General features: G+C 35.5%; 1 protein-coding gene across 1 annotated transcript; it reads right to left on the minus strand.

Annotated features, from left to right (window-relative positions):
- Positions 1 to 17863: 17863 nt before the first annotated feature.
- On the minus strand, positions 17864 to 43605 carry LOC102805578 (QRFP-like peptide receptor). Its single transcript, XM_085504078.1, has 3 exons — positions 43184 to 43605; positions 21519 to 21642; positions 17864 to 18272 (listed from the first exon to the last, which is right to left on the minus strand). The coding sequence occupies exons 1-3, from the start codon at positions 43603 to 43605 to the stop codon at positions 17865 to 17867; spliced, it is 954 nt and encodes a 317-aa protein (XP_085360204.1). The 3' UTR covers position 17864.
- Between the last annotated feature and the right edge of the window lie 17404 nt (positions 43606 to 61009).

A 61009-nucleotide genomic window follows, 5' to 3' on the forward strand; every position in this document is an offset into this window, starting at 1 on the left:
ACACAGTATCGCGAAAATATATTAAAAAGCCATTCTGAAACTGGTCCGCCATCTTGAATTTTTGGACAATTTTCAACATGCCCCATATCTCAATATATTCTAACATCTTTCCTGGCATAAAATCCGAAGAGAAACCTTTGACAGGAAAAAAGACCCAATTTTTCTGGCAAATGGCCTGTCTAGACGGTTTGCATAATTACCAAAGACTACGAGTCATTGTTGGAATTGGGTTTCATATTTCTGTGTGTGTGTGTGTCCATCTAACATTACTTAGCGGTATTTCAAAGTTTGGCACAAAGGCAATTAAACATGCAAGATGTATTTATGTTTCAGTTGAGCATTCTGTTCATCTGACTACTGGTAGTTATGCCTCAGCTTCTATTCATCCTACCAGTGCTACTTTTTTAGCTTCAGTTCATGCTACAAGTGGTATTGTCTCAGTAAAACCATGATTCACTAGCTCAGCTTCAGTTCAACCTACCAGTGCTACTTCTACACCAGTATGTGCATCTGTACCTAAAGATTGTCTTTATACTAGTGCTACTGCCTCAACAAAACCATTAGCATTCCCATCATCATTCACTTGCTCAACTTCAGTTCACCCTACCAGTGCTACTTCTACACACGTACGTGCATCTGTACATAAAATTTCTCTTTATACTAGTGCTACTGCTTCAACAATACCATTAGAATTCCCATCATCATTCACTTGCTCAGCTTTAGTTCACCCTACCAGTGCTACTTCTACACGTACGTGCATCTGTACCTAGAGCTTCTCTCTTCTCAGTGCTTCTGCCTCGGCAAAACCCTTAGCATTCAATAGCTCAGTTTCAGTTCATTCTGCCAATGCTACTGCCACAGCTTTCATCCCAACCATTTGCTTTGATTCAACTCAACCTTCTGCAGCTTCAATTTCTGCTACCACTTTGTCTACTCTTAATACTTGTACACCTACTTCTACCTGGACTTATTTTCAATCATCAGCCAGTTCGGAATCATATACTCATCCCCATGCTAGTACTTTGGCACATCATCTACAACCTCTACCTCAACCATTTGATTGAATTCAACTCTGCCTGCTGCTGCTCCAACTTCTGCTACCACCTTGTCTACATTCAATTCTCCTGCACCTTCTACATCTTACTCTATTTCATCTTTCAATGAAGACAGATTAGAATGATCATGGGGTTGTTTGTACTCGTTAAACAGACGTTTCTTTTTTGGTGGGTTAGGAGCAGGGATGCTCTTCTGCTTTTCTTCATTGAAAACCTGATTTTCATTAACCTCTCTCACCTCGCTTCCTGCAACATAAACAGGTTGTACCGTGGGGTCATCACCCATTATAGCTGACATGGCCTCTTCATATTTAAATTTACGATAAGAAGATCCAGTTTTGTTCTCATATTGAACATGATTTTGGTATCTTTTTTTCAATGCCTTCCATTTATCCATACATTTGTCATGCGTTGATGAGATACCACATAATTTATTCAATTCGGAGGAAATAATAACCCATGCTGGTTATTTTTTTGTTTCTACCTCTCAGGCTATCTAAAAAAAAATTAACAAGGTCAAGGGGGGCTATGATTATAATGTGTGCTCCATCAACAGTACACAGGATTGAATGAAGCCTTGAAATGTGGCCATACCACTGTATGGTCCGGTTTCTGGTGTCTGTTTCATGTGGCCATTTGATGTAGCATGGCATCAACTTTTCAACAACTACCTTGTTTACCCTTTTCCAACATGTATGTATAGTTGAAAGTGACACTCCAAATCTATCGGCTATGGATCTGAATGTTTCATTATTCCCTAAAAAAATTTGATAACTATAAATATTTTTATAAAAATTAGTAGAGGGGTTGTATTTAAACAGGATATTGCAGATGAAGGGGTAATGCTGCAGATATGTAATCTTCAGGAAAAATCTGTACTCTTCTAAACGGTTTGTAACTACAGTCGAAAACAACTATTTTTACTGGCATTTATTTTAATTTTATTACTTTAATATATTGTAATCATGTTCACATATATTTCAAGTTCACATGACTGTAATGGAAACAATGAGTTTTATTATTTTACATATTCACATTAATTTAATGATGGAGCTTCCATGAAAACACATCACTCGGGTATTGAGCAAATTTCAATTAGTTATATAATACTTGGACTAAACAACTAAAAAAAATTATTGTGACTACAGTTCCTATGTATTACAACTAGGCTATTTCGAATAGGATGTTGGGAGAGACCCTATCGAGCTACATGACGAGAAGTTAAAAAACATGATTGTACACATCAAAACTAGAAGAATTGACATGCCTATCTGTTCCCTCGATTTATAATGCCCGTTCAAACACCGAAACATAATTTGGGACAGTTACTAAAATAAACTTACCTAAATACCACAGAAAAATCAATAACTGTTTCTCTATGATAAATGCAACTTTTCCCCGCATCCCAGGCAAGTCGGGTTCAGACAATGCGTTATAATTCATAAGCAGCTATAACATAATAAAAGTGGGTCTGAGATGTTTACTTCCGCTTGGGTCATGAACCTACTGTAAATTTACATAACAGCTGTAAAGAATGAGTGCAAATAGAAAATTTGCATATGTAAACAAAAGTTTAACTTGCGTTTAAAATAATATCAAAACTCGACCTTTCCAACCTAAAGTGGCTTTTAAAATCATCTGGCTCATATCACGGAACAGCGGTTTTTGCATATCCCTGGATGCGCAGAACAGCTGCTCTTCTCGCAAATAGCAGCCCAAATGCATCGTCATTATTCATAATGAGAGCCAACATTAGCATCTCAGTTTGCTGCACAAATATTGGCACCAACACTCCTAAAATACAGCGAATATGTTCACGGTCTGCCATTTTGTTTAACTGACCTTAGTTCCTCGAGGCAGTTTATTGTGTTCTTTTATTTCCTTGCCTCGAGGCACCTCGAGCTGATTCGAGGAAAGGTTTCTACGTCACTCAGGGCACCTCATGGCGAATAATCGAAAACACTCCAGGAATTCAACGTTGAAGTAATCCCGAACAATCAAATTTATATGCGTTACACACGCAGGGGTAATCTTGTTACACTGTTCAAGGGAGTCTCAACAACTATTCCAAAGTACCGTTTTCTGAGTTTTCGGCATTGGTTTTCACCGTGATGGTTGCCATGAAGTGAAAATGCCTGGATGTCCGCCCGAGAATAGAAATCACTCCCAAGACATGTTCGCACAGGCATGTAATTCCACGATAAAATGATAAAACAGATTATTATAAAATTGCAAAGGTTCATGTTTATTACTTAAAGGGGACCTCAATCCAAACAACATAATGACCCCTAAAGAAAAAGCTCCACAAATGTAGGAGAATGCAATTTACAGTTTTGTTGTATCACTTTTCATCAGTATTACGTAGTCAGCCATCTTGATTTTCGAGCAAAGGATTATGGGTAAAGTATGACATCATAGAATCCGTTATCAGAAATTGAGTAAATGATTTCATCGTCAATAAATAGAAAAGTTTTATACAAATATGAAACAGAAAAAATATACACATGAATCGACATTATAAATATCGCGGATTAATACATGGTAAATTTGAACATGGTGTTTGAAATTTTTCAAGTTGTCGTTTTTGAGGATTTTAGTTTGGTTTTGAAGAAATTTAATTGCTAGTATACACATATACAGAACCTCCGAAATTACAGTTTTGAACAGGTTTTCTGTGGCGACTGAGCTTGAGCATACCGTTTCACTTGTGGAGATATTTCTCTGACACTACTTGAGCCATGCCCGATGTTACGACCAAACGACGCTGGAACTGGTGGCAATCGAAAGGCATTATCTGAAGCGAATCTTCTCCCTATCAAGAGAGAAAAATATATCATCATTATTCATGCTTTTCGTTTTTTAAATTTTATCACAAATATTGATACATATTTTTAATTCTTAACAAAAACAATAATACATATAATTTTATAAATAAACCTATGTTTTATATCACTACAAAAAAAAATCTAAGATAAAGTTCTGAATATTAAACTACTCAACTGCTAGAGGTTTTAAATACATAAACGTAACCTTTACGTTGGTGTATAATTTGCATATGAATAACATTACACAATTTGCATACACTGAAGGGGCAGGCACAATATTATAAATCTTCCTGTTTTTTTTGTTGTTTTTTTGTCAGACGAGCACCTATCGTATGCAATATTTATGTAATCTATCTAAAATTCGCTATGCGTCACGTGAGAAATTTTGGTTATTTGCATGTAGTCTATCGTTTGATTCTGTTGGCCAATTTATTACAATTGGTTCTAGATATGTGACAAGAGATTTGCATATTCGACGGTACGTAACGTGTGCGGTGGACACACAGTTATCCCAAATCAGTCCGAAACAGACCTCAATCACTGGATTACCAAGAATCCACAATTTTATAGGCAGCTGCATACGAAGCTCAACAGGTGGCCTCCCATGCAACGCCACCGAATAATAATAACATAAACGTATCGTCGTCTTCATCCTCGTAAAACTGATTTATAACAAATACGTTTCCATATCAAAAACCTGCTTGATGAAAGAAAACGCACCGACGCTAAGGGCCGCCATCCTGAATAATCATGATTATTCGTTTACAGCCTCGTTTTCAATATTTGCGTCATGAGAATCGTGATCGTGATCCGTGCTTGTAGCGATTTGGTCCAACGACCAACCTCTTCCGGGCAGCGCTGCCTCTGAGGCAGAAACATGCAAAGCACAGAAACTGGTGACATCACTGAGTACACTGCAGCACAGTCAGCCAACACCGTTGAGGGACTGTGACTGCAGAAATGAGATCAAAGCTCTTAACGGGGTATTTAAACGCGTTCTTATCCCTAAGTAAATATCTATTAAAAAGGTTAACCAGAATACTCTTCATATTGCATTAAAATCCCATCTAATGAAAGCGTTGCAATTGTGTACTTTTCGCGTGTACAAACTTATTTGCATATCTGACAACTTGACGCCCGATTGGTTAGATAAAGAAGGCGTCGTCGCTGCAGTGGTAACAGCGCGCGCGCTTTTCCAAATACAGTACTAGTACATGTGGAACCAGCAGATTTTGCGTTGTGAGATTTTTGTAAGTAAATTTTGATTTTCCTTCATGTTCGTACAATATTTGGCGGAAATTTGTCAAGATCTTTTGTTTTCGAATTCGAGAGCCGATCTTGCTTGTTTTTGTTTGAGAAAATAGTATTAGCAGTGTTCATTTTAGATGTTATTTCTTGGATACCACAGAAGTCGAGTCTTACACTCCCCTGGCGGGCCCCAGGGGCTCCGAAATTAGCACAATTGCGACTTGAAACACAAATCGATCCATTGATTGTTTTTTGAACGGGAATTTACTTTGACGGGCCATTTCCCTAGTATTTTATACTTGGCATACTGCTCAGTGTAGTGAAGTAACTTTTGTTACTTCGGTAAGTATAAATATAATTGTACATGTATTTACTTTTTTATTATTAGCCCCCACCCGGACAGTGCGGGAGTCTTTTGATGGCATTAAATACAATTCCATAGAATTTAAACTTTCCCCTTTAAAATTCTATTGAAGTCAATATTTCATATATTTTCAAAATATCTAATTACATAGATAATTGACAATGAAAGAGTCTGCATTTGCAGAAAAGTCTACAAAGGTGAACTCTGTGTGGAGTGCAACACCTGCAATGAATGGTTTCACCCATCGTGCATTAATAGCACCACTATTGTCCTACTTGTTTTGCAGGTATGCTTAACATTTTCAAGGTACATGTATAAGTGAGTTTATATAGTACTTGGCTTCAATGACATTAGAAAATCATCTGTGCAGTCATAAATTGTGCTATACTGTATGCAAATCAAATCAAGAGCAATTGACTGAATGATACTGTAAGTTAGCAGTAAATACCTGTGCATTATTACATATGTACTGCAGTTTATTTTGATTCGTCCCTGAAATCAAAATCAGTATTTCCACACCTCATATGCAAATGAGGTTTGACAAACAAAGTAGTCAGTCCCTTAAGGAGTACCGTTTTTTGAAACATAGCAGAAATAAACAATAATTAGAAGTACGATATTTTTCCCCTGGGGTACATGAATATACTTGCCGAGTGAAATGCAATAATGTTTTCGGTATTTTCACGGTTGATATGCAAATTAACATTACCGAACTATTTTTATTTTGTAAACACATTTTCGTCCGGTTCAAATCTTTCAGCAATATTTTTGGCATGTTAGGTGTACATCACATGGAATAATACGATTGGGAGAACTTAATATATGTTGACCACCTGGAAACTGAGTTTTATAAACCTTGAAGGGCTCTGGGAAGAGCCACCAGCAGTAAAATCAGCGATTACTATGCAGCCGTAACCATCAACATCGAGATACCAGGTTTCTGCTGGCGACGTCACAAATAAAGATTACCAACGCCAAATGAGCAACATTTAACCAGTAACCAAGACACAGTCAATCCACGACCAGCAAGCAACATCTCAAACGAAGTTGTAATGTGCAACTCAACGACGACCGATGACAACGAAAGTCATCCCGTCAGTGGAGTACCGCAGTTGCACGGCATGTTTTTCCAATGCACAATTATGTGGTGTAACTTTTAACTTCAACATAAACTGTGTATCATAGTCGTCCAGTTCAAATTCTGTCGTGGCTCCAACTAAACGTTCACGAGTTATTTATTCGGACAGTGACTCGAGATGCGCTGTATTCTGCTGTACTTTAACTCGCTTCGCTCGTGGAAGTACGGCTGCAGGATACACCGCATCACTCGTGAAAATAACTTCCATACGCAACGAAATCCATGGGGAGGGTGTGGGGTTCTGTCATAATACCATGCGTAATGTTAAATTTTTCTATAATAAACTCGCAGCGCACTTCGATCGCATTATTCGCCTACATTTCGACTCTAATAACCACGCGTTTGAATTACGTGCGGCATTGGGCAATGACCTCAATGAGTTCACGCACTGACATTTAAATTCGGGCCACCCAGTTTGACGCAAAACAATATAGTTACTTAACATTTGTTCAAAAAATCTGTAAACGCTCACAAACACCATGAACACGAAGAGTTAACTGAAAGGCAACGTCGTTTTTGACAACAAAAAAACACGTCAATACAAGATTATGTATGCAAGGTTAGATTCATAGAACGTACATGACAGCTTAACTCTGTTTTTTTTTTTATAATCATGTCGCACGTGAAACACGGGAGACATTTTAGTTCGTCCATTTCTTGTTTACCGATCTTGAACTTTTTGTCTGGACTGTGATACAGACAAAGAAAAAAACATTAATGATACCTACCGTTGTCAAACCAACAAGAGGCTCGAATAAGTAAGGCTCGGCTATTCAAACTGAAACATTTAATTTCGCATGTGTTCAATTTCGCGGTTTTGAGCTATCCAATCTTTTCGCGTTGTTTTAATTTCGCGGATTGTCGAACAAGAAAAACAAAAGATAACAGGAACCAGTCAGTCAATGTCTTGTTGATTTCCGACATGTGCAGCCTCCAACAGAATTAGTATTTCCTGCCCGCCCGTACCAGTATCACACAATAACAACTATTTGCAGCTCATTAGTCTAATCAATGTATCCTTTATTTTAAATAAATGATGTGTTTTAGACAGTCTAGAAAGTTATACAAAAGTTATCATCCTTTAGAAAACATAAGTGTTTTCACGGCTTGCCGTACGATCAAAGGACAAATTTACCATATAACTAACACCGTTTTTGCCATTTCAGTCATACCAATCGATCTATGCTTCATGCGAAATGTCTCTCTCAATGCTCCAGTGGCTGAATAAAGCCCCGAAAATGCCGGCTCGTCCATGGTTGTCTGACCCGAATCACTCCAAAGACGTTCAGTCATGTAACATGACACTGGACGCCATGGTTATCGTAAATGAAGAAGTCGGTCTAGCCGTCAACAAAAGCCGTGGACAGAAAAGAAAACGTGGCGTGCACAACAACGAAACTAGAGTGAAAATTGCCAAATATGCAATTTATAATGGTGTGGCAAAAATCACTCAATGAAAGTACAGTTAGAAGCATGAAGCAATGGTATGTCAACAAACTGCGCGCCGGTTCTGATGACCTTTCTCCGAAAAAAAGGCCGACCACTTCTACTAGGAAAAAATATTGATGGTATTGTTACATTAGACGACTAAGAATTAAAGGTGGCATCGTCAACTTTTCCGTGGTCATTGCCTTGGCCAGGGGAGTGATTTTAAGCCGCAATCAAAGTCTTCTGTTGGAGTTTGATGGGCATGTAGATTTGAACAAACACTGGGCTAGATCCGTTATTACTCCGTATGGGATACGTAAAGTGGAAGGGAACAAAAAGAACCAAGCAAGTGATCGATGAAGAATTTCCGCAAACAAGGCAGAATTTTTGCATCACATCAAAACGATCGTCAAAGAATGCAGCATTCCATCGCAGCTTGTTTTTAATTGGGATCAGACTGGTGTATCTATCGTGCCCGTCAATGAATGGACCATGGAAAAAGAGGGATCATGGCAAGTTACTATCACTGGCTTGGATGATAAACGACAGATCACCGCCTTGTTTTGTTCACCTCCTGCTGGGGTTTTTCTCACAACCCCCACCCCACCCCCCACCCCCACCCCACCCCCACCCCCCAGTTGCTCTACCAAGGCAAAACGCAGAGATCACGGCTCCAGATTCCACCAAGGCAGCAAGCTGTCGCAATCTTTAAAATTCGTTCCGATATTCGTTCCTAGTTTGACTAATATTAATACATGTCTGTCTACATCTATAAATTTGATCTGCCCTAGAAGCAGAGATCAGATTATAACACTAACTAGTTTGACTAATATTAATACATGTCTGCCTACAGTGCAGATATAGGGGCTCTGTTACTTACATACGGTATCTTATTAGAAGCATCTGTTTAAATGATGAAATAAAATAAATGTAACATATATTATTATATTGTCAAGCTATGATAGAGCATGGAAGTAGCTTATAAATACACGACCCTGCAGTTCAGTGGGTATCTGAACAGTATGCCTTAATTCCGGGTCCGATGTAGTTCAGTGTTCACATTCACAAACGATTTGAGTTTGTTTTTCCTGAGTCGAAAACCCGTTCAGGTACGATTCTATTAATTCTGTAACACTTTTCGCCAGTCTGACATTCTAAAATTATTTTCTCAAAAAACTTACATCCCAGGTTGTCGAATGCTCAAAGATAGCAGATCTCCTGGGCGCTAATTTACTGAAGGTCTGAAAAAGGTGCGCTGAAGACGCGGCATTTTATCTAACCAGTCAACGAAGTTTTCAGAAATGTAAATAAGTTTGCATATGTGGAAACTACAGTGTTTTCGTTCTGATATTTTTACACGTAAATCTGGATTTTTATGCACTATCGAACATTATTTTGGTGAAAACTTTTAATAAATATTTACTTGGGAATAAAGACCTCGTTGAAAAACTCCGTTAAAGGCTTTGATCTATTTTTTGCAGTGTACTCATTGACGTCATGGACGAGCCGGCATTTTCGGGGCTTTATTCAGCCACTGGAGCATTCAGACAGACATTTCGCATGAAGCATAGATCGATTGGATCAAAATACACTTAACGGGGATATACTAGTATGTTGATGCCTAAAAATACAGATTGATCATAATTCATGCATAATCGTGTTGAATGGAAGTCAATATCGATCAATAATCCCTTCTTGTCATTTTTTTCGAGTGCATAGCAGCAAACTATAATGCAAACTCGGATATTGGTTTAAGCACAGTCTCTCTATCACAGAGGGACTGTGGTTTAAATCTAACTAGTACTGAATGATGGAATATGAAAAAATGGTCGATATTTAAAGCACGGTGGTCGTCGCGCAGCGCGTGTTCGAATTTCATGTAAAGAAACAATGTATTTTACATGCATTGTATACGTCGCTATGAGTCCCACATCGAACAAAATGCGGCGCGACGACTGACGCACTTTAAGTTAAAGCAGGGGAGTCGTCCCCTGTGCATGCGTCAGGTGGCCATATCGTGTCATCATTGTTTACAAACAAGCGTCTACTTATGAGCCTTTGCGTTTTAGCATGCGTTGTTATCGTTGCTTGCAGGTGACGACCCTTCTGCTTTAAGTAAGGGTCATAATTTAAATATTCGTTTTTGTAACACATAGCCCCGAAGATTTTCCGTCAACTAGACTGTCATGAGGCAGTAACTGCATTTCAGGAAATAGCTGCATCAAATGTGTAAACGCACAGTCAGCTGGCGTACAAGTGACGTCTAATTACACTAGGCACACTTTTCACGGGTATTTGAAACCGAAATTGTCATCTAACTGCAATAACGTCGTTGATCGGCTCCTGATTTGGATTACTATTTCGGTTTCAAAAACATTAGGGAAATGTTCTAAGTTCTTTATGTAATGAGTTGTTCGTTTGCAAGGGATTTTTCCATGGAAAATTGTCCAATTTTGTCAGCGGTTGGTCTAATAATCCGTAAAAACTGAAAAATATAGATGAATACAAATAACAATAACGTCCAGTAGCAACACAATTATTATACAGTAATCGACAAGCTTGAAATGTCGAAAAATTGATCGTTTGTCCGATCTAGTCAAAACATCTAAATTTCTCAATAACAAAATAAATCCTGAACAAAAAGGCAAAAATAGTATAAATGCAACGGATACACTATGGCCACATATTTACCTCATTGCCGACCTGTTAAGCCTTGTGATAATCGAAAGTATCCGAAATTTACAGTGACATCACGGAAAACAGCTTTCATGTCTTGTATGTATCATCAAACGGCAAAAATGCGCATGGATACAATAGGGCAAGTCACATGGAAAGATCAAATTAGTAATGAATAAAAGTATTCAAAATGCAACACAAAATAATTCTTACAATCAATAAAAATCCCCAAACATAAAACTCATGAAACAAAAGAACTATTTTCTATGCGAAATGGTACACCACCGAGAAGGTGATTGTTTCGTTTCAAATCTGCCACTAGAGGGCGGAAGCCACAATTACTAGTACATCAACGGATCGTTAGGCTGTAAAAGTTTGTTATTTTTCTCTGGTTTGTAGGAATCTGATATACATTTCTTAGCTTGTCTCTTTTTTTAGTTTCAAGTTGCGGTAAATTAATCGCATTTATTTGATTATGACTTATCGCCAGCTGACTGGTTAAACGTGTCATATATGTATGTATTGTTTGTACTACACTATACTGGTACTCACTCATAACAACTAAGTGATCTGCTTGACATTAATTTTTACCACTATTAGTTATGTACACACATATTCAGCTTTTTCTGTCAACTGTCGTTCAACTCGTGGCTTTCTAATGCTAACACTGTCATTTCTATTCATTCAAACACAATAACAAGGCAGCGTAATGAGGGGAGCATGTCTTAATTTGCATAGTTGTTTTCATTAAATTTGTTCTGCATTTATGGAGGTAGAATTCTTAATATACAAAGTAGCATCAACATGTGACCATCTGCCCCTATAATTTATAATACACAGTCATATGATATGTTAGCATTGAAAACAGTTCTACTGATCAAAACATTGTAAAGCTGGTCTACCAAATTACTCACTCACTTCTAATTAGATCACTTTATTTGTTTTGGAAAAGTGACATCAATTTCGCTGGGCGTCCCGTCGTCAGTCATCGCGTTCACTGTTCCACTTATATAAACCACGTTATTTCAAGTTGAAACGTTGGAGGCGATCATGACGAACGACACTGTATGGGGGTTAAAAACTGAGAGTCTCGCTCGCAACAAGTCTTTGTTTAAATAATGAAATTCTGAAGACCACTAGTTCGATTTTAATAGCGAATTCTATTCCAAAGAAATCTCAGCTAGGTATATTAACTAAATACTTGTGTGCATGTTAACCACCAAGCTTCGTATCTATGGTTTGCACATCGTCGACATGAAAGTGTCTGTCTGTCTGTCTGTCTGACTTTGGTGGCTACGCATCCGTGTGCAGCCCAACTTTCATAAACTTTACTCATTTATGTCAGTTCCACATTTGCAAATTCGTAAGGACATTAATATAGCATATAAGGTGAATCACATAATACACCAACAAATGGTGGGGTTCTATCGAGTCCAATATACCCGATGTTCTTATTTGCGATTAAAAGAACATGATTCCATACTCTACTGTGAAGACAAAATAACAATAGTTCTGAACAAATATTATAATAATGCACACATATTTATTCATAGAGAAATGTAAATATGTACAACAATGCTATATACATACTTTAACTGTCCATCGTACTCTTAATAGATGGTTTGATAACTTGGTTTGATAAGACGTCATCTCGTGATGTAATGTGTTCATTCTCTTAACCGTTTAAGTAAGTATGTCATGATAACAGCAAAGAATAACTGATAAAAACATGTCGATAAGGACGACAAAACACTTTGATGGCACTACACATTTATATATGTTATATACCAATAGTTGGTGCGATTTTATGTTCATGCTTTCCTAGTGTTTTACGCAAAAACCTGAAATTTTTTCTTGAAATCTGACAAACAAAAACGTATAACAATGCTCACTTATAAATAACAAACGTTGAATTATTTCAAAAGTTGACACCAAAATAAACACATGTTATGTTTCATTTGCCAGTTTCTTGGGTTTTACTCCGCTTATACATTAAAAGAAAAGTGTTATATAAAGATTCATGTACGGCAACTGAGGTGGCTCACAACATGGCATTTCATGAAACCATTTTTACAATTCATTACAATTTTTTTTAAACATCATTTTCGGTTCTGGAATCGATTTTTAAAACCCACTTTTGTTTCTGGGTTGTTTAAATTCGTTTTAATTTTTGAAATCCATTTTCGTTTTCAAATTCCATTTTCATTTTTAAAATCCATTTTCGTTTTTAAAATCTGTTTTCATTTTTAAAATGTATTTTCGTTTTCAAATTCCATTTTTATTTTTATAATCCATTTTCGGTTTCAAATTCTATTTTCATTTTTAAAATCCGTTTTCGTTTTCAAAATTCATTTCACTTTTTGACCTGTGACCTCGCTCTCTGACCTCATACCACTTGACTAGAAATTGTAACTCGGATTCTGGCAGTTTTTTTTTATTTCCACCAGTGACGTTTCCATGATAAGGCTTACTTACGTAAGTTCTTCTTCAGACTATATATTTGGCCGTGTTTCCACGGCGTTGTTGGATCTATAGAGGGTTCTTGGCTTCATCTGACAGTTTACGCTGTGGCGTCGAATGCCTGTACATACACCGAGAGCGCTGTCTTGTATACCGACAGTACTCTATCCGGAACGATAACACAGCAGACCCACGGCTATAACTTGTTCTAATCTGAGTCTAAACGTTACAGCTGGTAAAATGAATCGAAATGAGAATCTTAGTAAAAACAATTAAAAACAGTTAAAGTTAATAGCGGCGATAGGCGGGAAACAACAGCGATTTTTATCTAAACTCAAATTTGCTTCAACGTGAAAAATACGTATATACCTATACTTTAAATGTCAACAAAAATAAAAACAAAAACGGATTTAAAATAATAGATTTTAAAAATGGAAATGGATTTGAAAAAAGAAAGTGGATTTTAAAAATGAAAATGGATTTTTAAAACAAAAGTGGGTTTTTAAAACGAAAATGGATTTTGAAATTAAAAATGAATTTTAAAAACGAAAATGGATTTTGAAATAATAAATTGATTTATAAAATGAAAATTGTTTTTGAAAATGGATTTCAAAAACGAAAATGAATTTAAACAATTGTTTTTTAAAATGAAAAAACATATCAGAAAGCAAAGTGGGTTTTAAAAATCGATTTCAGAACCGAATATGGTTATTAAAAAGAAATTACAAAATACAAAATGAATTGTAAAAATGGTTTTATAATTTGCCAATTTGTGAGCCACCTCGGTTGCCGTATTCATGCCAACGTGTCAAAGTTTATCTACATATAATATCAATCACATGTTAACCTGAAAAGTCGCGGTTGGATAATCAGATTGTGTCAGATTGTGATTGTGTTCCTCAATGCACACAACCATTCACTTGCTATATATTATGGTAACTAGGCGCATGCGTCATAACAAAATTTTATTCTCATTTTGTGATATGTTTATATTATACAGAACTACGCTAGTCAGTGCCCATTCTCCTTTACAACTTAAGTGAGTAAAATTAAAATAGAATAATATGAGGTTATTCACAAAATATTTGTTAATACCGGTATTTTGTGTATAGGTTATACACAAAATACCGGTATTAACAAATATTTTGTGTATAACCTTATTAATGTACGTTTTTTGTAGACTAAAAAGTTAAAAACCAAGAAACAGCAATCTAAAGTTTGTACAATATTTCCGCTTGACTACACTACTTTGCATTACATCGAACGCTACTCCCCCTACATAGTAGTCTGCTGTTTCAATCTCAGTCCAAGTTTCATGGGGCACTCCGTGCTGTTATAAAATTTTGAAAAAAAAATCAGATTGATATACATGTAGGATGTAATTTCGTCAGTTACTACATGTTATGTCACTATATGAAGGTATCCGTTACGTGACTGCACGTACAAATATACTTGCTAGACAGTTATACAAATTTTGTGAAAGCACAAGAAAGCGATTACGGTCTTTCTTGTGGTCCGATCGAGTACAAAGCCAGCACTCAAAATTTGTGTCAGTGAAATGCTAACGTGTGGCGCATTCGATTATGCAAATTTTTAATACATCACTGATGGCGCCTGAGAGAAATCTCTGAAAGCAAAATAGATATTTTAGCTGACCATTCTCCCCAAATGTCGTTTGAAAAATATTTACACTACTAGTGTTTATATTAACAATATACCTGAAATATGTCCTCCTACATCGTACGCTTCGGCATATATGTTACGCAATTATCTGATTTGTGTTGTCTGTGTCGGGTAGAAAGTTCAAGAGTCAAACAGAATACAATAAAGAAAATTATTGGAGTGCTCAGCGCCATAGGCTACAGAGTTAGGCGTATAATAAAATAAACAACATGATATATTGGTAAAAATAAAATTTGAATAGTAGCAGAGTGTCTTTACGTCAACTTATCCATTGCTTGGTTTGGTGACAACGACTCAGTATCTATCCCAAAGGATGCATATATAACCGTTCAGTTACCTGTTTCAATAGTTACTGGCGACCAATTCCAGACATTATAAATAAACTGAATTTAAATGCGTATTTTATGTAGATCAAATCAGATATATCTTATAAGCAATGTAAAAAAGAAATTACTGTAAATAGGATAGCATCTTAAATCTAAATAACAAATCTAATTGCATTCACTTCATTTGGATTTATCACTGACACACGTCTAGTTTGATCAACTACTGAATATAACACGGTACTCCTCTCACGTGTCTCTATTCTTATTCAAAAAGTAATTGTTAAATTAGAAAATTCATTGTATAAACCGCGTATTGAAATTGGCAAAGATGTATTTTCGACAGCAAATCTTGAGATGCTGAAATGTTAGAGTTACCAAAACATTGAGTTACAAACATGACCACGCCCATATTTGCAAAACCACGCCCAAATTATAACTCGATGTTCAATTAACAGTTAACCGAACCTCGAGTCATGGGCAACATAAATTGCTTGTGTTTAACGTTCACATTTAGTAACTCGAACTTTAATTAATAGTTAGCCGAACTTCGAGTTACGGGCAACATAAAGTTGTTGTTTTGTTTAACGTTTTATGTTCGAGTTACTATATATATAGCCTGTAACTCGAAGTTCCGTTGACTATTAAATTAACGAGTTACAATTTGGGTGTGGTTTCTAAAATATGGGCGTGGTCGTTTGTGTAACTCGATGTTTTCGTAACTCGATCAATTCAGCATCTCGCAAATCTTCAACTATGATACCACAGTGGCATTATAATATGTCTTCTTGACGAGGATACCGGTAACGCCTGAAGTAAGCATCCGATTAAAGACGTTTCATGATTGAGTGTATCTGCGGGGCGTATTCTGTTCTAGTCAACGATGTTTAATGATGCTGCATTTTTTGACATATGTTATTATGTAATACTAAGTATATGCTATAGTCGCTTACCCAAGCTATATAGTATAATTTTACTACATTTTAAGTCTATGGATATCTAACGTAAAGGTCTTCAGGACATTGTTATTAAACATCGCTATCTACTAGAAAGTAACTCAAATATTTTACACAATGTGTTTTGGTGATGAGCACGTGGCATTCCATGGACCGCTAGATAATATGATACTAGCTAGATAGTTTAATTAATATAATTGTGTAAATTAGTGAATATAATTTCGATTAAACATTAATTGTCAAGTAATAAATTATCAATTAAGTGGCGAATAGTAACAAAGAATTAGTTGCTGACAAAATGTCTAAAATATCAAAAAATCATTAATGGTAAAGTTTTAGTTAATCAACTGGCCGTGAAAAGTTGAAAATATGTCACATAATATAACGACAAGTGAGCTACTACAGCATGTGTGTTTATTGATGGTGAGTAGTGTATAAGTAATTCGATATGTCTGATAGCAGAAGTGTTTGTCTAATTATTTTAGTTGTTTTTTTACAGTTCACTTATGTGCGGCTTTTTAATACCAATCATACTGTTTCATGTAATTCACTGTACTATTTGTTCTTCTTCACACCTTGTCTTCATTATATTCCAGTTGAAAACACGTACGCCATTTCCGGTTCTAATGGTATAACACGTACGAGTTAACACCTACGTTACCTCCGGTGCAATAAGTATAGTTAGTAGTGACACGTTGCACAAGATTATTCTTAGTTTGATATGTTACTAGCAAATCAAGGCAGTCACTGTCCTTTTTATATAGCACTCTCTCCAAGATGACGTCTCCCGACAGTCGGAGTTATTATCTCCTTGTTGGCGTTGAGTTTCAAACCAACAGTATCGCTTTGCCTATCTGGCGAGTAGCGACTGTACCCATAAGTGGCTGTGCTTGAACTTTTGCTGTAAAACACCCCACTTGTATTGCTGCGAATGTCCCGGCCTCTATTCCGGCGGCAACATGTCCGACAAGCCCAGAAAAAACATTCTCTGAAGGTACGCGAGACGAACGCGTAGCATATAGGATTCATGCAGCTGTTCAGGTAGGAGAGCAGATTAAACGAGATGGCCAGTATGGTTCTAGTCAAGCTGAACCGTTCTATGATACCGAATTCGGTGACAAATGTTAACCAGATCACTGGACCCCAGCATGTCATGAACAGCGCCACCACAACCACCAACATTATAATGACCTGAAAATGGAATAATTGCTCTGTTACTATGAACGACAATTGTAGATGTGATCAACACATACAGCCAACGCAAGGCGAAATATTTGTTCAGTTCAACACAAACATCAAGTTATTCCATTTAATGTTTGTTTTTTTTTGTAACTTTTTTTCAGATTTATAAACCGTGTAATATTGAGCCGAAATTATTGTTATGGTAGCAAATAACAAGACGTATGTTCTAATGTTAGGACGGCCGTGCTACACATGTGCAATTATATTATATACAGCTGAGAATTATGGTTGCTTCTCTTAGATTAATAGACGAATCCATGTCGTACCTATTTGTATGATATTATTATAAGTATTTGCCACGTAACATCTCGTATTATATGTGACAAAACCGTATTTTTACTCAATGTTAAAAATCGCCTCGCGTCAAATTTAGCATCTTGTTCAGTTTTCTTGTCGCATTTAAACACAACTCGTCAGAACCTCTAGTGTTTTGTGAGGCTTTATTGCCTTTCCTTTTTATTTTTATTTATTTGCGTATCAGCAAATTATAAACAAAACATACCTGTTTCCTGTCGTCGGTGGCGTCAGTTTTACGTTTTTTCTTTTTCTTCTTCTTTTGCTCTAGTTCCACCAGCTCATACCCACTCATAGGATCGGTGACTGTGACGGTGACATTGCCATTCGGCTCCTGATTATTGAGAGGAATGCGCTTTTCATTTCTTGCCGTTTGGTTCTGCATCTTGCGTGCCTTCTTTGTGCTTTTCCAGAGTTCATAGATGATCCTGGTGTAGCAGAAGGTCATCACGAACAGTGGTAACAGGTACATGCCAAGAAGTAGATACAGTGAATAAACTTTACTCCAAGCCTCGTTTGGCCAGTCTGTATGACAGGTATAGTATCGACCATAATTTGGAAAGTCATAAGAAAACAGTTTCTGTAACAAAACACAACATAGAACACAATATTTAATAATTTCACCTGAAATTTTCCATTCTGCACATAATGGGTCCGATATTCTTAAACGATCTAATACAAGAATATAATGTTTCAACCAAGTTCTTGGTTTCGGAATAAACTTGAGGCGTTTTTTGTGTTACTATAGAATAGAATAGAATAGAATAGAATAGATTTATTTCGCCAGAAAAAAGAGACAATTGTACAGGGAACTTTATCTGAATGAATATTAAATATATATATTATTCCTGGTGGGGATCAGAGAGGTAGTTCTAGCAGAACTAATCTAGTCCCTGGCCCCAAAACCATACTCAACTGTTAAAATATACGTTGTTGTGAATAGTGATACACAAACAAAATTATATTGTTAAGTTAAAAATAAATAAATAAATACATAATTAAGTAAGTAAAGAGACTGCAAACTCTCATAAATAAATAATAATGAAGAAAACAAAAATAGATGGTGGTCTACACTATAGACATATACCGGTTAAGACAGGGTGCATGTAGCGGTTATTATTACAAAAAGAAACATACATGATTGAAATTGTGTGAGTTTGTAGATATGAGTGAGTGTGTGGAATGCCGAGTTGATGGGAGAGAGGTGCTGCAGTATGAGCGTAAATATCGGGAAAGGTAATAAGGCAAACAGTCATTTTTATAGTAAGTTTATAAGTTAGATTTTTCTGTTGCCCCAGATTACATGACAATGCGTGGCAAAATTTAGGAATTATACAATAAAAGAAGAATTGATTATAGTATTAGATTATAGTATAAAGAAAATATATCTCCTTGTTCTATTTGGGATTTCTAATTTAGAAGATTGACACTCCCTAATGATGTTTAAATTGTCCACTAATTGCACAGGTTACTATTCTGAAGTGGTTTTTGATGGCAAAAATGCTTGGTATTTTTGATTTTCTGGTATAAATTTGCATCGTTTGCGAAAGCCTGATGTAGAAGCTGTGGTGAAATCAACTATGTCATTTATATAAATTGAAATATGATTAGGCCAAGAACTAATTCTTGTAGGACCGCGCATTTTATTGTTTTATAAGGAAATTAAACATTGACGATTTGAGAGATAATTCTGTAGTGTAGTGGCAGAGCCCCTGATACCGTAGTGGTTTAACTTTCGTAAAAAACATCACGATTCATAGTGCTGAATGCCTCCCTAAGGTCGACGACATTACCAAAGGTTATAAATCCATTGTTCAGGTTTCTGCCATATCAGTCACCAGGTCGGACATGTATAGTTTTGTGCTTTTTATTTTATGAAATTGATGTATATGATTTTGATAAAAAAAATGTAATGAGTTGTTTGTGGACAAAATATTCATATATTTTAGTGAACATGGGCAATATTGAGATGGGGCAATAATTACAACATCCGTATCGCTTATTTTTTGGGCATAATTCTGGCAGTTTCTAGGATGTCTGAGAGAATGTCTTATCTAGGAGAACAGCAAAATGTTGACATTCAATGTGAAAGTTTTGCAATCCCAAAATTTAGAATTTTAAAACTCTGATCCTTGATGAAAACATAATTAGCTAGTCCAAGGTCATTGTCTCATCCTAGTTGTACAATGAAACATGACATATATAGACAAATTACTATAGAGAATAGAATAAATTTGTCTAAAATGCAAAAAATCAAAAATAAAACATATTTGCCCAATTGATTTAGAGTCGTGTGTTTTCATCAAATTAACTCATTTGGTAAAAGATGAAAGGAAATAGAATACACATGACTGCGGCAATAATTCGCAGTATTGGGACAACGCACTATACAAATTTACTCAGCACTTTGCAAGAAATTAGAAAATGTTTAACATTCGATAGTTTAGATATCTTTTTAATCATTAATTCGGCAAAGAAAATCGTTTTATTTTTGACAGTAATTCTCACATCAAATATTGCTATTCTACAACAATAACGAGTACGCGCCTTGAACTGTGAGCACTGTGCTTCCCGTCGCTCTTTTACAGGTCTCGATCGCTACATTCCGTGTTCGTCCTCTTTCCCGTTGTGTCAGTTTCATTATTGTTGTGCTGGTGCAGTTGCACATAATAAAGAGGTCGTTCGCGACTAATACGAGTGATATTGTATGGGACTGCACACACAACAAACGCGCTCTAGATATGTCAATATACTGCTTCTCGCAATACCACACGTTATCTTCGATATTAGCCGCTAATAATCTCTAAATGTGTATTAAATGCTAGCAACGAACGACATGCTTTGTCAGTTTTTGTTTAAATTTGGTACATACGTTTTAGAATACATGTTCATGTCAATTTGTTTCATAATCAGACCAAAGATGGCAGGCTGGCAGCCATCTTTTTTATATAAAGTTGTATCTTGATCATGCGTTGTTGGGTTGTGTTCAAATTTGGTAGTTACATCATACATGTATACATCGAATCCAAATGGCCGACTGGCAGCCTCCTTGTTTTTTGAAATTGTATCTTTATTTTTTCTACAAATTCATTTTGTGATTTGATTTAAAATGGCCGTCTGGCGTGTGGGGATAATAAAAACAAATAATAAATGAATATATGACTGATACTTGTTGCAAATAAATTCATGAATGACAAGAATTCTACCTGAGATGCATATTAATTCATACAACTGATTACGACTATGGATGTGAATAAACTTTAACTGACACTTCAAGTTGTATCTTCTCAAACATACATCTGTTAGTCACTTGGTACACGTTCATGTTTGACTTTCCTTCGTTTTCATTAAATTAAAGTGCTTTAATTTCACAAAGTTGTTAGAAAGTATCATTGGGTAAGGCCGTAATAATATGAGAAAGTGTTTTTTTTTTATAGATTTCTTGGTTACTTAATGGGTTGTTCGAGGCCAAGTGATAGGACAGTTAGCTAATGTTACCTTTGTATGAGCATAGTCATGGTCAGGATAACAATGCAGTACGTTTTACTCACTCATTTAATATTCCCTTGTGCATATATACAATCAATACCAAACGAGGTATTTAAACTTTACATCGTCATTGGTGTTTTTTTTTTATGACTGCAAATTTTCCTTATTTGCAAATATCTTAACGACGACTAACTGGTACTGATATTTCATGAGACGCACGGGAAGCCACAAGCTGAGGTTGTTGTCGAACATCACACACAGGGGGAATGAATTGCAATAAGTGATTAGAAATAATATAGTGTAACGTAACCAAATAAAAAGTATTTTGACGACAAACCTTAAAGTAGAGAGGCGGGAAACTGTATATGATGGCGAGCAGCCAGACGGCAATAACTATCTTACGTGATTTTCCCTTCGTAATAACGGATTTTGCCAGCAGCGGATGGATGATGACAAAGTATCTGAAATAAAGAGAATAATTGTGTTTCAGCAATAGGATCGGTTTCCCATGTAAACTATGTACACTTCCATGTTTCCATTGTGTTTCTGATTACACTGTTTGCAACTTCACAACTTGTATATGGCACCTATTCTCCATTATAAGAAAAGAAACCTGACATCCAGATGAATCTTATGTCCAAATCCTCCTCTCAGGGTTTACCTTGTGTAATATAAGGCACAAGTTCATCTGTCAAGTGAAGATATTTGTTTAAAGTTGATTACGATGTCTCCATCATAGCGCAAATACACAACTCAATTGTTAACCCTACAACTAGTATTTCATGCTATATAATATGGGCTTTGCATATGAACTAAAGGTATACAGAGAATATTTGTTCGAATATTTTTAGAAAACTATTATAGCAACACCTACACAGAAAGTTACCGTCAAAGTCAACGGCCGAACTGGTACGTCATGCCCAGAATACTATGAATGTGTTTGGAAATTGGAGCTGCTTATTATAATATTCAAATGAAGGGAGAACACATCGTCTCTCTGCCAAGCTGCACATATAAACTCTCACATTCTAGCTGCAAGTATATACATTGCAAGTTGCGTGTTCACACGGACAGAATGTTGTTTAAATGGGGACATACTTTGAAATAGTAAATTATATTAAAGAACGGAAGCACAGCTAATGTATGTATGACTTTATTCAGTATCGAGACACTGTTAGGTAACTCAAAGTTTATCATTGACACCTATAATCGGCTGTACACGAAGCATAATTTTCACAATAATATTTAATGTGTTCACGTCACTGATAAATCATTCAGTTAAAACGTGTCAGGGAATTAGTTAATAGTTTATTCGATTAATGGATTAATTATTGAATATTTTAAATAATTTATGTTCCGATGAAAGCCGTTCACGAGTTGGACGTTATACCTATAACGACGTCCAATTCACTGACAATAGAGTGTAAGATTGTTTTCAACGATACACTGGAAATCGATGATTCGATTGTGCATCTGTGGGCAAATCGTAATACATTACAAATGTTTTTTTTTATCATTTGTCTAAGTTTCATCAAGTGTTTGCATCATGTTAACAGAAACCAGGTTTCTTTTATTTCTTTAACCCTTTTATTTGCGATTCTAAGAACGATAATAACAAGATATTGCTCTGTTTTATTTTTTGTAATTGACTTTATTATTAACCTCTAATTGAGCCAATTGTATTGATTTTTTTGCTACAATATAAAATCTACTTCGCGTTGTGGTAAGTGTGTAATCACAATGAAAGATAATGAACGTAACACATGTCCGAGAGGCAAGGAAAAGAATATTGGTCAGTTCAATATTATTACTAGTATACCATATACTCTTTCACATTATTACTACTCTCTAGTGTTCAAGCAGTCAGCAACATGCTTGATTTGAACCACCAGTCTTCGCAACAACGAGCTTTGTGGATGTACGGTCAGAATGATATCTACATGAATCAGGTTCGTATTGTCTGATCATTTGACCCATTCAGTGTGCGTATTACAATACCGCTAACGATCTTGTTCACCTTCCTTACTGTAGTGTGTTTGTGTTTTTTCTCCTAGTGTTAAATTGAATATATCGGATAGATATAAATGATGATAATTGCTTTTGTTGTTATTGTTGTTGTTGTTGTTAAGCTCACTCGACTTATTCTTTTCCAAACGTCGTTGTATATAATACACAGTACAATAAAGAATCTTGGCCCGGTTCGGCTCATGCGTGTATCGTGTATGTAACGAGAAATTGATTTTGACTGAACATTACCACGAGTGTATTAGATAACTATAACAGACGTGTTAGCAGACATTGCACATAATGAAAAGTCGAACACTGACAAGGCTTCAAAATCAATCTCAGTGTAATGACTCACTCGGATCGCATGATTAAACCATAGACCCTCTAAAAGAGGGTCTATGATTAAACTCATCTTAAACAATTCCGTGATTAATTAGTTTGTTAATATTGTATAACCATATGGAAATTTTTAAGGTAGCAGAATAATTTTTTGGGCACTTTTCACATGTTTTTTTTTGAAAATCACACGAATAGCTCCCTAAGGCATGATACATACATTGGTGTTTTTATTTTATTGAAAAAAAAATATCTTGTACAAGTAAACTGATTTTTTTCTTGTGTGCAAACAAATGGCCAAGTTTTTGTTTATCCAGTGTACACCAAACTAGTGCATCTCATTAATATGCATGGTTTGAAAGGTGTTTGACCATGGGGTTACTTTCTTAGTCCAGAAGTAATGCAGTTGCATTGGGAGGGGGCTCCCTTTTATAAAATATGGTTGCAAACAATAAAATACAGCCATCTGTGGTGGCTAGGCATTGCAGGAAAATTCTGATAACAGGCCACAAACTACATGTAAAGGTTGATCAATGATGATAATATGCTTGGACCTGGTTTATATAATCCATTTTTCAGAGGATTTTTCACCAAGTAGGCATACTTGCATGCTTAGGTTTTTCTAAATTCGTAAATTATGTTACATGTAATAAATCTGTCTGATAAATACTTAGTTGTTTTATCTAATGTGCTCATGCGAACAAAATGCACGGCAACGAAATAGTAGCGCGCCCCCCCCCCCCCGGGCCGACGTCTTGACATCGGATAGTGGGCCAGTGTTTCACGCAAGGCAAGGGTTGACTTTTTCGTACGACTTCGGTAAAAAATAAAAGTATCATCTAAAATCTAGGTAGTTTTTATAGATGATAAGAGTGAGTCCGGTTACAATTAAATTTTGAAGAGATTCATCTACAAGTATAAGACCCGAGGTTACTGCGACGGTAAAACTCTGTTTTGCGGGATTTGATTTTAAATAGCACAGGAAATGCTACATGCCGGCATACATCACTGGGTCACATTTTACAATTATTCTATTCACACCAATTAAAAAACAGGGCAGCTTCCTTCATTAATGTGTAAAATATGCAAAGAAGGAGAGGGTTATCAGTAATTGTTTAGTTTAGTTTGTCATTCACTAATTATGAACGAGATAGTAAGCACGCGAAAATTTCCAAGAAAAAGAAAGCGAGGAAGAAAGAAGAAAAACGTCAAAAGAATGATCACTCCTGTCAAAAAAGATGTTGAAAGAGACGATGCTGGGTTCGTACAGAACGGATTTCCCCGTCGAAACCAGTGTCAGCCATGAAGTGGGCGAAGAAAGTTTTACCGTGATACTGAGCGTACGATGAATCAGACTTCGATATAGTGGGTGATACTCCTGTTCAAAACGTTCGAGAGATGTCTGTATCTCGCAGGAAAATATTGTTACCTTCTGACGTAGAAGAAGAAAGTGAGAGTGAATGTCACGGCCGATCGTTTGAAGACGGCGAGATTCGACTCGTTGACATGTCGCTGTTGAATGGCGCCCTAGAAAAAAAGATTTGTCAATTTTGCAAAGTAGGCAATATCTCAATAGTGAATTTCTTTGCACGCAAGGAGATTGTATTCGATCGAAACTGAGCCAGCCTAGCTTCCCGTCGTCCCGAAAATGGGAGCAGTTTTCGAAATAAATAGAAAAACTGCCATTGGAATGCGAGCAATTGGAAAGGAACGGCGCGCTCTGGTGAAACTGTCAAGCTATTAGGGGTTACCTCAACCAGTAACGGGTCCGCCCTTTCGCCAGTATGTACGAGCTGCCTCCAGGAGACTTCGAAACTCGTGGCATGCTTGAACTAATAAGTTTACAAACACAACGGCCTAAAAATAAATACACTGTGTTTGCAAACACTTCAACTGCCAAGTTTAGTGTCTGTATTGTTTGTTACTCGCAAACAGAACCGCCCACTTTGCATAATCCAAGCTTTAATGAATGACGTCACCGTTCGTTATCAGCACAGACCGTCACAAAACTTCATAGCGTGAAAGAAAACGGCCAAAAAACAAAGTTTTTCACAGATATAAATGTCGGTTCATGATTTTTCTCGATAACAACTTTCAAAGCATTTCATTTACAATTAGCCCATGTAAATTTTGCTGCTAAAACGGGAGTTAACGTTGATTGAAGTTTGAAATCATAAAAGTGCCGATTTCTCGGTGTTCGGTTTTTGGCAATTACCGTTTATCTAATTTTAAATGGCGTTTCAGTGAATAGCGCTACGATATCGCCGTTTAGCTTTTCTTACTCTTGGATATGTTGGCTTCATATCCGTATTTACATATTTGCAAAATTCTATTGCGTTTTTTCACAAACCTCGCGCAAACCACCAGTATACTCTAACTTTAACACCAAAAAACGTGCTTGAAATTTGTGATTTTCGGAAAGAAAAAAAAAACTTAATGCAAACAATAGAAATACGGATTTAAACTTCATGACCTTTGCTTCAAAACAGTGTAAAGTTTTTGATCGCATGAATGACTGTAGAGATGACAATTAACATTTTATTCACGTTAGTTAAATTATCAGCCCCGCTGATTTTCAGAGTCACGTGACGCTAAAACAAACACAATGTTCACAAAATATTAATAATAAGAAAATACAAGTCAAGAGCTTTCCAAACATATATAGATTGTATGGTTTCTTGTAAAATTTATTCCGATTATAGGTGTTTACATTTTTCATGCAAAAAAACTATCCTGCTACCGGCGAGACAAATGCCTACATTCCAGGTGCCGAGATTATTTCATGTCGATAATATACGTTTAATTACATTACAAAGTACCGTGTAAACGTAGCCTTATTGTCCTTATTCTCACAGCTGTTACGTCACTCCATGCAAGTAATTGGTGCTGTATAAAACTTATTAAAGTTTATTTATTACACAGCAACGTCGTGATATCGAGTCGTATTTACAAATGATCTTTGTATTTAGTCCTTAAACAATGAATTAAAATACCAAGATCTACTGTGAGACAAATACATTTGATTTCGCAGCAGATTTCGTGATTTTCCTTAGAACTTAGATGTTCTGTTAAGTACTGTGTGCAACATGAATGGAACACAGTCACGTGCACTCTTGGTCAGAGTTCATGAACACGTTATAGTTGGAAACCGTAATATTTCCATGCGCTCAATTAGTCTAAATTTATATGTTAAATATGTTATTTTGTTTGTTATGATTGCTTATGTGTAATAATTAATTTTAGAAACGAGTTTGCTGATTGGGTATGCCTGTGGGATTAATGTAATATATGGGTGAAAGTAACAGTCCAGGTGTGATTCGGTTGTATTTTCAACCGCCACAGACTGCCGTGTTTTCTTTTTGTTTACTCTCAGTCGACCGTGGAACGCCAGCTAGACCATGCCAAGTTCACACAAAATGTGTCGATCAGTGAAACCTTCGTAGTGATAACTAATAAATAGTTCAGGCAGCAAACGTGTTCCTTATTCGCCAAGTCATATTATAATGTTGAAGGGACTGCACGTTTCATATATATATATACTAATATCTAATAAGTCATTATTTGTAATGGCCTTGGTGACACTTGAGTATAGTAAAACCGTTCCCCGCACACCAATAATACGGTTACGGTTATAGTGGAGTTACTGCATTAAATATTATGACCATCCTTATGAAGTTTATGTATTACGTAACAGCCCATTTTTATGATACCGCGGCGTTCAGCCAAACTGTTCCATCATGCGTATACTTCGGAGCAAAACCGAACGTTTTCGCTATTGCTCACGTTTCTTTGCTAATTGCTCATGCGACTCATAATTCTTTATGACAGACTAGTTCGAATGAAATTGAGGTAATTATTGGGATGATTAAAATGTAACAAATTACATTATCAGAAACATTCATGTATATAAATTAAAGGAAGTTTACTTGCGCTTGATAAATGGATTTAAGGAAAACAATCTACTATAATGCCAATGCTGATTGATATTTAGAAATTGTAATTATTTTCAGATGCCAGGGCAGATTACATGTGTGTAGGTCAGTGAGTTGAATTACATCATATTGGGTAGGCGTGGCAACACCAAATACCGCTAAGTAATGAAGATATTAGTTATTTTCTCCCAGTGTTTATTGTATTTTTGTTCATTATGAATAAAATGGATGTTTTTAGATCAGGAAAAGGGACATGGACACTAATGAATGACCTTGTACAATAGTTCTCATAGCGATTGGAAATAGCAAACGTTTTCAACTGGTTTAATGACTCCTTTCAAGTTTGTCTATTGAACAACCGTAAAACCAACAGATGTTATCGCGTACCACATTGTCGGGGTAGTCAGTCCGTAGACAACAACTTCCAAATGTTGAATATTCTGAGTAATGTATGGTATCGTGATTTTCATCTTAAGTAAGTTATCACAAGGCACTGCCATATGCATAGCCTTTATCAGATCTGCGGATAAAGTCATAGACAAAATGTATGTAAACATAATTTTGAATATTGATCCTACAACTATTTGATTGGATTCGTCCTGTTCCAGTCTGTTCATCAACATTTATTTGTCGACTTCCTGTTTGATAAACTCGCACTCTCAGTTTATGTATGTTCAATTAGACGCTGGATAAAGCTTGCTTATGCAGCGACCATTGCAATTATATAAACAAAATATCACATTCGTCAGTTGTCATAATTGTTTTCACAGGAGCGGGAAAAATAACTTGTGTTTTGTTTTCGGTGTTATGTTGCCATTTGTCGTCGTAATAAATGTGTTTTAATTATAGTTTAAAAATATACACAAAGTTGACTGAACCAGATATCGCAGTGATAAAGCCAATACTATTTGTTTGTAATGCGATTCCGTTGATAAAGGGTGACTCTACTTTCTACTTAATTAATGAAAAAGAAATAAAAGAACCAGAAATACATCTTTTTTAAGCTCAACCGTTGAAGAACTGTCATACGTTGTTTATAATAGCGACGGTGTTCGTGGAATCACAACCATTATCTTTAGTGCGTGATTTAAAAGGTGTACATTTGAACAGCCGTACTCCATCGACTCGGTTTTTTTTTCAAGATAAATACTTGGGCCATTAATAGGCTAAAAATGCCAATTGATTGACGTTTTGACATGTCATGGATTGTGTAATTGTCATAATATATATTTCGTTCATATATATTCATTGTGTAAATAATATGGACGAGATTGAAATTATATAAATGACATATTCGACCCCACACATGTGGTCGCTCTATCTGGTACTTTGAATTACTAGACGGCAAAATATTCACGTCTACGAACAGTTGGTCTAAGAATTCGCTCAGTACAAATCTACATGCTTGCAACGTTCTGCTAAGTGCCTAGTTACGACGTCCGATACAACACCTGGATGTATCTGATATCAAATCATCAATGCCCGCATATGTGACCCTGGTGACCATGCTGAAAATGGGCATATACAGAAATTTTGCCTTTTTGTGGAAAAAACTTCCTAAAATTTTTTTTTTTAATGAAAAAAATCGCACCCACCCAATTTGCCTTATTGTGTGACTTAACGTATTCATCGTGTTTCCGACACACTGTTCGTGTTTCTGGTGACTAACTCTTTTGAAATATTCACATAACAATACAAATCTTTGATTTACTTACTGAGTCGTAGTGTAATTATTAAATACATATTTGGGAATCTATCTTAGCTATTTTTCGATAAAGTGCTTCGATGACATAATGCGACAAAAATATATTCCATGAATATATTCTTAAATTAGTATCTGTTCTTGTTAAACAATTTTATTTCTGAGTAAGGATGACCTACTGCTACAATTCAATTACCAGTGTCTTACAAACGCTTGGGGGTATCTGAACCGAGGGTATGTCTATATATGGTTTATTTGTATTACACTAGCTCATAAATGCTGTATCACTGGGAATTGCCAACATGTTATCTCGTATGCAAGTCACTTGACATGTACGTGATAGTTTTTTGATAAAATGCATTCCAAGCTGACAAATACTCCGATAACAGAACGTGGGAGTTTGTATAACATTAACGTGTGTATGCGCGTCTCTCATTTATAAAGAACGCACGCCCAATGGTACGTTTATACTCATCGCTTCGGAGTTATATCACGGTTGCCGTCATGAATGTGTACATCAACAGTCATTCTAAAATGATCTAGTGGACGAATATATCTAACTAAAAACAACATACAATGCCATATTCAAAACGTTTTATTGCATCAGAAGACCCTCGCTCCATCTTCAAAGACCCGTTAACCTGTTATCATCTAAATCCATAATGCCAAACAATTACGCCAGATATCCATGAAAATGTATTTCACCCAATTACCATTTTTATTCTTCTGGATCCATATGGTGACAACAATCATATGTAGTTATGAGAGGGGCAATGTTATGAGAGGGGCAATGTTCGAGAGGGGCAATGTTCGAGAGGGGCAATGTTCGAGAGGGGCAATGTTCATTTTCGTATCTTTTTGGGGCAGTTTTCCTACAAACAAAATTTTGTACTGAGAACAAACGTAAAGTTATCATAATTAAATCAATATTTATGCGATACTTTTTTGAAAAATACCGTAATAATTTTTCGCCGCTATTGTTTCAGGTCGAATGCCCGTGATCTACCTCAAATTGTAAAACACATTGATTGTCAGATAACAGGGAATTTGTCGATTCGGGTCAAAGGTCACACTGATCATAATTAGTATGCATGGCATAGCTGTGAATAGAATTTATTTGTTGAAATTGACTTTCTAATTAGAATACTTATTATAGTTATTACTATTATTATAGTAAATGTTGTGTTTGTTTGTCTGACTGAAAGTGATATCACGCTCAGTTATGGACACACAGGTACAAAAGAAGAAGTGTTTAATGTTACAACCGTATAACCGAATGGTATTCAAGTGACATGTGAACACATTGTCTGAGTGAATGTTTTAAACCATGTCGTAAAGTGTATATTCCGTCAAGCTTCTGCTGTGATAGATTTATGACACAACCGCCTCGTTCCCACGTACACAATGACGTCAGAGTCAAGTATGATAAGAGGATGATGAATTTCGTCACCATGTGCAGCCAGACACTTGTAACGTGGGTGTTCAAATTCAGTCCATGTGAGATAAGGGAATCGTTAATGTGTTGCTACCATCACAATTAACTGAAGTACCATACTTAAAACGGAAAAGCGATAAAACATGTCGACGGTAATTATTTTGTTTTCTTGTCGCCCCAATAATAATCTCGAAGGCCATAAATTTAAGATAGTGCGTCGTAACTAAACGCGAGGGAAAATGTTAGTGATCCCAGACACCTCGTTAATGAAAGTATATGCGTATCAGTGGCTTTCTGTTCATCATTCGTAAAAGGAAGATGACATTGCTATTGGATGTTGTATCGTTTGTGTCATGTACTGCCATAACCGCAAATGCGAGACAAATAATCATACATTGTAGTTTCGAACAGCACGACAAATGCAGGTGCCTTTAGTGTTAAATTTTAGATTTCACAGAAATTAAATGGAAGAATGTAACTAGTGATTCTTTGGAACGTTATAATTGTTTTAAAATACTGATATATGAATGTATTAAAGTAGACCTACGTGCTGTATAAACAAAGTTTTATGAAATGAATAGTTCACTATCGCTGTACGGTTTTTGTTAATAAATCAGTTAATAAACTCACACTTTTTATGGTAATGTCAATATTCAGATTTATTATGTATATTTGAAATTGTTAACACGCTTGATAGACATCTGATTGTTGAAGGACGACAGTCGTGTTCGATATTGGACTCATAAAAACGTACACAGCGCTATTTCCTTCAGATAAAATTCAAAGACGTGCTGCGCGACGGCCACTGACCTTCAATAATTCTTTATTTATTTATAAAGTTTTTCATCATAAAACATTCAATATTGATTCCTATATATCATTTACGTCGGTGTTTTTGTGGATATCACGAAGTTTAAGCTTACCTCGTTTGTTATGGTTAATCATTTTATGGCACGTTTTAAGCATATCGGTAACTGATATTCATAGACTTGATAAATGACAAGTTAGCAAGATCAGCTTCAAAATGCCGTGAATCTACATACGAATGCAATGGTGTTATCCAAGGAGACATCTAAAGGATCTGTCGTTTTTGTAATAATCAGTATTATTTAATTTATTTTCATAAAGTTGTTTTTCAGAAATATATATGGAGTAACAGAGATTGTTATGCGATCAATACAAGAAAACAAGAAAAAGATTAGCTTTATATGTTGTCACACAAGATCCTGTCAGAATCGGAAATGTTAATATTTGCTCTCATATTTTAAGGTTTTCTATACAGTTTCGATTTCATAATTATTTTGCCGTTATCCTTTTATAAATTCAATGGTGAGTATTTTAAAACTGTCTCTCAATGCAACTATTTCCTTTCATGAAATAAAATTCTATCAATCAAAGTTATTGTTGTATTAAATTTGTATTTTTTAAATTGCAAAAAATCTGAAAGAATGTATAAGAGCATGACACAGTCATAAGAATAAATCATATATTACTATTTTTCTATAGAATTCATATGAAGGAAATTCCTATAATATTTTGAAACAAAAATATATGACTCCTTTCATTTCAGAAATCTCTACATAATAATTTATTACAGTATTTTGATTCAAAGTCGTATATAATTAATTCTAATTGGGTTTTGTGTCAAAAACATTACAGAAATTGTTTGTAAGGGACTATGAAAAGGTCAGTAAATATTTCACTACTCGTGCATGAGGTAATGGTAATGCTTGTATGTCTGCCTAATAGTACGTCACAAAGCTATGTTTGAATTGCTGGTCAGTGAATTCACGCGAATGAACTAATACGACAGCAGCCATTGCAATTTCACTGTGATTTCAATGTACACACGACATGTTTGTTTTTTCTCTCGAGTTGTGTTTAAAAATTAACACTGAATTAAAGTGCTTGCAAAACTTTATTGTAGTTTATATGTCTGCGCACAAAATAAATATTTTAATCCAAAACAAACATGAGTTTTTAAGTTGATGTTTACTATAGTCTTTTATAGCATTTCACAGCGAGGCGCCTCATTAGTTCTCATTCGTATGCAAGTACTCCCCTGGTGACGTCACTAGGGAACATTGCTGCACAGCCTAAAAATGGTAGTAGACGGCGACGCGGTCACAAGTATGTGACAGTAAAATTATTATTAAATTTGAGGCAATGCTTTGGTTGTAACCTTGCATCTGTAAACACGAAACAATTGTAAGATTGATAGACCTCCAGCTAGCAAATAATGAACACATTCACGATTTTGTAACCGGGAAAATTACAAACATTTTCTCCATATGCAATCGATCTTCAAATATTCTATTAATTCCCATACAACAGAAACAAATGAATAGATTTAAAACTACGAGTTTTAGTGTAGTATCTTACACGGTACTTGTTGATATATACAACTTTTTAAAAATGATATTGTTTTAGTGTTTATTAAAGATATTTTTTCATTGTTGTCTATAAAATTTGCTGTTAGTGTCATAGAACAACAGAATGGCAAGAAAAAATGCCTAAACTATTACTAAAATAATTAAGTTAGCCATATTATCAAGCAAATCTGACGATACATATCCGACGATATCGGATACATGTTCGTTTTATACATCATTCAAAAAATGTTCCATTGAATTTTGAGATATTGTTTATGAAGATTTGGAAATTTACTAATAATTCAAAGTTCCAATCGAAGAAACGAATTGTTTCAATTATAATTTAATTTAGCGCAAATCACAAATCAACTTAATTATTTATTGTGAATTATTACCCAATGAACAGTTAATGGTTTGTGATTACAGCCTAGTTATTGCATTCCATTCTGGTGACCGCTGTTCAAACGTGTAGGTCATAAACACATGCATCATATATGCAAAATAAAATCCTTTAGTCCCCGTTTTCAAATTAATGGGACTACGATAATCTGATAATTCTGGATTAACTGCCATGCAAGGGCATATATGGTGCACATGCCCAGTGGGCTCACCTACCGGAACTCGTTACTGCTACCATTAGCCAATCACTGCACGAAACCTGGATACTTCCGCTATGCGCTTCGGGCGAAAATATCACCGAGCAGATGTTATGAGTGTAATTAATGACGTCAGTCCACTTTGAGCTTTTAACCGAATTTCAAATTTAATCATCGATCATCGCTATTGATCATTCAAATTACTCGTTTTTCTCTTAAACTAACACAAAACGAGCAATTTGTAACACCGAGCCCAATAAGGAAGTAATTGGATGAAATGTAATATCGGTTGACAAGGGGTTTCTATTTCTCTTATTGAAGACGTATTTTTACAAAAAAAAATGTAGTGACGTGTGATAGGTTGTCCAGTCGTTATGGTGAAACTGACTTAGGTTGCGCTGTGATATGGAATATTATGATAGAATGGAAGCATGGGGGTAAAATTTGAATTAATAAAGATGGCATTTTAAAAAGTTGTTTCATTTGAAATGATTTTAAAGTCTTAACTTTTTCGTTGAAGTAATTGCATTTAGCTATGCGTTACGATTTTTCAAGTATTATAAACATTTTATAATGAATTTTATATCGTATTTTAATAAAATCATATTTTTTGTAAAGGCAGTCGTATTGCAAAACAAGATTATCTCGTTATACAATGACAACGGGAACGTTGTTAAAATCCATACTTAGATTATTACACGAGTGTGAATACGGTGAAGATTCGCCGCGGATCCTGTTTCCGCTCAAATTCCATGTAAGCTCATAATAATGCTTACGGGTTAAAATATACAGAACACGTTTCAATAATTAACATACAAAATCCGCTAGAACCAATCTGTAAAAGATGCATCACATGAAACAAACACATGGATTACAACTGTATAATGCAGGTACGAAAACCTCGTACCCTGAAGTGAAGTACGTGCACTTTCTGTACACGACGTACTTATATTCTCTGGTATTGTGTCATCATTATTGTAAATATCAAGTAACTGAATATAATTCGAAGCAAGCTGCATATATTATAATGGTATAAGTAGATTTCTTTGTGCCTGTACAACTAAATAATGAGGCAGCTTATTATCATAGAACGAGAATGCTTGAAATACCCTTATCATGTTATATGAGTATGTACAATGTATTCCTGAGAGGAAGTTTGAAGGCAGACATTGATGAGTATTAAAGGATGGTGGTTGCCGCATCGTATCGTGTTCGAGGTGTGGGTCCCATACGACGTATACAACGCGTGTAAATTATTCACACGAAATTTTACATGCGCTGTACAACAGGATGAGAGGAATATTAATATAGAAAATGAAAATCGAGATTGTTTTGTAAAAATATACTTAGGTGTTCAGCTCTTTGTTACCCATGGTCTGAAGGTACATTCTTATTTATCTTTTTGATTTGCATTATGTAGTTAATATACCAATACATCATATTACTCTATAGATAGTGTTTTCATTGAGATTATCTAAGAACTAGGAATAGTGTTTGATTTGTATTCGCACTTTGGTATTTCGTATTTTGGTACTTACCGGATAAATACCAATGCGTGTGTATGTTTTAAATATATGTTGAATGAGTAATTTGTAATGCGCCACCGCGTACAATATTTTTTTTTCAATTATTTGAAATCTGGTTTCATATTCAAAAGTATTCCTGGTATTGAGGAGGGCATGCTATCTATGTCTATGTAATTTACTTGTCATAGATATAAAGCGTAAGACAATCACCGTGTGTTCAGTGACGTGTGGACGATATTGATGTGTGATTTTATGTCTCTGTAAGTGCCAACCAGTGCGTAGCTGTATGATATGTATCCAAGTATAAAAGACCCTGGCCCGGGGGATTAACCCGCCATGGAGTCTCGACTTAGTTCACTATGCTTCGTTGAATTTGAATATCCCCCAATCGCAATGCACCCAGTGCATACATGAGCTTATTATTCAGGGAAATTGATATGAAACTGGATATATTTGTTGAACATAATCAATTAATTATTTATAGAATATCGTACGTAGGAGAGACAACATACATTGATGCGTGAATATTTATGTCAGTCAATTACTCCACAAAATAATCGAAAAAAGCGATAAGGTACTGCACATTCGAATAACGTTAATACGTGGAGCAGCAATAACCGTAAACACTACCTATAACGTGTATATGTAAGTTGTACTAGTTTATTTTGAAAATAGCGATGCCCATGTCATAGAAAAATTGATTAGCATAGTTGACTTTCAAAATCAATTGATCTACAGAAATTATATACCCGCACAAAATGATCGAACTTCCGATTGATTACTCATCCACAATAAATCAATTTTATGGAGTCCAGTTTATATATATAAATTAAAAAAAAGAACTATGACGTCATATGGCCTTGATAAACATACTTACAAAAACAATTTTGTAGTACTTAAATATTAATGATGGCGAACGATCCACGCGTTTATGCTTGGCTAGCAAAGCGAAAGTTTAAAAGAATGTCGTTTTCTAAGCATATTCAACGAATAATTTACGTGAACTTTGAACCCAGACCCCATATCTATATGTTGACCTTATACTGCCATTAAATTCAATCATTGTAAATAAATTTGTAAAAATGTTAACTTATCTGTTATTAATAATTTTTTTTTTCATCAACAATCTTCCCCTAAGTGGAATAGGTCGTACAAATATACTCATGTTTTTGGTTTTGTACTTTAGATACACTGTTACTCTCATTCAGTCTCGCACGGCAATTTAAAATATGTATAAGAGTTTCTCGTGTGAGTGGGTTATTTGCTCTTATACAGCGTTTATTACGTGAGGAGGTTTCAGTAAAACTCATTGTAATTCTTAGTTCGTGTTGCATATGATTACATAGTTTCGTACATTAATGATCTCCGTTTATGTTAAACTGTAAATACCAATTCAAATAAAGAAATATCATCATCATTTCATTTCGTTATCAGTGACATACATATAGCGGCGATACGTGACATATTAGACAGTTGAATCTAATATGTCTGCATTTAGATGAATTCAAGATTCTTAAGACTGTGTACACACAATGCGATGGCCATTAAATTACGTTCGTGTTATGTGTAGATTTATAACTTACACTAGTGAGTTATGTGATGTATATTCTGATGGCAGCATCAACCAAACGTGCAATGCAGCATTCAGTTCAAAATAAAGTGATTATTTTCTGCTATCAACCAACTCAGTAGTATCATTCACTGGTTGCCAAGAAAATCTTATATTATCATTTCAGACATCTGTCACGTATCATAATTTCTCCTATTCTCATAACTAATACTTGCGTACTCGGTATAATGAGCCTTCATTACTAAGAATTCTCCGTAATGTAAGTGCGCTAATTATTCTTTTCGCTGTTGGTTTTAAAAGTATCCAATTTTTTAAAAATTATTGTTAATGTCACGCTTAACTAGATTTGGGATAACTATATGAGATGACGTCATATGCTGCAAATACATATCACTTGTGCACAGACAAAGATGAGTTTGGGAACTTGTTTTACTTTGTAGATTAGTATTTACGGGTGTCATCATGTTATGATATCATGTGACCCTGTCATGTGTGCAAGATAGTGGTCCTCCTTGGTTACAACTCATACACCGTCAGTATAATAAACCTCAGTATATTAGCATATCTAATAGTTATGTGGATTCACGGCATGATCGATGATAAGGTGTACGTTATAATATAATCAACAACCATGACCGTCTATTATTACATTCATTTAAATGTTTCCAATTGGCCAGCACTTTCATTTTCGTTAACATATTGTAAATGCTAAGGCGTCAAAAAGGTGACTATCAAAAGTCACAGCCGATAAAATATTATCTGCAAAGCTCTGTTGTGAAACTGGTGGCCCGGGTATGCCGACACTGGGCGGTAGCTAGAGTCAACGTCAACGAGATATATGACAATGCTTGGCTTCGTAGTATCTAAATATTTTAGGGTTAGAGTATGTCATATGTCGACACTAATTCAAACGGACTAACTATTCAATTGTCGAACTGCATTGATTTTGCTACGATCCATAATCCATTCATTAAAAGAATTCAAAATAAATTACTCACAAGGGCTTAAACAACGCAGTACACAAGGCAGGAAAAGCATAGACTTCAATACGTACAGTAATGGAGTGATATCAGAGAGCCTCTAATTTACATGTGCCAACCACCGTATATTGATCTGAGTCATAATCTGTAAGAAACCTGTAGGTAATACTATTCTTACAAGTGACAGTGGCGCCATCTGATGTAATCTTTATCATATTATCGTGTTTAATTACAAGTTACTTATATCTGCAAAGTACGCTTTTGTAGATAATGTATCTTTAAACTTCTGCCTGTATAGTACATGTATACCCTGACATAAATGAACAGAGAAATGTATACCTTAAGTTTTCAATTGCTGGATAGATAATTAGGTAATAGGGTGACTGTGTTACATTGGCAGTCGATCCGCCAGGCCTAATGCACGTAATAAGATTCCGGTCCGGCAATTTTACTAGTGATCCCAGAAGTCTAGATTTCAGCCTTCGGTCATATCCATTGTAATGAGCGGTCATTTACAAGTTTGTTTTCGTACCGTCCACACTACCTGTCAGCATCGTCTGCTACAACACTGATTCAGCAGAGTCTATATAAAGTAGTTTCTAGTGGAAACATATGTACATGGGGAGAAACCCTTGCCAACAAAAGACGTAGTAAGTTATCGCAATGAGTAAAAATGAAAGCCATAATGAAACATAAGTTCTGAGCTGATGGATGGTGACAGAAAGCGATGATACACCATACTTTTACAATACTAGAAGGATGTCGTTAGAATTATTTAGTGAAAATAATGACACAAGTTCTCTAAAGTTACAGCGTTGAACACATTTACCGATGTATTGGCAGTAATGTACATCGGTGCAACCATGCACAGAGTTGAAAGAATTCACCGCACATCGCGTATTCATAGTACGACTATCAGACACCCTGTCATTCCATATCAAACAACTACATGCAGAAACGAGAAAGTATGTATACTTTGAACGAAATATATATTGCAAAAACGGAGGGTCAAGTATGTCTTCTTCATTTATCAAAAAAGAACAAGGTTTAGACCAAACTCGAGTTGTGCTTTCTTTATTCTACATATCTGCTGTCACGTGATGTGGAAGAATATCTGCACCTTAGCTGATGTTGTTGAGCGTACTACATTAGCTGAAATGGTTTTCTTTATAAAAATATAATAAAGTTGACATCATAACTACCACCTGTTGATTATTCTAAATAGTTTGAAAACACTAGCATAAATGATGCAATAAATAATTGTTCTGACACGGTCAGAGGAACTACAATTATAATTTATCGAAGGTGCAATACCAATAATAGTGATTTATCCAAAACAATCAATCACTGACAGCTTGATATTTGCCCATTATCCCCGCTTTGTGAATTTTGATCATAGTCTAAGTAAATTGGGGGAGATGTATAACAACTAATGGTTTTACTGTCAGCCGTTTCAAGCTATTGGAACAGAGGGGAGTATGGCAAACTTATTGCAATTTAGCAAAAATGGCAAACGCCGCAATGAACGTTTACCCGGGGCCAACGGAAATGAAATTCTGGTAATCGATACTTAAGTAAGCTTCCGTCCATAGATTGAAATCTACAGAGTCAACAATATCCGTGCTCGCTAGTCTACCCTGCTGTTTTAGTAGACTTATCGTAAACATAAAACCACATTTAATTTTGAAGATTGTTGGTGCTTGGGTGAAATAAGACTTGGTTCGAAAGTGCTGCCAACAATGGATCTTATTCTAATGATTTAATGCACGTGCGCTATATGAATCCCGTGGTACTTATAAAATATGTCAAATATTTGGAATATTTAAAGGTTGGGGAAGTCAACCCTATCCATCCCATTGGCGCTGTGTGAAACGGCTAAACGCCAACCTAATCTGGCATATAAGGTTGATTGATTGTAATTAAGTTTTCAACTATTTTCTGAAACATAAAAGTGATGCAATGATACATGTCACATATATGTACACCCGGTGCCTCTAAAGCCTTCTTTCCAAATATGCATATTTCTAATAATGCATCAACGTCACTATAAATGTACCCTTAATCCACAGTAGCGTGATACGTCATAAATAATAACAAAAACAGTATTCAATGTCTCTGTATGCTTGTACTTTATTCACAAATATACGTAAGGTACTGTTTTATCACTGTTCTCTTGAAAGGTAAACTGATGAAAACATTTTAATCAACATTAGGTCAGAAATAGTCAATAAATGTAATCTGTTCGATTATTCAGAAGAACATAATTGTACTCATCACATGGGATTTAATATGTATTTTTTATATACAACAAGTAACTCATTCGAATAAACTCGTAGCAATGCGCCATTAAATAGTAATGGAATTGGTAATGACTGCCTCGCTTGGTGTTAACTTACGCACCACGTTCGGGTCGTATATTGCAACATTGTAGTAACCATGAGTCAACCACGAACAGCAACATAAATATTTTAGTGAATACATAACCATCCGCGGTTTAGCAATATTGGATAGAGACATTTTCAGTTGCGTGTCATCGCATTTGTCCCCATCATTTATTGGTTCTTAAAAAACGTTGAGTAACTGAAATACAAATCGTGTTTATATTTTGCAGATATGAGCAATTACTAAAACAACCGGAACTTGTTTAATTTAGAGCGGCACAGTCGTCACATCGCGTCCTATTCGATATGGGTCCCATGTTACGTATACAACGCGAGTGGAATAAAAGATATTAGAAAGCGCGCTGCGTGAAGACAATGGCGCTTTAGTCAAGATTGTGACCTGTAGTATTTGGAACTTGATATATCGATTGCTTCCGGTTACATTTAAAATTATAATGTTATAAATATTGACATTCACTCGTACTTTACCAAGACTTAATAATTAACGTGATGTAAAAATATAACGCAAAAGAGCAGGTGTGTAGAAAAATGACTTACCATAAAACAAATTCTTTTCTTCAATTACTTAAAAAAAAGCAAGTGTTTTGTATTTTCTTGACTACTACTTAGCTGTGTCACCAGGGAGGAGTTATTACGTTAGAATGGTAAATTATGTGCGTTATCGGACAGGAAACACCTGAGATTGCGGTGTTCATTTTATCTGTTGAGAATCCAAAGTGAGACCAACCTTTCAAAGTGATGACACATTCAACCGTTTGCACAATATAAAGAATTTCCATTTTAAGATTAATCCTTACGCCAACACCCAATGTGACGCCGTGCAAGCTATGTTATTGTACGTGCGCGTACATATGTAACAATACGTAATAAAGTGCATGGTTCCGTATCTTGGACAACCTAATGTACCATAGCATGGGTTGAAGTCCCATATCAGCAAATGTAGTATGATTTGGACGAATAAGTTGAGACCCGTGTAGGCAAAAGTATAATATGTGACAATATCCTCATGTACTTTATTGCATACTGATAAGTTACACACGTATACATGCTTGTATTCAGGTCGTGTAAAGCGGTTGTAAGACTTTGTTTGTTGTTGGGGAGAAGCGATTGGTAATAAACCAGAAACAAATTATGGCAGGGATAAAATGACTAAATTTGTAACAGTTTCTCAGAATGGGTTCCATGGGAGCATGAAGGAAATAGAGTTCAAAAAGGTGAAATTGGAATTCATGCAATAAACTCCATATTTGAGAAATCATCCTGATTATCAGATGTTTCATTCATTACATCTGCAATAATGAAATACGATGTATACCGATTATAAAATACAACGTGGCAAGGGCTTTCTTTGGTCTGTTGATCTGAGTAATTAAAAAATATATATATATAATTTGCTTAATAAGTACTTCATTTATCAAGTGAAGTAAAATTTTATGAATATTCCTTAATTAATAAAGTGCCTGTGATCAACTGAACTGAGTAATAAACCACTCGTAGCATAACGTATACGCACACGCGCTTTAGGTTGTACACTATTAAAATGGTTTACACAATGCAACAAGAAAACAGATTTAGATTGTTCTCTACAGCATTGTCGCCTGTAACTAGTTGTATATATTATCAGAATACCTCAAAGTATGCACGAAGACAATACGATGGAAGTATCGACCGACGCGCAGCGAATTATTTTTTGTGGAGTCCGGTCAAACCCTGGTGGCAGCCATGTCTGTTTTTACTATCAGAGGACGCTTACGCGCGTAATCATTCCATATTTGGAATTCGCATTTCCTAATGTAGTAGGATGAAAATACCCCGTGAAATACCGCAAAATTACGACACGCTGTAACTTATGGCGTTACGGTGACAGATGTATGTATAATAATAATATTTATTGTCATGTCAACAATTCACACTAATCTATCAACGATAATTTGCTCAGTATTCTATCTTAAAATACACACATTGTCACTTTTGAATTATAGAATTCTGTGGCATTAAAACTAAATAACGCTTCAATATTGCACTTTACATCTATTTGATTGTAATGTTAAATGCAAATTTGAACGCTGCCCTCTGTTAATAGCACCCGGAGAATGAAGTATGTTAATGTTTTACGTGTAATACGAGCAATCACATGGGAGCATACGACGGAATCCCTTGTTATGTTTGAAAGACAGATGAGTTAATTAACACAGGAAAGGCACTTGTTAAATTGCGGTCGCATCGAAGTAGCGCCCCACGGGTACGAAGGCCATGATAAGAAAATAACGTGAATATATGCCGACAGTACAGTATATATTGACCCGTCAATTGTGCCTAATCTTAGATGCCCTTGGCGAGAGCACAGAGACGATGTGTTAATGATTCAACGAAAACAGACACCCCAGGATACGTTACCAGTTCAAACAGTTGTAGGTAGACCAGGAGTGATTTACACTGGTGACAGATGAGTTGCATATAAGCATACATTTGTATTCTAGGTAAACTGAAACTGACTTGTTACAATTCTGCTTCATCCAAGCATGCAATAATTGTAGGCCATCACATGTCTTCAACTAACAATCCGCTATGGGGTGAGGGCGTCATCTCCGTTCGTTCCCGCTAACACAATGTTTATCAGTTACCGGTGATCGCAATTAACGGTCAAATTAAATACTCTTTGCGTCTATATGCATTTAGCATTGTGAATATAAACCGGATTTAAGCTAAGTAATCCGACATTGTGCGAGATGATAATGAAAGTAACTATTACAACACATTTGCGTGCTGTGGGATGTCATTCGCTATTCATTACAACCCCCGAACACAATGTAGATTTGATGAACGTGGTCGAAAAGTTCCATGCTGTGATATGTATTCAAACCCGTAGGAAATTGACATTGAGTATTTGTTCATTCATGAAAAGTGAGCGTGTACAGATCTGGCTTTGATTGTATTGTACAAATGATGGAAATTGACATGCAACGGTTACAACTGTCATATGACAAATGAATTGTACGGTCACATGCGGAATTCAAGCTCATAATTTGATTCGAAAAAGTTGATTTCAATTTTCCATAATTAAAAGCAATTTTTGACAGTCACAAACTTAAATTAGAATACTGATATCCCACCATCAACATTTCAAAAACAAGAAAATCTTACCTTTCGGCACTCATGGCTGTCAACATGAATATCGAACATGAACTTGAGAGCAGGGTCAGATATGGTAACAACTTACACATGAGTTCGCCGAGTTCCCATCTCGGCTGGAAATACGTTGCCATTTGAACAGGTATAACAATTACGACGATAATCAAGTCCGCCGCAGCAAGACTCGCTATAAATGTGTTTGTGACGTTCTGCAATCGACGACAACGTTGTATGGAGAAAATGACGAGAACGTTACCAATGAGACCCACCACAAAAGTGATGCCATAAACTAAGGCGGTTGGTAGCCACACTTCTAATGGAGCAGAGACCGGGGAGAATTGTTCCAACGTGTCGTTAGCTACGGTACCGTTACCCTGTGGTGTGAACATCAGTGATTCCGTCGGAGCCTCCGATGACCGATCGTAGGATTCCATTCTCACTGTATACGTCGTTGCAATATGAAACACACGGAAAGATGGATATTCATTCACAGGTTCTGCTTTCGTATTGATGCGATCTTTGCTCAATAGAGCGGCAAGGTTCTATCGAAACTGAACAAGAAGATGTCACAAACGGACGTCAGACTGGACGCCCCACGTTACTCGCCGACGCTTTGAAAACCCAAGTGTAGCTATATATTATAATACACTCCAATAATATCACTTCAATCGAATGTATGTGTTACTAGGCAACAGCTGCGGGTAATCTGCAATACGGTAGGACAGTTATTTAGAACCTCTGAGAGTAAACATTGTTTCGCTGCGCATAGTTCACCAAGCAGTATTGGATCTCCTAAGCTAATATCATTCAGACAGCGCATACTCTTTGCAGATATCCCGACTGCTATACACGTTATGGCGCAGGGGAGTATAGTACGTGTGCTCGCATGGCGTAGCTGAAAATAGTAATAGTGACAGGCCGGACGAAGAGGTTTATAGCTCACACGTCTGTACGCTTTACCTGGAAATCCATATTATATTCCAATATATTTTTAGCGGTACCCTTTGTTCTCCAAACACCCCTGAAATTATAGACGTGTTATAGATGACAGATTTGTTGATTGTGATTCCGCGGCGAAATAGGTTTCCATGGTAACCTCCCGGGTGAATCTAAGGCAATGGGGAAATGAACCTCGAGTTTGATAACTCCACTTAGAATACTTTGTTTGCGCAAAGCACAGTTGTATAGCTCGTTTGGGATCTGTCGTAAATGCAGTATTACGGGTCCTATTAAACCATCACTTCACGGTTCACTTTACATGAATTATATAATATATATATTTACATAAATATACATATCTTAATGTACTAATATATTCCAAATACGTCCCGAATAAAACAGTTAACTTATTTTGGGTTTGGCATGTTGTTGTTGACTGATTGCATCTTTTTGTTTTATATTATAACTATGGAACATCCGCCGGAGGGGTGGGGAGGAGTTAGGGGTTAGGATGTCATGAAGGAAAAAACAGTCAGCCCCGCTAACTGTCCCAAAACATGCACTTAATCAGTTTAAAAAAATCATAATTTTGGAAAAAATGTAATAAACATATAAACCACGGATTTTTGTGAACAATGAACACGGTTTTGTTTCGAGTTTCAACAACAAGATTTAGTCAATGGCATGATTCTGGGTAACTAGACGTCATACTTACCTTACAAGTGCCCTGCTCACCTGCACAGATATACATTTAACTTGCAACCATTCAGTTTTATGTAGTCAATATTCACGTAGAAGTGGCATGGTCTTCTAGTGCGCCATCAAATAAAATAGCATTCACATGAGAATGATCACGAAGGTAAACAGGCCAAAGATCAACACTTTTCTGAACCTTTCTGTAAGTTTAACCTTAAATTTTAGACAAAATAAATATAACTTTATGTTTTTTTTATATTTTAATCAAAGTTTGAAAAACTGCGCTTGATTGCATAAGTTATCGTACAGGACTAGATTGTGGAAGGTTATACAAAATGACAATTACGGTGAAACGGCCATAGAGCATGCGCAGTCAGTGTTCACAATAAATCAAACACAACTGAGTGGGTTTTGTTATCAATCGACTTTGAGATATATTACCGAGCTAAACTTTGGTGTAAATATATGGTCACGTGTCAATAGTGCACAAACTATCGTCATCTATATGAATTATCCGCCTTCATATGAGTCGGTTTGTAAATTAAATATTGATGAACAATTATAATTTTCAAGGCAAACATGACATTTTAATACAGATTTACGTATCGTCATTTCTTTCCAGCAATTTAAAGCCATGGTAAGTAAGTTTATAAATGAATCTAATGTTATATTTCATGGGCAACAAACAACGCACAACCAATGCATGATGTCATAGACTGTAACCAATGTAATAATATACGTAATATGTACGGGGTTGTGTAGACAGATGATTTAGGTTCGTACTGCTTACATGCTAAGTGACAATATATGCCATACAGTTTTGTTAATGACCACAATAACTGTTTGCCTATACGGAAGTAGTTTATCAAATCCATCATTTAATCGAGTTTTCTCACATTCTATTGCAAGTGGCAGTTCTATTGTGACAGTTTTCGTCTGTGTAAAAGGTTCTTTTTATACACATGGTTTTAGACCATTAGATTGCTTTGGATAATAGCATCAGAAATACATTGTTTGCGACGTTCCAGTATTCAGTTTTGACATTGCTCGTCACACTAATTTGAAACTGTATCTATGAATAACTATCGCGTTTGTTGTGAAACGCATATGCAGTTTTGTACATGTTCTCAGTTAACGTTACAGTGCATCTCCAGCGTAAACCACGCCAGGCTGTTCATTACAATTCGTAATTCGTTCTGTTTTTTAAAACATTTAACATGTAGATTTCATGGGAACACTGAAAGATCATTGCACGAATATGTTGTAGTTGGACATTACATTACAGAAAATGGGATACAATATAATGGGTAATTTCATATTTAAATTGTATTGCAATAACTTGATGTTACAAGTTAGTGTGTTCTATTCAAATGATAAAATTGTAAATATATGTATTAAATTCGACAGCGACTGTATATACGTCAGTGCTTCTTTAATTACTCGTCATATAGATCTGTCACATCCATACTTACTCATAATGCATTATAACTTCCTTTCGCTATTATGTTGTATGTATAATTATCCCTCATACATGCACCATAAATTATAATCACTCTCTCACTTCATTTATTTTTACAAAGTAAGATTTTCTATTTAATTTTCAAAAGCTACTGAAAATGGCTTTAATCGTGTAGGAGGGTTTTCTTGTCGTAACTGTGATATATTTCAAATAAAAAACAATTCGACGTAGTTGGCTGATCATGGTTACCGAATATCGTTTGATTGATTAAAACTGCTTTGTGTATTAATTTAGATTTATTTATTTTCGAACATAACATTTTACTATGCATGGAACCATATTGAAGTATTAATTTATTCGCATGCGTTATTTGTATTATTCACAAGGGAGAAAGAATCGTCAATTGTGATGCACATGCAAAGAATATCGCATTGTAGTACTTCTTATATAACCCTCATACGTAATACTAGAAGGTATTCCGACAGCGTTAACCTCGGTAACGTACGTATCCTTACAATGGCCCAACTGTCAACAGTGAAAATTCCTTCAGGAAATTCTGTATCTATGACAGAATACTCCAAGAGCGAGCCGTTCAAATTATTTCACAACAGGGACCACATTTCATTCAACATGTAATCGACTATTTAATCCCCATCTAAACACTTCATGAAAATATGAGCATATTAGTTTTACGATCCTACTGACGAATAAGACTTACAGTATTCATCTTATAAACTTTACTGTGCTTACAACGATAAGAACTCTCTGTGGAACCATGATTAAATCACAATGAATCTTCTTTCTCGAGGGTTCTAAAAATGTATGTGATAGCTGTTATATTCATACCGTTAAGGAATCTTACGATTATATAATATACTGGTAGCGGGATTCCTTGGAACCAGAATAATCAGGTGATGAATGTGATTTGTAGGACACCGTTATTTCTACTTTCTGAGTTAATAATCGGAAGTTAAAACTCGAGTGTTGAGCAAGAATATTTTGTTGGCAAATATGTCATTGTTTGTTGTATAATGAACAAACTAAAGCTTATTTATTTAGTTGACAAACATATTGCACACCAGTTGATATGAACAATGAATTCACACATGAAGTATTATTGTGCACCAGGTCGACTACAATTACTATTACGTGTTGCCAAAGCGTTGCCAGTTTTCATCATCATTTATAAATCATGAGAACATTATTTTCTGTTATGCAAATAAAACTGAATAATTTGCCATTTGGTTAGAGTGAAATACATTTTTTCAAACAAAATGCTAGACTCCGTTAACAACACTATGACACAAATAAGCACGTGTCATTTTGACGGATGAAAAAAGATATTTCCATGTTAGCTACCCCGTGATGCTTGTGATTACATTTCCTAACGATTAGTAGTACCTTTCATTGCTAAATTTAACATTCTCATTTCACATGACAAAACATACCCGAAATATTACGTCAATAACATATTTAACAAATTTATTGGTACAAGTATTGTTAAAGATAGCATCATATAAGAGTTTACAGCCATGTTGTCAGTGTCAAGAAATATGATTGAAGGTACACCGTACAATAACCCATTCTAGACAGCAATGTATTAACGTGGGGCACGAGATAAACGTTAAAACATGTGGAGAGTCTTTTGGTAGATTTCATTACAGAAGGCGTACGTGTGTTATTTACTCGTTTGAAAAGTCCATTATTTTATCTCATTACTTGTATTGCCTTTCAGATGTAGAGACCGTTAATAATACGAATGTGTCGATTGTTTACCCAGCCGTTGATACATCACAATATACTCTCTGGAGACGTGATAGTGTTTTTAATTGTCTACATCACGCACACACACACACCAGTAAAAAATATATATATAACAAATATTGAATTGTGAAATTACACTTCCCGGGAAAACAGCACAATAAACATACTACATTGCATTAAAAACAGAAAATATATATAGATATATGGTTAGTTACAGTGAGATGTTCTCTGCAGGAGACTATTGAAAAGTGTGTTTCTTACAAATGTTATGAATTTAACATTTGCTTGGTATATTCTCTTGTATGATTCGACACAAAATAAGCTGATGAAGCACAATTCATTCCATTGTTCGAGCTTTGAATTCGTTTGAAGGAAAGTAACTCACCTGGAACAAATTTAAAAAGTACGTACTGTGTATCGTGTGAGTATATCATCATATGCATGAACCCATGGACTGTGAGTTTGCCTTGAAACGGGTTGAAACGGCTTTGACTGAAAGTCATACCATTAAATTTGCATTTTGTTTTACAACAGAGGCTGAACTTTAAACGCTGGATATGCGTCTACCACCTAGGGCGTCATTCGGCACAATTAACCTCAATCGGAATTACGCTATTCTGCTGCCAACCATCCTTCATGTGATTATCATAGCTTTTGTGAAATGCTTTGGATTTATGAGTCAGGTTATCCTTATACAAAATGAATGTATAACCTGTTTTATGTATGGCTATTACACTTTATTTCAATCTATAGTCAACCATTTGTTTAGTAACAATGTGATGAAAATCAGCAAAAGTAAAATAAAAACTGAAACGAGTGGCCGTTTCAGTATAACATATATAAATGAGAAAGGTGAGTTTATCCAACCTTTATGATTGTTGTTTAGTATATATATCTAGCTCCATAAACTTAATTACTATTAGCACACTTATCCGAACCACTACATGGTAGGCACTTCTGAGATATATATCATTTGAACCATCTGTCTGATGTTAATATCATTCTGGCATTTAAAAATATATATTGAAGAATGAAACAGTATGTTTTATACAGATTTAAGATTAACCACAACGTTAGTTATGTAAATAAATAACCAAACAAAATAAAACAGCGTCGTAGATATCCTGAACTACAATCACTTTATTTTTCACAGAGATGCTACGGTAAAATTGGTTGCCTTTATTTCTGGAAACTTAAACTATGATAATTCAAGCCTACTTCTATCTTACTATATAAGTCACTTCGATCACCGTGTATGTATAGCAATGCGTGCTTAACAAAGACTTAAATATTAATGTAACCTTTTTCATGGCATGGCCGAACAGTATAATAATACCAAACTAGACATGTTCATAGCTTGAAAACAAAGATTTGGCACATCCTTCTGGTAATGGCGTGATGCTAGGCTGCTGATTGAACATACATAATTTAACAATGTGCATAGAAAGCAAACAAATGTGATTTCAATATCGGAAACCCATTCAATCAATCCCTGGCTACACAAATTGGAATGAGATGGAATTGTTGAATGTGTCATAGTCCATATGGCGCCAGTGCCGTCTGATTACATGTGTTAGTAGAGTACATTGTGATATTGTTTTTATCACTTTTCAGTCTGCCATAGAAAATGATTTCGCTATAAGTGGTGAGGATTATGTTGTATCAATCGGTCTTTGTTGCATGTTTCAATAGTGTAGCTAAACTCAAACTCCGACTTTGTCCACCACAAATTTGTAACAATGCTTCACAGTTATTGTGTCATGCTGCCATGCGCACATCATTGAGACCCAACGTAGCGTTTCATCGACATCCCCTGGCGCCGTAATGAAACAAACTAGGAAATGTCTGGTGCACATAAAACATATATGTAGTTAATGTTAATATGTCGCTGTTTGTATTCTTTTGTTAAATCGTGAGAATTAATCAGATTCGTATTCTATATATCCTTTTGTATATCATACGTGACTTTCTTGCATTTTGTATGACGGAAATGTTGGTCTAGAATATACGCTTTCAGGCATTCGCAGTAGGACATTCACCACAGTCGTAAACCGGCGAAAATCAAAGTGCACATTTGATAACAATGTACAATGCCTGGCAGGTATGTACATATAAGTACCCAGGGCATATGTAAGATATATAGTGTATGATGCCATATAACCTACTATGTCTCAAATATCAATGGTTACAGTATCCCTCATTTATCCTAACTTCTGATATTACACACATGTATCTACACCGACATGATCCAAGTTAAAATATCGTTATACGCAATTGATACTTACCTTACAAAAACTAATTTCCAAGTTTAATAACATTGAACAATTGAATCACACATCTACAAGGCAAAACACTGACACTACAGAACATGGTCACGTCTTCAATTAAGGTTGGCAGTTTACAAGGTAGTTTACACGTAGCATAATACATACGGAATAACAGTCACATCTAATCAACCAAGGCCTCAATTATTAGTGGATTGCGTACACATACCCCAATACATTATTAATACTAATGATCCAATGTATTAGATGGACACTGAGAGCTAGTACAAATTTGAAAACAATTAAAATAAAAAATCAACTTCATAACATGACGCGTTATATACTGTTCTTTCGAATTGACAATGAGACTGATAACCTACAACTGAGGTTTGTAATTTTAAAAATGTTAGTTTTTCGTCGGACATTCACACAACCATAAACAAATCACAAATTCCAGATATTCCTTGGTCAGAGATATGTCACCTGTATCAAATCTAATACTAATTAATATATATGTATCTAATTTTCGGTTAACTAAGTATGCCAAAAAAAAAAAACATTCACTCCGTTAATGTAAACACGATTTAGTACAGTCTTAAAAGTTATGAGCAGCGGTTCATAGCAATAAATACCCTGAAAACTAAATTACCGCTTGAGACACACTATAAAATACAGTGATATAACATAACAATCTTCTGAACATATAAAGTAATTCGTGATCAGGAAAATCGCCAAGCTTTACTACTTTTGACATGGTCCTTTAAAAGAACACAGTTACACTGAATAGTAATATTGTAATTCAAAGAAAAATGTTTCTATTTGAATGTGTGGATATCCTGAATATATATCAGAGCACTGAGTTAACTTTTTTTTAAATACAGTCATGAAGTACACTGTAAATCAATTTGTGACGCCAGAGATTGAAATTGCGAATGACCATCTAGCCACTGTATGAACGCATTCACTACATGCTATTTCAAGCTGCCCTTAATTAGGTAGTACGTCATGGCGTAAGGAAGCGCGTATGTTTACGATATCAAGACGCATTTGCCGTAGTTGAGTTTATATGTTTCTATATGTAATTGTAACTTAGATCAAAAGATAAAGTGGCGGAGATGAATTATATCGAATTTAAAAACGTACACTTGCTTTTATTGGGATTTTTTTTTATACTGATGTTGATTAAACATTAAAAATTGTGTTTGTGTCCAGGGACTTGCATTTTCCCAATGTGACCCCAATACAACTACCCTATATATCGCGCCCTCTAGTGACCTTTAGCTTTTATGACGTAAATCAGATGGTGACACGGGAGCCGTTCAAAGCGACGTTATCATTTTGATCTGTTGTCGTCCATCAACGAACATACCGTTACTAAGTTCTAGATGACTAGATTCACTACCCAATCAAACTTAGTGGTAGATTTTTTGTATATGCGTCATTTTTACGTCACAGTAGCGCTCCGTCACTAGGGGGTCGCGATTTGTAGGATGATGTACTATTAAAGGGCGGCAGTCGTCGCGCCGCGTCTTGTTCGATATGGGACTCATAGCGACGTATACAACGCGTGTAAAATACATTGTTTATTTACGGTTTGGCATGTTATTCCACTTGTGGGTAAATTGGTGTACGGTCTTTTTTAAATGTCACATACCAGTACGATTGTTATTTCTGCACCTTCTGCACCCATTCTTTGAAGCAGGGTGAGGTTAGGGGCGGGCTCACACTATCTGGTCATGCTGTGTGTCTTTATAATGGGTTGTCGTGTATTACAGTGTTAGTATTGAATAAAATCAACTTACATAATTTGAATGTCACATATTTCCCGCGAAAGTGAATGTGCAACATCTTTCAAATTTGTAGGGATTTCTTTAAATTTTCTTGATTTCTGACCAAATTTATATATGAACAGGTCTTGCGTCGGATCTTAAGTAACATTTTGTTCACGACGTTTATTTTGTAAAAAGTGCCAGAAATGCGGCATTGAATTGCCTACACCCACTTAGTGGCCTAGCTAGGCATATTGCTTTCATGTATGTCGGCTTTAGTCACGCACGTAGTACGGTGTCACTTCAGTAATTATATTATCAGCGTTGCCGTGTATTTGATACACTTTGAATACACATACACTGTCGTTCACGGGCATTCGATCCAATAGAAAAATAGAGACAAAATTGTCACTTTTTTCTAAATTTCAAAATAATTTGTTGATTTTGACACATAACAAAAAGGAAAAAACGACTATTTCGCGACCATGTATTTGAATAGGTGTTTGACAAAAAACTAATTTTGTGACCATTCCATTTTATCTAGATTGTGTGTGTAGCATCATGAAATAAAGCCACGTGGTGAAAGTTTTTATGATAGCAAACTAAAGCAAGTCGCACTAAGTCTCTCACGGCTACCCACTGCAATGAAGATTGTATACTATTAGGGTATATGTACTGTGAATAATTAAAAACAATATATTACCTACGTTCACAGAACAACAACTTCTGGCAGAAACATAAAAATCATCATCTGAATTTTAGAATTACCTAAAAAAATTCAATATACCTCGTCATCATTTGAGTGAATGAGCTCTTCTAATTTTTATGACATAATCACAAGGTTGTTGTTGAGAATTTACTGCGTGATTTTCGTTTGTATAGTTAAATTTACTTATACGTTTAATTTCCTCTTACTCCGTATAATGTAATATGAACTATATGCATATTACCACTGCTCGGGAATCACTGTCTCTGTATTTCCGAGGTTGCCACATAACACTAGTAACACTGGTAAATATGTCTGACTTAAAGATTACATACCATGTGCGTTCTCGGTATCATAGCGACATTTGTACGCATGTATTTGTTTGCTTGAAATGTTATTTATTTGTACCATGACTTTGGCATCACGTATCCTATTTTTATAACCACGGTTTTCGCGCATGCTTCGAGCGATGTAGCGACATGAGTCAGATCACATCGTCGCCATACGTTCATTTATAGATTGTTGAGACTTGTTCCACAAATTTGCAAAACTTTTTGTTTGAAATGTGAGTAGTATGTGGTACTTACGTAATAGGTCATGGTATCAAACCGTTTAATATTAGTGCACATACGTCACTTTTAAAACATGATTAACAACTACATACATAAGTCTATTCGATTAAGTGCGCATGTGGGATTAAATCGCGCCACGATTATAATGGTTTTTCGAACGTTGTCGGCGACACGTTTAATCAAATGTTTTCGTCATTAATAACAATTCAATAACCTACTGGAGAAATACGGTGATTACAAAACTGATCTGTTTCAACTGAGGCAGACGTGACAACAAACAATGACGCCGTGAATGATTACATTGCAACACTGAAATGAATCATGACCAGCCATGGCTCGTTATATATGTAAAGCACGTAAATGGTGTCTAATTGAACAATTCCTGGTAATCTACATTTTTGCTACTCAAACAGCGTTGACTTGAATAACAACGCACAGATTGTACTTGAACACTAGTCAAGGACATGCAAAACATAACTTTAATAGTTTGCAAATAATGTTGATCAGTATTTAACAGTTCAACTCCAGAACAATTTACCTCTCATATACATTTTTTTATCAAATACAGTTATCGAAATAATAAATTGATGTTTTATAATAGTTATTAGATCGCACTGAGATATAGTTGTATGACCAAACCTGAAATATTCGGTTCAGTTCACAGAATGACATATTTTCATTATATTCCCGAAAGCTCTTCAATTCCCCAGGGTGCCGGGTGTACATAGACTTAAAAACAAAATATCGCACTTCAATTGGAAAATTCAATTCACGGTATAGAATTAATGTTCCTGCGAAGGTAAAACAGCAATATGTAATGAACGAATCTACAAGGATTTCCAATATATGAATTTCAGGCTATACATAAATATCTAGTGTGAATATAAATACATATAATATAATATTACGGGTTTTTACGAGAATACCGAAAAGTATGCACGAAGTCAGTACACCGGTAGTATCGACCGACGTGCAGCGGAGGTCGATGCGACAGCGTACTGTTTGAGTATCCTCGTAATAACCTTAATGTTATATATTTTACTCCTAATGATACATCATTGGAATGCCGAAATCCAAAAAGTTTAGTCCGGTCAATTCCTGGTAGCAGCCATGTTTGTTTTTATTATTAGAGAACGCTCACACGCCTAATTTCCGAATATAGTAGAATGAAAATACCCCGTAAAATACCGCAAAAGTACGGCACGCTGTAACTTATGGCGTTACGGTGACAAGTATAATAATATATGATACGTAATGTAAAGTATTTATTGCTTTTAACACGAGAGGTGTCAAATTGTGCTAATGTAGTACTGTTTATCTTTCTCTTATCACCTATATCATATATAAATTATTTGTATATTACAAAACCAACCGCCTACTTTCTCACATTTTCTTCCATTCTGCGAATGATAATTTTAGAATGTTTCGATACGCATGACTTTTCACAATTTACCACACCATGTAATAATGATTAATGGTTCGGCAGTAGCAATTATATTAATATATATATATATATTATATATATATATATTAACATAAAAAGCACTCATAAGAATCATTCTTCTATTAAATTAAAGTCTCATGAGTCATTAATTATTTACAACGAAGTTCTGTCTGTGACGAGTACAGCATGATGTACAAGATGTATTTCTTTTATATTATAATGGTTTTCAAGAAAAAAAAAACGTTATCCGGGTAGGTATTATATAGTTATGTTTACTTTTGTTATTACTATGACTTAACCCATGTTAGGTGACAATAACAACGCCCCCAAACACACACACATACGCCCCCACACACTTTTCAGTAGTACATATATGGCCTTTGAAGAGAGTGGATTTAATGTAGAATCACACACTATTTGACAAACTCATTAAATATGTAAATTGTGTACAATGTGTGCAGACACCTAAATAAATGCACCAGGTATCCCGCATAATATTAAAGCAATGTGTATTATACACGATTTATGAGGTGGAAAGCAAGTGAAATTCAATTTTGCTCATTAAAGAAATTCATATACTAGTTCAGCAAACCCAACCACCATGACACTTTGTGTTACTCCGCTACTCACTATTAACTATTAATTTAAATACAAATACTCGAAATATAATAAGACAATTTCTTCCTATGTTGTAATCAGCCATAAATCGTTCAAAAAAATGAAAACATATGTTTTTCTGTAAAGTGGACTAAGACACACATAGCGTATATGTACTTGCACGGTATTAACATCATTATGGATGACCCGTTAGGTTATAAATGATGTTTCAGCATCCATAACCCCCAGGTACATATCCTTATGGTCATGCTGCATATATACATATGTGTATGTTTACTATCTATCCTTATCGATCCGTATTTCTCAAGCATTACATTCATCGACCCCGAGTTTGTTTGAATTTTCCAAACCAACACTTATCGAGCACATGTTACTTGAGCATATCATCACCTGCTTGTCTTGTTTTCACTTTTGATTAGGGGTATGTTACGATAAACTGTTGAATCATCAAATTAATTTAATTTAATTTAGTCTTGATATTATTTAATGTGTTTGGTAGTGACATAACAACATTAGAAGGAGAAATAGGAATATAACATTGGAAACATGTCACATATTAATATTTTAGGAATGTGTCATCTACTACATATCACTCAAATAATAAATTATTGAGACAAATACAACAATGTGCTATGTAAAAGGATATATTCATCAGTATAAGCTTACAAATACAAATGTGCTAGAAGAACCTGATATCTTCATACCCCATCATTTTAAGACATGAAGTGTCTTCAACACAAGCGAACACGTGACTTGGAGATTTGAATTTGTGGAAAGAATTATCACAGAACACTAGTTTCAAGCATGTGACAGAAAATGAATAAGTTTATGATGGCACAATAGGAAATATTCGGGAAATAACGAGAGTGTGTGGCGATATACAAGTAGTCCATGTTGTCATGTAGTATATACCCTCTTATATTAATGTATTTTAGCAGAGATAGGCGTTCCCTTGTAATTAGCACCGACATACCTACTGCTCTCCTCTTTGATTCAATTTTTGTTTCGTATTTTTTTCTAAAGCTTTGCACCCCTGACTCTTCGCAATTTCAAAATAAACACGCTAAAAGGTGGTGTCTTCACGTTCGCAATCGTGTGTATGCGTTTCAATCATTAGTGAATAAACAGCGAAATTGACATAACAAACTTATGACGAACATCGTCCTTTTAATCGTGCCATATTTGCTTATCAAACATATTTGCATATTATATTTTTCGTGATGCGAACTCATTTTTGAAGCGGTATCACATTTTTCATTTTTCATTTCGGTCAAAAATGTGCGTGTAGATTGTTTTGAATTTAGTATACATGTTGGTTTTCGTTCGTCAGTCTTACGGCATAGGCTACATGCTTGTGTGTACGTATGTACTTTCCTTCCAGTTGAATTACGGACCGACCGAATTAAAAAGTTGAAACCAAAAGCAGTAATTTGAAGAATTGATTCACTTACATTGACCTTGCCAGCAGTTATATGGATATACCTTTTAAATCGGTACACAATCAGTTCTTTTACCACATGTCGGGCATTAAAATAAATAAAAAAAAACTACGTCATTACGAAGTCAGTAGTACATATATGGCCTTTGAAGAGAGTGGATTTAATGTAGAATCACACACTATTTGACAAACTCATTAAATATGTAAATTGTGTACAATGTGTGCAGACACCTAAATAAATGCACCAGGTATCCCGCATAATATTAAAGCAATGTGTATTATACACGATTTATGAGGTGAAAAGCAAGTGATATTCAATTTTGCTCATTAAAGAAATTCATATACTAGTTCAGCAAACCCAACCACCATGACACTTTGTGTTACTCCGCTACTCACTATTAACTATTAATTTAAATACAAATACTCGTAATATAATAAGACAATTTCTTCCTATGTTGTAATCAGCCATAAATCGTTCAAAAAAATGAAAACATATGTTTTTCTGTAAAGTGGACTAAGACACACATAGCGTATTTGTACTTGCGCGGTATTAACAGCATTATGGATGACCCGTTAGGTTATAAATGATGTTTCAGCATCCATAACCCCCAGGTACATATCCTTATGGTCATGCTGCATATATACATATGTGTATGTTTACTATCTATCCTTATCGATCCGTATTTCTCAAGCATTACATTCATCGACCCCGAGTTTGTTTGAATTCCCAAACCAACACTTATCGAGCACATGTTACTTGAGCATATCATCACCTGTTTGTCTTGTTTTCACTTTTGATTAGGGGTATGTTACGATAAACTGTTGAATCATCAATTTAATTTAATTTAATTTAGTCTTGATATTATTTAATGTGTTTGGTAGTGACATAACAACATTAGAAGGAGAAATAGGAATATAACATTGGAAACATGTCACATATTAATATTTTAGGAATGTGTCATCTACTACATATCACTCAAATAATAAATTATTGAGACAAATACAACAATGTGCTATGTAAAAGGATATATACATCAGTATAAGCTTACAAATACAAATGTGCTAGAAGAACCTGATATCTTCATACCCCATCATTTTAAGACATGAAGTGTCTTCAACACAAGCGAACACGTGACTTGGAGATTTGAATTTGTGGAAAGAATTATCACAGAACACTAGTTTCAAGCATGTGACAGAAAATGAATAAGTTTATGATGGCACAATAGGAAATATTCAGGAAATAACGAGAGTGTGTGGCGATATACAAGTAGTCCATGTTGTCATGTAGTATATACCCTCTTATATTAATGTATTTTAGCAGAGATGGGCGTTCCCTTGTAATTAGCACCGACATACCTACTGCTCTCCTCTTTGATTCAATTTTTGTTTCGTATTTTTTTCTAAAACTTTGCACCCCTGACTCTTCGCAGTTTCATAATAAACACGCTAAAAGGTGGTGTCTTCACGTTCGCAATCGTGTGTATGCGTTCCAATCGTTAGTGAATAAACAGCGAAATTGACATAACAAACTTATGACGAACATCGTCCTTTTAATCGTGCCATATTTGCTTATCAAACATATTTGCATATTATATTTTTCGTGATGCGAACTCATTTTTGAAGCGGTCTCACATTTTTCATTTTTCATTTCGGTCAAAAATGTGCGTGTAGATTGTTTTGAATTTAGTATATCTGTTGGTTTCCGTTCGTCAGTCTTACGGCATAGGCTACATGCTTGTGTGTACATATGTACTTTCCTTCCAGTTGAATTACGGACCGATCGAATTAAAAAGTTGAAACCAAAAGCAGTAATTTGAAGAATTGATTCACTTACATTGACCTTGCCAGCAGTTATATGGATATACCTTTTAAATCGGTACACAATCAGTTCTTTTACCACATGTCGGGCATTAAAATAAATAAAAAAAAAAACTACGTCATCACGAAGTGATTGAAGTTCTTCAGACGTATTTTTGTGTAATTTTATGTCCAAAATGTGGTCACGAGATTTACATCCAATTAATTAAATTTGTATATGGCCATGCTCGACCGGGAACAATGACTGTGGGTTTGCTATCATTCATCTTTTCTAATGCAAAAACGTAGGGGAAAATCAAAGCAAGACACCGACTAAAACTAATATGTTATTAAAAGCTGAAGACTTTCGGTAGCCCTGTGGCCAGTATATATGCACAGGGTAATATTATTCTTTAAAGCCGGATTCATTACCGTCTTTGTCTAAACCGTATTTACATCCAACATTGATAACAATATGCCATATATGCAGTGCACTGGGGGCACACTGAAGGTTCGGGGGGGGGGGAAACGCCTCAAATATCAGCAACTACACACTTTTAAATGTATGGGAGAATAAAAGAATGAATGGCGGGCACTTCAACTTTGTGTCGGCAAATATGCGCTTTGGTGCGGTGCCGAATATCGCTTTTCTGCAGGGGCGATTACTAAAAGTGCATCTAATTGCTTTCTCACGTTGATATTGGTCCCTGACCCAAATATGCAGAACACGGTACTTGAAATATTGAATGCAATAGCATTAAACAACAGAGATAACGACTACGACTTAAGGAGAACTCGTCATCTCAGGAGAGGCAGCCATAAAACATTCCATAAACAATCATATGTGCAATACAATTGTATGATATCTGGAGGCAGTATCAGCAATGTATACATGACTAGAGTTTCAAAGTGTCACTTGGTTTCCGATTACATGAACGAGAAGAGAATTGTTTGTTTTTTTCGGTCCCTGGCGAAACCTCAGGAATACGCGTACAGTGAAGAAAAGACAACTATAGTAGTTTTTTTAAACTAAACATTTCATACTTTATATTAATCGTTAATTATGTTTAAAATTACACGTGTTTTCATATGCATTAGCAACAATCCTGTCTTTTTTAGATGATTTAACTATTAGTTTACAAATAAAATTAATTATCACACAAGAAACGTGCTGACATGCACGATCCTCGCTGCCCACTCGAGCAGAACACGCGATAGTTCATGCAGTTATACAGCATCAAAATACTACACTGAAACGTTTTCATTCAAATATTCTTTTTACTGCACAAAAGATTGCCGTGGACAGCATTATTCAATGGATATACACTACTGATTTCATAGTGATGTATTAAAAAGACAATTATCACACTCCTTGGAGATTAAAATATAATAATATAAACAAGAACTTTTTTTTATTACTGCTGTATTACAAGTGGTTTAATGTGTCACGTCCTGCATGGTTGCACATTGTTTCATGCTACGTAATATACGGAGTTTGAATGTCAACACAAACTTTGAAGTAGATACTGGTGTCGTACTGGATTCGTAGGCATTCTACATTCGATGGCGGCACACAGGCTAATTTGAATCATCGCCTAATATGGCAATTCGTCAATGCTATGATATACCTATGGCGTCAAAAGTACACTGGCACGACACGCAACGTTGAACATTGAAACATAAACATGCAAAATATCATTAAGCGTACAATACATACTTGATTATGAATATAACAGAAATATTGAATTTAGATATGGAAAGTGTTTTAAAATCATGTCTTTCAGTGATTATATTTAATGAGAAATATATTCGTATTTATTAATCAATACACTGGGCACTTTTTCTAAGCGAGCAATTTTAGTTGCACCAAATACCAGATGTACCAGAGACGGTGATTTGTGGTGGATAGAACAGAGAGCGCGCACAGTATCGGGTTCCAGAGAAAAATTAAGGTTCATTGATATAAAATAGATTTATTTCAGATTATGTCGATTTGACACTTGCGTGGCATTGTTAAACAAAGTGACGAGGTTCGCGAGGAATCTTTGTACCATAATGAACACTCAACAAAACTACGGTCCCTGTAAAGCATAATTACAACGTTACGTCAATGTTGTTCCATCTGAAGGAATTCCGGCAGAGATGAGCAATGCAAGTAGAACTGAAGTGGGGTCTACATGCAATCAAAGCTCAGAGATTCAACTACACAAAATACCCGAATATCTACTTGAGTCCAATGCTTAGTGGCACACGTGCATGTCATGTACAAAGGGTTTACCCGATGCACTGCGGCATTTGTTAATCATTTACGTGTTTTATACTGATTTAGATTACTGATTAGACCGATTTACTGTAGTCAACATAGCGTAACT

Source organism: Saccoglossus kowalevskii, chromosome 9 (genome assembly GCF_978046115.1).
Source record: "Saccoglossus kowalevskii chromosome 9, keSacKowa6.1, whole genome shotgun sequence".
NCBI lineage: Eukaryota > Metazoa > Hemichordata > Enteropneusta > Harrimaniidae > Saccoglossus > Saccoglossus kowalevskii.

Coding starts and splice junctions, on each gene's coding strand:
- LOC102805578 (XM_085504078.1), bottom strand. CDS start 43,605: ATGGAATCCTACGATCGGTCATCGGAGGCTCCGACGGAATCACTGATG. Junction 21,643..43,183: donor ACAGCCATGAGTGCCGAAAG/GTAAGATTTTCT, acceptor TCTTTATTTCAG/ATACTTTGTCATCATCCATC. Junction 18,273..21,518: donor TCCCGCCTCTCTACTTTAAG/GTTTGTCGTCAA, acceptor GTTTTGTTACAG/AAACTGTTTTCTTATGACTT.